The 64,772-nt window shown below is 37.5% G+C and overlaps 2 protein-coding genes across 4 annotated transcripts; both read right to left on the bottom strand.

Annotated features, from left to right (window-relative positions):
- Positions 1-1,675: 1,675 nt before the first annotated feature.
- On the bottom strand, positions 1,676-42,678 carry LOC115415160 (estrogen-related receptor gamma-like). 2 transcript variants are annotated; one of them, XM_030128638.1, is made up of 8 exons: positions 42,575-42,678; positions 24,658-24,903; positions 24,385-24,542; positions 22,479-22,595; positions 15,337-15,447; positions 12,600-12,782; positions 4,585-4,854; positions 1,676-3,542 (listed from the first exon to the last, which is right to left on the bottom strand). In XM_030128638.1, the coding sequence occupies exons 2-8, from the start codon at positions 24,888-24,890 to the stop codon at positions 3,298-3,300; spliced, it is 1,317 nt and encodes a 438-aa protein (XP_029984498.1). In that variant the 5' UTR covers positions 24,891-24,903; positions 42,575-42,678; the 3' UTR covers positions 1,676-3,297. The 2 variants fall into 2 exon arrangements, with proteins under 2 accessions (XP_029984498.1, XP_029984497.1); XM_030128637.1 differs by lacking the exon at positions 42,575-42,678 and adding an exon at positions 30,125-30,538.
- A 4,829-nt stretch (positions 42,679-47,507) lies between these two features.
- gpatch2 (G patch domain containing 2) lies at positions 47,508-58,234 on the bottom strand. 2 transcript variants are annotated; one of them, XM_030128417.1, is made up of 10 exons: positions 58,037-58,234; positions 57,040-57,283; positions 53,636-54,183; positions 52,808-52,872; positions 52,345-52,542; positions 51,694-51,814; positions 51,376-51,415; positions 50,945-51,009; positions 50,724-50,812; positions 47,508-48,990 (listed from the first exon to the last, which is right to left on the bottom strand). In XM_030128417.1, exons 1-10 carry the CDS (start codon positions 58,084-58,086, stop codon positions 48,821-48,823), a joined length of 1,590 nt encoding a protein of 529 aa, XP_029984277.1. In that variant the 5' UTR covers positions 58,087-58,234; the 3' UTR covers positions 47,508-48,820. The 2 variants fall into 2 exon arrangements, with proteins under 2 accessions (XP_029984277.1, XP_029984276.1); XM_030128416.1 differs by having other exon boundaries at positions 53,633-54,183.
- Positions 58,235-64,772: the final 6,538 nt, after the last annotated feature.

Genomic DNA, 64,772 nt, shown 5'->3' on the forward strand with positions numbered 1-64,772 from the left:
CTATGTTTTGGAGCGAAAAATGTAAATTTACATTATGAAAAGGTTTACATCTGCAAACTATCTTTTCAAAAGATATGAATAACATGAACAAACTGAAAAAATAAGTGTAATTTTAACAATATTCTGCCTCAGTTTATCATTTACACATGTACTTACAGATCACAGTGGATCAACAAACACACAAAACATTTAGTAACAGGCAGAATCTTGTTATTAAAATTGTACTTATTTCTCTTAAGACATTTCAGGTTGTTCATATTTGTTCAGGTTATTCACATTTTTTGCAAAATTATACTTTGTTTTAGTGTAAATACATGAAAATATTTACATTTACAAAGAGAAAAATTTGGAGTTATCATTATTTCTATGTTATTATGTTAGTGTTTTACTGGTCCTGCCCACTTGAGATTGAATTGGTCTGAATGTGGAACCTGAACTGAAAGGACTGTTAATATCTTAGTGTAATTTTTGCATTTCACAAATTCATTCCAAGGCCCGGATTGGACCCTTTGGCGGGCCGGATTTGGCCCCCGGGCCACATGTTTGACACCTGTGTTGTAGAAGATGATGGTGTTTCCACATTCACTACAGAGCCTCTGAATGTCCAAATGGGTCATATCTGATGCCCATGAAAAGACGATAATCTGTATTTTACACCAATTATTTACATGTATTGATAGGATTAGTGGATCAGAAGTTATTAAACATTTTAGATCAGTAGATAAACTGGGACATTGGTGGATGTTTGGGTCTTTATGGGTTAAAAAAAGAGTGAAAACAAGATGAAAATGTCTCTTGTCTGTTGTAAAGAGGAGCAGACATCTGATCATCAAAGAAAATAGGAACACTTAAAACAGCATTTCACTAGAAGAGATGATAATAATGCTGTGCATCATGGTAATGTGAGTTAACGCTTATAAAAATGGAGAAAAATACTCATTATATTATATTACAGTCTATATTCAGACATGACTTACCAGAGGTGTCTAACAAACCTTTCAGTGCACTCAGATGTGTTCCTCTCATCACAAACTCACTGATCTCTCATCATTCACTGAACTTGGAGAAGAGTGAAAATCTTACGCCTTCATCTTTTCTAACAACGGCTCATGAAAGACAAATATACATTACATACATACGTTCTACTGTATCATTCTGATCTCATGCTTTGACAGGACCACTTGTGACTGATTGCTACTGAAAGTGGTTCCTCCACCATGTAATCCTGACTAAATATCTGTTTGTTCAATCACCAGTTTAATAAAAAGCAGGGCGTCGCTCCTCACTGTAGTCATTTCTAATTATATTTTTAAAATGAGGATTGTGAAATTTGATGATGTGACTGATAAAACAAAAAAGGGTCAACACAATTACAGCGGTACGAGGAGGGATAGCGGTGTGATGTCTGGATGAGTCGCCTGCCTCTGCCTCCGTCGGCTTCAACTGGCATCTGATGACCAGCGGTCCCTCGAGCCGCTGTTAGACTTCATTACATTATGTCTGTTAATTATAAATCTCCATCCAACTGAGCTCTGATGGCCTGCAAGTGCCGTAACGGGCCTTCCTTAGAAATGACAGTTCATTGTCAGACCGCATCCACTTACCAGCTCATAATGAATTTGTTTCAAAGTGTTATTGTCTCTGCGTTGAGAAAAGATGACACTCAGATATGAGCTCTGCATTAAGGGGATCATCTTTATTGCCCAAGAATCCACCTGAGAATGATAGCACAGCACAGCTCATCCAAAACAAAGCTTATTTGCATCTTTAAACATCCCTTGTTGGCATAAGACATGACGTATATACAGCCAGAGGTACAGTACGTACATTTAAACTCTCATATCGCCGCCACATCTGATCATTTTGCCACAAAAATATGCACATTTTAGTGTCACAGTACCTAAAGAGTCTAATAAAGAACAAGAATTCCATGTTTTATTTAATGTACTGAATTTCCTTCAGAGTTCAATCCCTTCATTTTACATGTGCGTAAGAGACACATTTCAGATTTAACTATTCTTCACACAAAACACACTAACAGAGTAACAGAGGGCCACCACCAGTTTCCCCAAATTTTATGGCTAAAAGGAAAAGTAGTGCACAAATTTCATCCTACACATAGAGTTCTACCATAGAAAGGACATCAAGCACCTCCCTAATCCAGATTATACAGTATGGCAGCCATTTTACATAGGTAAAGTTATTTATATCTATGGTTCTACACGACTCTACGACATTATCTTCAAGTACATACTCCACTTATAATCATTTTGACTTGAATTCCATGATATGGTATAGATATCAGTGCTGTAGCAGAGAAGCTAGTAAAAAATTATCTTACAATGATATTTAAAAATCTTTTTAAAAAATTATCCACTGTAATTGCTTTATTCTACTCTTCATTAATGCCACATAAGTAACAGCAAAACAACAGAGCCACTTTGAAATAAATATCACATTGCTGTCACAGTCATTTTATGACATTAAGTAGTTCTCTGTCCCTGAAAATTTCGGCTAAAATCAAGAGGCCTTTATTGTTTTATGAGATGTTGATCACTTTATATATTCCCTTAAATTGCCTACATAATGTTTCCCAAGTAGATATTTTTGCGATATACGACAGAGCAGGGATGCAGGTTTATGTGAGTGTCTTACAGGCCACATTATATTATTGTGGACATTTGCTGGTATTTTTCAATAATATGAGTCTTTACTCTTTGGCAAGACTTGCCTCTTAGGACACATTTATCTCACCAATAAAAAAAGGACAAATCAAATCAACTCATTAAAGGCTCTCTAAATGCACTAAAATGCAGATTAACAGGCTTCGAGATGGATGAAATAATCCAGGAGGATCTTCAAGTATTAGGTGGTCTTTTGACAAAAGAAGCTCTACTTTTGGCATGTAACTGTTAATATCTCTAAAAGGCGGTTCTTCTGATTTTACGCTGTCTGTCGTCCTTCTTCCACGTCAAACCAGGACGACACATTGAGTTCAGAGTTTCAGACAATCAGATGAAGTTTGGAGAAGTTGCAAATGTCTCTTGCAGATTTGCCAGCTCTGAAAAGTCTCTCATTTACTTCCATTTGAAGTTTCATGGAAGTTGGAGGGATGTTGCACTACAGATGGTCCAGTTGCTTCCTGGCAATTACAGGTTCAGAACTTTGTTTAAATGCGAGCTAAAATGGACAAAAACACGGTGTCGAACTCCAGCTTTTCCCATGGTCCTTCATTTCTTGTCATCTTAACCTGTGTGTTGGAGGTCAGGATGGAGCTGACCCCTCAGTGTGTTCAGATCAGGCTTTGGCCTCCAGCAGTTCAAGGAATAGTTTGTGCATCGGCACGCGGCCGTCCTGTTTGATGCTGCAGAAGTGTTGGACGGCACGTGCAGCCGTTTGACGGAGAAGAGGGAGGGTCATGATCAGTTTGCCGGCTCGCCGAGGGTCCTCTGGGTGGTGCATGGCCTCGTAGTCCTGCAGGGCTCCATGAAGGACATCCTGGAGTCTCTGAACTGCCTCAGAGTCTTCGATTTGCATGGAGTCTGTCGAGACAAAAGGAATATCTGACTTGAATTTGGAATATTTACCTCAAAACCATTTTTAAAAAATGTATTTACTTATTGAGACTTAATATTGTGAAGATTATTTGACTTGTTCCAAAAATGTTCATCTTGAGCTGCCCCATTTAGATATTCCAACTAATTTTAAGCAATATTTATAACAAAACAAGCTACATCGTTGGGCGATGAGTATGACGGACACAGTAACTGTTTGCCCTCGAGAAATTTTTATTTGTTTTATGCAGTTTTGCCAATACACATATATCTACTGAGCCCATATAGAAAATCATATAGTAAAAATCTTACTATGAAGACTTGAAATAAATATATTATGCCTAAAATAAGAATTTAAGCATTCTATAGTCCTTAGATAATATTTTCTTATTTAAGAAAACTTGATAAGTGCAGTTTTCTTCCTGCACTAGCAGATAGGCATTTTAACCCATTAATGAGTTTAATTTTCTTATTTTTGTACAGGCCTTTTTTGCAGCAAAGAAAGCTTTTCCCAGGGCTACTGGAGGTAACAAAAACAGGTACTAAAACTAAAACTAGTACTGGAAAAATGATTTAATTAACTGAAATAACACAAAAGCTTGATTAAAAACTGCATTGAATAACACTACACAAAGTAAAATGAAAAAGAATTTCAGGTAAAATGCAATTTTGCCTGCAAATATTTGTTCTTTCCCTGCTTAATAGTTCATAGTGTGCTAGAGAAATGCACAATATGGAACCTGATGGTTTCGTAAATCATGTTTTATTTTATCCTACTTTTTTTAGCTTCTATATTGAGACTTTCTTCAAAATACCTGAAAACTAACACTAAAAGTAAATTAAAAAGTCGAACTAAACAATCCATCAACAAAACAAGTAGATATACTTCTTCCACTCATGAAATTGACTAAAACCAATTAACAATTAAAATAATAAAAACTAATGAAAATGTCCAAACTACCAAGCTCTGGTTCATACAACACTGTGAATGTAAACAGAAATTAAAAACTCATTGAAAACACTTCTGTACCTGAATTGGCAAGGGAAATAGCTTTGAGGACGACAAACTCCTCCTTCTCCAGTCCCATGGTTTTGTACTTCTTCACCAGCTGCAGGATGGCGTTGTTGAGATCGAGCAGCCCCGCCAGCTTCGACTGTTCCTCGTCCATGATGTAGTCCTCGGCGTACACCAGCTTGTCCTCTAAAGCCAACGAGCGGAACACCACTCTTAAGATCAGAATCTCCATCCAGCCACTCTGCAGCAGACTCATCTGGTCTGCTAGAGACAGGGACGGGAAGCCTGAAAAAAAAAAAAAAAAAAACAGAACAAAAATGGACTGCTTAGGTTTGTACATCCAATATACAGACGCAGTTTAGGACTTCAAGCTTGAGAAATTCATATTTAAGGATTCATAGAGAGAGAGAAGTGAGACTTTACTGATACCTTACAGTAGGGGTGTTAACCCTTTATTGAGCAAGTGACCATTTTTGGTAATTTCTGCATGCAATACAAGACAATGACAGCAACAGTTCCAGTGAGGACAGTGAGTCAACAATCTCAGGTCCAATGTGGTCTACAGGGTCTGTGAGGTCCACCTCTGCATGAACAGTAAGTGTACCTGCTTTGTTAGGTACCAGGAAGTAATGGTACTAATGTAAGGAATGATGTTCAATGTAAGGAATGATAATGTAGATGTGGACAGGTGTCTGGATCAGCACTTATGTTGTTGTAACGTTCTAATGCAGGGGTGTCAAACATGTGGCCCGGGGGCCAAATGTGGCCCACCAAAGGTTCCAGTGTGGCCCCTGGGATGAATTTGTGAAATGCAAAAATTACACTTAAGATATTCGCAAAAATGTCAGTTTAGGTTCCACGTGCAAATCAGTCAAATATTATCACAATAACCTATAAATACTGACAACTTTAAATTTTTTCCTTTTTGTAAATGGAAACATTTTTGTGTAATTTTCCTGTATTTACACTAAAACAAACTATCATTTCACAAAAAATGTAAATATCCTGAACAAATGTGAACAACCTGAAATGTCTTTAGAGAAGTACGTGTAATTGCACCAATATTCTGCCTGTTATTAAATGTTTTGAGTATTTGTAGATCCACTGTGGTCTGTAAGTTATAATGAACATTTGTAAATGATAAACTGAAGCATAACATTGTTAAAATTGCACAGAAATTTTAGGTTGTTCATGTTATTCACGTTGTTTTAAAAAAAATAGTTTACAGATGTAAACATTTTCATCATGTAAGGAAAATTTGGAGTTGACATTATTTATATATAATTATGGTATTATTTTACTGGTCCGACCCATTTCAGGCTAAATTTAACTGAATTTGGCCCCTGAATTAAAATGAGTTTGACAGCCATGTTCTAATGTTTTAAAACACATGTTCCTTTCACCTTAAATGTGTTTTTCTTGTATTTTTTTTTAATATGTTTTATTTTTGAGACTTATAGGTAAGAAACCTAATATGGTAACTTCATTAATCTTGATTGTCGACATAATAAAACATTTTGAAAAAAAAAATATGGGGATAAATTACTTAAGAAAAGTTAAATATAGAGAAAAAATTATAATTTGTAACTGCCACATTAGTAGCACTGGGTATTTATGGGTTAAATTAAATAAAATTACAGTTTTCTGGGAATTTTAACATTATTAGAAACATGTCATAGATCAATCAAAAATATACAGATGTACAACACGGGCCCAGTTGTTTTTAGATATCTTAAATTAACAAACTAAAGCTTCTACAATTAGCTCCATGAAATCATAACGGTGGATTTGTTCTGATATCACTGATGCAGTATTGTGTTACAGCAGTATGACTTACACTTAGGGTCACACAGTAAAGGGCACAACAAAGGACAGAGGGAGGGAATAGGTTGTGAATTTAATTACACTCTGTGGGACACACCCACTTTGATTGACAATTACACCCCACAGGAGTATGATTAAACCCACTCATGTCCCCCCGCATATAAAGCTACATACACACACTCTCACACACGTTTACTGTAATTAAACAGATGATTTTACGGGGAGTTGAAGGAGGAGGGGGAGCTGTTTGTATTTTTTGACACCATCAGTGATTGTTATCAGAATCCACTGCTCTTTACAATCACCGCGGGGACGTCAGTGGCGCCGATTTCCCCACTATCGCTCCCTGATTGATTGGAAACGCTGTCTGTGCACAATTTCATTGGTCGATAGGGATCAGTATTGTGGCACTGGACCATCGATTAGGGACAGAGACCTGGGTGAGAGCGTGTATGTTTGGACCCGTGTGACAACATACTGATAGACTTTAAGGACAATACGAAATAAGGCTCCAATAAAGAGAAGAGACAGGGCTTTAAATTATTTTTAAAGCAAAGGACACTGAGGGCAATACAGAGAGTTGACATTTAGGGCTAATTCTCTTGCCAGTGTTAGTTATATCATATCAGCAGTAACACACAGCCGCTCCCACCACAGTTGCTTTCACACATACATCTGACAGCCAACTTGCAGTAGACTCAAAAAGGCCAAAAGCATAGAGGGCAGTTGGTCTTTAGCCAGCTCATCTGCCAGTCTGGCCCTCAGACTTCAGCCCACATCACTGTCAATCTGGTTGATAAGAGCAGACACAGAGGGAGGGGAGCAGCCAGGACAGTAGCCTCATCACACTCACCTCCCCCTGGGCGAAGGAACTCAGATGGCCTGGGCCTCTTTACCCAGGACCCTCGTCCTCGCAGCGAAGGGGGCTGCGTGTCCTGCCAATCATCCAGAGCCGATGTGACATGGCCATTACGCTTCTAGGAGGGGCAGTTTTTGTTTTTTTTTCTTTTAAATATCTGTTTTTTGGCTGTGTGTGTGTATTTACCTTTTTTTGGCCTTGTTTTTTTTTTTTGTTTTATTTTTTTTACAACTTCCACTACAGCTGTAGCCCCTGACTGTCATCTTGTCTCTTATCCAGTTTGTCATTTCATGTCATATTCCCATTCTTTTCCATCCCTGTGTCGGTCTATCTCAGTGTTTTTCAACCTTGGGGTCAGGGCTCCACGTGGGGTCGCCTGGAATTCAAATGGGGTCACTTGAAATTTCTGGTAATTGATAAAAAAAAAAAAAAAAATCTCACTAAAAAATATATGGTGAGTTGAGAGAGACAATCCCAATACATAAAAGACATGACAAACTGTGAAGCTAAAACTGAAGCACTGTGGTACTGTTTATCTTTCAAATGTTCATTGTGGTCGGTTTCAGATGCTGCAGCTCTTTCATAATTCATAGTTTGAGTTTTTGTTTGTTCAGTATTAATTGTCAGCCTTGTAAATACAAGCTGGACTGACTGTACATATCCTGACCAAGGAAAATAAAATTCTCACTTTGTGCAGTAATCTCCACCTGGCTTTTCTGCCTCCGTTCGTAATAATATACATTATATACACTAAATGACATCTAAAATTAACGTTTTTCATAGCAAAAAGAGTGAATAAGCTCATTCTAGCATTTTTTAAAAATTATAATTTTTTTATTGCTTATTTTATACTTTATATGCATATTTACCTTGTGTACTTTGTTGTTTGTGTTTAATTCCTACATTATTTTATCCATTTGTGGGGTTTTTTTTGTTTTATTTTAGCTGTTTTATCTGTATATTTCCAAGTATGGCAACAATCAGTTGAAGTGACTGAATGGAACTGAACTGTAATTATTATGTTTTACTTGGTGTATTTCTCTCTTTTTCCTATAATATATATGCTGTTCTATGTAACTTGTTTTCTTATGCAACCATTTATATTTGTGTGCTTATATATGATTGGAAAAACAATTTGAAAAAAGATATGTAAAAATTCAAAAATAACCAGTGACTGTTAATTTGATGAATTATTTCCCATTCTGTCACTGATTTATTATTTCAGTATTGGATATTTAAAGCAATTTAACAGGTAAAATCTTTTTTTTTTTTAAAAATGTAAAAAGCCTCACATCTTCATATATCTTGATCTCCAACAGGTGATAAAAAGATCTAGCACTAGTAACTTTCCAACATCTGACACTGTGGAAGTGGAAACCAGTTGCCTCTCTCTTTTGTCTCCATTTTTTCATTGTTGTTGCATGTTGCATCTCAAAGGTTGTGCTAAAATCTGCTTGACAGTCGGAGGAAAACATGGCTTCCCGTCTATTTTCCTCCGTCTGTCTCTTCTTCTGGTCTTAGTGTGTGTGTGTGTGTGTGGGTGTGTGTGTGTGTGTGTGTGTGTGTGCGTGTGTGTGTGTGCGCGTGTGTGTGTGTGTGTGTGTGTGTGTAGCCTCAGGTGGGTATCTGCTGTGTCTACGGCCACCTCTCGCCGCTGCTCCTCCATTGGCAATAGGCCACAAATACACCCATCAGTTGGACTCCTTGTGCCTCCTGCACTGACAGTAAATAGCCAACAACGGGAGAAAAGAGGTAGACAGAACGAGCCCTGAGGAGGTGTGGAGGGGAGCTGCTGTGATGCTTTTGCTTTTTTAACAGAAACGCTGATGAGGAATACCAAACATCCACGCACAGACACATAAAATGCTTCTTTTTTTTTTTTGTGTCTACTATGTAGGAAGGAACGCTGGGACAAATATAGTAGAGAGATACAAGAAGACACACACACACATACACACACATACACACACAGCTGCTTTGTTTGTTTTGTAAGCATTCCAGAGACAAGGCATCAACAAAAAGCCCAGGTGTTTCCCTGGTGATGTTTTGGGTGTGGATAAACACGGCTGATAAAGCAGTCAACGCTTCGGTTAGAGGAAAGACGACAAAACCAGAGACAGGAGAAATCAACACAGATAATTCATTTATCTAGAATGTGGTAAATAATGACGTGCCTGTTTTGACTTTTTGACTTTTGGCAAGGTCAAAAACAACAGTAAACCCTTAGACTTAGACCTCTATGTGATGTATTCAAGTGCTCGTTTTGTCCAAACAATGTTTCAACTGTCGTATATGTTAAAAATGAGGAAAATTATACACTTTATTTTTGCAACTTTTGCCTTCTTCACCAGTAGAAACATGTAATAAGGGTTATAAGATGAAAAGGAGAATAACTGTGGATGAAGACTTATGTCTGAGGATCATAAATGAACTAATATTTTTACATTTTTGCTTGGTAAATGATCTAATCCTGTGTTTCCCAAATGTAGGATCTGAAGCCAAAATGTGTTACATAGCTGATTTTATTGGACAGAATTAAATATATAGTAATAATGTTTTTGTAGTCTCAGTAAAGCCATGTAACATTCAGAGCTGAGGCCTCAATGCCACAATGGAAACGATGGAAAAGATGTAAAATGATTAACAAGAGGTAAAAGACAACAAGAGTAGAGGAAGTAACGAGATAAAAAATATAAAAAACGAAAAAAAGACTGTTTTGACACTTAAGAATATATATAATATCCTTATTGTTATACATATTTCTCATCTGTATAATAAAGTTAGCTTTTTGTATGTATCAGTAGTTTTTGTAGTACATGTATATCTAATATTTTATCATGTAGCTTTCATACATTGCTTACATTTTTAAACATTTTGTGTGATTTTTTTATACAGTCCTTTTTTGCACTAATTGTTTTTGCTGCTAAACAGAACAAAGCTGCTAAATGAATTTTACATTGTTCCTGTGACAGTGAAAATAAACATCTATTCTATTCTATTCTATTCTATTCTATTCTATTCTATTCTATTCTATTCTTTTAAAAAAATGTAGGCAAGTCATGTTCTTATAAGTTTGGGCCCTGAGGAGACACAAAGTTCCCTGATCTAAACACTGAATTAAATCACTAAAAACTGTCTCGGCTCAGAAAAGACAATATTTTCATTTTTAATCATTTACCATCTGTACTTTTTGCCATAAGGGGGAATTAAAACAATAATAACAGACATAATTGGAGTAAACTTTAATAAGACAGAAGAATAAGACTGTTGACTGGGAAGTGATTTCCTGTTTTACTGTCACATACTTTCTCCACTGTCCCGCCACATTTGGCAGATCCAATTATTCTCATTCCAGTCAAAGAAGTGAACATGATTTACAGATTCTGAATAATTCTTTCATTCTAAAGTCGCCCCAGGAAATACTGAACCTGTTTTTCAAAAGTCACACATCCTCTGATATTAAAACAACACTTCTCAGACACAATAAAACACTAAAACCTATTCTACAGGAGGTAAAAACAAACCATATTCTAATTATAATGGAATAATGTTAGTCAATAGAATGCAATATTAGTGTGTTTTCATTTTATTTAGATCTTATTAATCTGCTTTTATGAATCCACATGATTTTCATAAAAATTCTGACCACATCCACTCAGAAGATGGAAAGTAAAAAGTTTCATGTCACATCTTTGTGAATAGATTATATAAGGCAGCATTTGATGTTTTGGGATCATGGCAGTTTTTACCACTTTGGTAAAATTAAGATTGTGTATTAAACTTTTGTTCACATTACATTTAAGTTGACACAGTCATTTCATTCTATACCAGCAATTAATGTGAAATATTACTGTAGATGAAGGGGATACAGCATTGTTGACATGGCAACAAATTAAAATGACTGATATTTTTTCAGCGAATTCAATGAATTTGATCATTATTGGAAAAATGTGATATAATGTAAATATAAAAGTCAATAAAATATACTGTGTAAGATAAACACAGCTGTGCAAAAAATAACTAAGTATTAAAGGAGTGATATTTAGCTTTTTTAAAAAAAAAAATGGAATTATGCATTTTAAAACACTTCCTTGTAGTCTACATATACTGTAAATGCAATGTTTGGGTCTGATTTCTTCATTAATTCAACTCCACAGGTCCATCTTCAACCCTATTTCTGAGTAATGACACCAGAAAGGTTGTTTTGAGCGCTGGCCCTTTAAATGCACATGAACCACTTCATGCCCCACCCCCTCCAGGTTGTTGGCTGTGCTGCTGTCCTGTTCAGCCAACAAGTGAACATTTTAGGTAATTGGTTCCAAGTTTGGACATATTTTCAGTATGGACTACAACTTCTACTGCTGACAAACACTTACGGCGTACTCAAAGAAATGTTCGTGAAGTCTGGACCTTATATGGGGAAATGTCATAACGTAAATAGTTATAGATGTAACAAATTAAGGTTGAAGAATTCCACTAGATTTTGGCCAAAATTATTATAAAGATAGCTTTGCAGCACCTGGAGGGTTCAAATTCAAAGTCTTTTTTTAACTGTTAGGGTCTCCAAATACACAAATATATGTACCAAAGACTAATAAAAGTGGGTTTAGCGAAATATGACACCTTTAAATATTTCTTGGTACCAAAATATTGTTCTTTTCTTTACCTTACAATATAATTCCACATGGTTATACGAGTAAACAACTGACAGATATATAACAAAACATAAATTGCAGCCACAAATTGTTGTAGTTTCCTCCATTAATGGAGTGTGTGAACTATGCTGTGTGATTACAACTGTCAACATAACTGCATACCAGAGTTTTAATCCCACTAAGCTGTCAGAATGCACTTCTCTTTTTTCCACTAACTCATCCAAAGAAAGAAAAAAAACCCTGGATTTTCTTTCTTCTTTTCCTGTGTCAAAGTGTGCTCCAAGTGTCAGGAGGATTTCTGTAAATCAGCCAGCACAAGGAGAGAGCAGCAGCCCAGGAAATGACTTTAAACGTCCAGGTGGCCACTGGTCATCTGGTCAATATATTAAGAACACACATCAGTGTAGTTCACACACACACACACACACACACGCACACAGGATGACTGACAGATAACACACCGCCTCACCAACATGCCCTCGTCCCTGCTCGGGGCATCCAACAAGCATCTTGGCAACCGCGAGTCACAACAATCCCTCCTCTGATCTGATTAGAGACTTAATGTGAGTTGATGTGTATGTGTGTGTGTCTGTGTGCGTATGTGTGTGTGTGTGTGTGTGTGTGGTTCGCTGGTGTACAGACTGACAGACAAACTGACAGGGTCACACAACACGCTTCAGTCTGGAACGTACCTGGGATGTGTTTGGCCCAGCCGATGTTGACCACCAGCTCTCTGTCGGCCAGGTCGCACAGCGTGGTCAGAGCCTTGATGTCACTCTCTGGAACAGTGGGGTCCGGCATGGCGAAGATGCCCTCCGGCTCGGCGACCAGCAGCAGAGACACCACCTTGTTCTCCACCATACCCCCGACTGAAACTGAGGGAAAGAGACAAAGAAAACAACCAGTTATGGACAAACTCACTCATTAGCACCGGTTTCTGATTAGTTTCAGAGTTGGCAGAAACCCTAAAAGACCCAAACAGCCGCTGGCGACCAAAACCATCTACTGATCTAAACTGTTTAATAACTTCTGATTCACTAATCCTATCAAAACATGTAAATAATCGAGGTAAAGTGCAGTTTGTCATCTTTTCATGCATATCAGATATGACCCATCTGGATGTTCAGAGGCTCCGTAGTTACCGTGGAAACATTGTCATCTTCTGTAACATTGATTCACCAGTAAAACCCATGGAGTTTGATATATGACAGTGGATGGAGACACCGAAAAAAAAGTCACTTTTTCTTCAGTTTTCTCTGTTTTCATAAAATAACTTTGAATTTACTGTGAGCTTTAATGAACATTTACATTAGCGTGGATTAAATACAGGAAAATACATCATTTACTCTGAAAAATGGAAAATTCTGAGGATAATATTATAATAAATGGTCATAAATCACTTAAGAGAGGGGCTGCCACAAAAGGGGTTGTAGTTTAGACATATTAATTTAGAAAAATTGTCTCTGAAATAAATAAAAACATGTTTCACTTATTATGATATGATATTCACCTTTCCTCCTGAAGTTCCCATCAACCTTTATCATTTTTATTTTTTTGATTTATTGCGAATATGGAAATGGTACAAGCTTCCTGATTGCTACTAACTGATTTCTTTGCACAACATAACATAGAAATGAAAATTCAAGGAAGCAAAAAATAATAATACACACAATTTCTGTGTGAATATATTCACTTCCTGGTTGAGAGTCCTGGACAAATGAGATTGCATGTGGGCCTAAAAACTTTCACCGTATAAGTGACATGAGGCTGTGTTCTCATTGGAAGATTAACAAATCCTGTAGCCAATCAGAATAGTTTTCATTTCGCTGTACATATGTGATTGGATTGATTTTCACTGGGTTGCCAAGGCGCCTCCAGTGGGATACAGATGCTTTCACGACTCCAGAGTGAACATAAAGTAGAGGATTAACCTGCTCCCATGTCAGAGGGGATGAGTTTTTGTTCCGTTCAGTTTAACCCATAAAGACCCAATGCTATTTTTTGTGTCAGTTCCCAAATAATTTTTTTTCTCTCTATTTAACTTTTCTTAAGTGATTTTTCACCATTTATCATATTATTATCCTCTCCATTTTGCATTTTTTCAGTGAAAATTCAGTGTTTTCCTGTATTTATTTCACTGATCATATATTTTAATCATCATGCTGATATTACATTTGTGGGTTATCATACCAAAAACAGAGAAAACTGAAGAAAAAGTGACTTTTTCAGTAAAATCTATCATTAACTGAACATAAACTAAGTGTCTCCATCCACTGTCACTGATCCAACTCCATGGGTTTTACTGGTGAATCAATGTTGTAGAAGATGACAGTGTTTCCACGGTAACTACGGAGCCTCTGAATGTCCAAATGGATTATATCTGATGACCATGAAAAGATGACCAAATCTATTTTACACCAGTTATTTATATGTATTGATAGGATTAGTGGCTCTAAAGTTATTAAACGTTTTAGATCAGTAGATGCTTTTGGTCTCTGGTGGATATTTGGGTCTTTATGGGTTAATGGAGTATTAGCACCAGTTGGCTATTTGGCTGCGTAGGACACACAGGACTTTAACATAGTACCAGACTGAAGTTCATGTGGGTAGGCTATCCGTTTGCCATGTGAAGCATGTGAGGTTTGCTTCTACAATGCAAAAATCAAAATCTTACCAAGTGTTTTTTTTTCCTCATTTCTACTCAAAATATCTCATCACACTTAAAATAAGACATAATCACCTAAAGGGTAATTTTTCAGTGAGATATAAGAACTTATTTTTAGACAATAGATCTTGAAAATCATATTTCAAGAAATCTTACCAAGTTAATTTTCACTCGTTCCATTGGCAGATTTTTTTTTTTTTTTTGCTTGATTCAAGATTTTTTTTGCTTGATTCAACCAAAAAAAAACAAAAAAAATCTGCCAATGGAACAAGTGAAAATTATTTAGGTAAGATTTCTTGAAATAAGATTTTCAAGATCTATTGTCTAAAAATAAGTTCTTATATCTCACTGAAAAGTTACCCTTTAGGTGATTATGTCTTGTTTAAGTGTGATGAGATATTTTGACTAGAAATGAGAAAAATACACTTGGTAAGATTTTGATTTTTGCAGTGTACCATGAATTAATCTATTTATTATTTCTCATTTTTAGTCAAACATTACAGCAACTTATTGCAAGTTTGTCTCTGCACACAAATTCAGAACTATTCTGTTCATATTCTCATATATATAGTTTAATAATAGCAAAACTAGTAATGATGATTATAATAAAGCACTAAAGTATAAAGTAATAATAATATTTATTTAGATTAGGAACTGTAGGACCTGTATAACACCATTCCATGATCCTAGTTACTTCCTAACATTGCTCTCTTGTACCACCAGACCACTATGAAGTTCAGTGTATGTTTAGTTTATACACTTACATGTTTTCTTCTGGGGCAAGGCATTTTGTGGATGCAGGTAAGGGCTATTCTCAGCGTCTATCCTCCTCTTGTACTTCTGTCTGCCGCCTCGAACCCGGTCCAGACGAACACCTACAGAGACACAAACACAGGACACTGATGATGCATGAGCAGAAAAGGTCAAATATTGTCAGTATTAGGAGTCTGCTGAATATACAGTTAATATATTAGTACATTCAGTAAGGAGATGTATCTAAATTTATAGTTATGGCATGCATGGTTAAGTATCTATATATCTGACAGTGACCGCTTCCTGCATCCAGCATCAGGATGCTGGTCAATCACTGTCCGTCCGTTAACATGTCGTGATGATCCCAGGGAGACTGACCGGACCGTATCTAATGCCTCCTCATCAACACACATCCTGTAATGTGACACCTGACAACTTTAGAGCAGCCGATGACAACTGCCCATCCTAACAAGCATCATAGCAACTGTGTCACCATGGCGATGGGGATTTAGGAGTGCGTCCATGCAGAGGGGCAGTTGGGTAAAGACACTGGATTAGTGCTTGTGGAGGAGAAACACACACACACACACAAACAAAATGAGTGACAGTCACTAATGTATGCATCTGTCTGGTGAGTGTGACTGTGACTCAGGAAGTCTTTAGTAGTGGTGTTGGGTTACATGATCTGCACAGTGTAAATTACCATAGTGGCGCTGAATAGATCTATAATGGCACTTGGATGTGAAAGAGGCACTCTGAGGGTATTATTTGTCCACTTGACACCTCACAGTAATACTCCATACCTATGAGGCGGCAGTATCCTCTCTTAAACAGATATTTATGGAACATCTATAACAATAAGTCATGTAAAGTCTTCCCAATAAGGTCTGTACGATGTGTGGTGGATTTACAACTATTAACATTCTATCTATCAACATTCTTAGTTGTTTTGCATATAGTTTGTTTAGCTAGTATATATCCAAAGTCTTGTATTATTTAGTATAATATTCCAGTTTGACATTAACCCATAAAGACCCAGTGGTAATTTTGTGGCAGCTCTTAAATTATTTTTTTTCTCTAGATTTAACCTTTCTTAAATGATAAATCGTCATTCATTACAATACTATTCTCTGTATTTTACATTTTTTTCAGTGAAAATAATGTATTTTTCTATATTTAATTCATTGATCATGTAGATGTTTGTTGAAGCACCAGAGCAAGGTTAAGGGTTATTGTTTCAAAAACAGAAAAAGTGACTTTTTCAGTATAATCTATCATTAACTGAACAAAAACCAAGTGTCTCCATCCACTGTCATTGATCCAACTCCATGGGTTTTACTGGTGAATCAATGTTGGAGAAGATGATGGTGTTTCTATGTTCACTACGGAGCCTCTGAACGTCCAAATGGGTCATATCTGACGATCATGAAAAGATGACAAACTGTATTTTACACCAATTATTTACATGTATTGACAGAATTAGTGGATCACCAGATATTAAACATTTTATATCAGTGGATGATTTTGGTCACTGGTAGCTGTTTGGGTCTTTATGAGTTAAACTGTGACATGAAAACTGATGGTTTATCATGTAAATGGAAATCTCACTTTTCTGTGTGCATCTCCATTACACTTAAGTCTACAGTTTTATTATTTATTGTAGTTATTTACAAAAGGGAGACATTTAACACATACAGTATGCTAAATTCTTTGACCCAAGATCAGATTAGGTTGGTTTAGTAAAGTTATAATGACCACACATATGTATTTGTCTGTCTCTATGTTAAGATACAACCTGGATATATCTGAAGTATGTACAGTAGTAAAAAGTTACTGGTAAAAAGCTACATCTACAACCAGAGAGGAAGTATTTACAGTAGTGCGAACATCCCTTTGGATGCAACATGTCTTTAACCCTTTTGTTCAGACAATATGAGATTTATAGCATTCATTTTTTATGTTTTTGTCAGATATTTATAATTGTTTGGGGTGAGGGGTCACACTAAATAGTGAGTTTAACCGTTAGAACCAATTTAGATCAGTTTTTTGTACCTTTCGAGACTGTGCCCACATTTCCTGTATTTTTTTCTTGTTATATCTGAAGAAAAGAGACTGAGACATAAATGTGTATGCTCATTTCAACTCTAAAATACAACAAACCTAGAGGTGGCATAGTATTGTACTTCCATTAAAATGTCTTCAAGTTTTAAGTATGACAAAACATTTTGTAGATCAAAAAATCCTCTAAGGGTCATTGTAACTGATACTAATAATGTGTCATTTGTTAATACTCTCACTCATTTTCCATAGTTCCTTAATCCTTTGTATGGTTAAGGCTGATGGGATGTGTAATTGCATGTGTGTAATGCTTTGTAATGATATTTTCTGTGACAGTTTATTTATTAATATGTTAACGTTTACCTGGAATCATAGCTCAGGGGTTAAAGGGTTAACTTCTCTCCAAGTAATTGACAGCACCACTAACCACCATCAATTAAGACCAAAGAAATGCCCCTAGTATTTTCTGACATAATTAAAAGAGAACACACATCGCTATGATGTCGTCCATCAACGGCGTCCATTTTGGGGTGAAGGAGAAGTTTTTAAAAAGTTAAACACGCGAGAAGACGCTGTGCGGGGTATTAAAGGGTAAGCTAAGTGCCCCCTGACCCTGTTGTGATGTCATGGAGGGCAAATAGTAAGTGTGGATTAGCCTCAGCACTCAGCAGGTGGCACTATCAAGAGTTGAACGAAGGATGAGAGGGTTTGCTTGTGTGTTGCTGTCACATTTCACCCAAGCTGTTTGTAAACACTGGATTAAATCGAACAGGTTTGGTAGTTCGATGTGGTCGAAAACTGTATTTGTGTGCATTTGGATCTGACACTTAAACACACACACACACATACAGACACATCAGGCTAAGTGTAACTCTTCACAGTGGAATGTGCTGACAACTAAAAGGCCAAGAATAGCTGTGGTGGATAACAAAACAGACACACACACACATCCTTGTTGTACCTCTACACAGCCCATCAGGGTTCAATACACTCGCACATTGATCTATTTTTTCCCCTCTTTCATCACTCAGGCCTCTTTTCAGGGTGTCTAGATCATCACATGGTGGGACTTTACAAGTTCCCAAAACACACCTGGTAGGATCAGGACCATGAACATCCATCTGCTGATCCACATTGATCCAGGTCGCCATCACTCCCCCGCTCCGCCCCGCCCGCCTCCATTACTGCTGCCTCTACCAGCTTGTGTTCACCATAAACAATCCCACGCTTCTCAGATATTGTGACAAATGTACACTCGGCTGCCGGTGTGTCGCCGCTGTGGAGGTTACAATCCCTACTCGACTGCCTCTACTCAACAAACGAACAGAATTTAGAAAGTTGGCAGTGAAAACAGGTCTCTTTGTTCTGTTCTGTCCTGTGCTTTTCTAAGAATACAGATTAACAAAATAAAGATAGGAACAGATACTTTAAGCCTTCAGGAGGTTACACCACTGACCATGTAAATGAGATAAAACAGATAACTCATAGTCACATTACTGCACCTTTGTCACTTACACACCTGGGTGTATATAGTGTATATCTACTTCCATTTCCTGTAGATTTGTACATATGCAAATATTGTATTTTTTCTGCTTTACTAGTGTATTTTATCTATATTATTTATTGCTTTTAACTCTTCACACTTACTTTCTGCTTTTTGGGTTTTTTTGCTAGTGTTTTTGTCTGCAACTGAGCTATTGTGACAGAGTAATTTCCTTTGCTGATCAATAAAGTTTGTCTAAGTCTACGAACATTAGTTTTAACCCTTAACAGTTTCTAATCACACTAGCGTGATCAGATCACAAGAGCTTTTCAAATGTCCTTTCTCATTTGCACACATGTAATGAAGCTTGATATGTAATATGAAATCAAGATTTAGCCTCATTTATCTCACATTTGGTGAAATCGGATTGACAGACAATATTTATGTTGAAAAAACGTTCATTCATCCATCTTCTGCACCGCTTTAACCTCCAGAGGGTCGCAGGGGAGGAGCCTATCCCAACTACCTATGGGCAAAGGTGTCATACACCTTGGACACGCCACCAGTTCATCGCAGGGTGACATAAAGAGATGAACAACCAATAACATTCACACCTATATGCAATTTAGATTAACCGATTAACCTGTTAATGCATGTCTTTCAATGAAAAAACAATATTACTAAATATCATTTTAGACAAGTTTTCCACACTTACCTATTATTTTATTCATATCAGACATTGGATGCACCACATTAGTAGAGTTAAGACTTTGGTAAACATATTTAAGCACCAAAACACTTCATGCATATGAGTAAAGGTGTGTTTTCACAAGAGATTTGAACATTCTCACAAATCTGACGTCATACTTTCAGCATTTGAGTTGAATTATCTCTTTCTACAGTGCTCTAGGATAAAATAGGCCTCCATTCACATAAAGCTGAGATTGCCCTGAACATTTTGATATTAAACACTTTTGCAAGTACCTTAACCCATAAAGACCCAGTGCTGCTTTTGTGGCAGTTCTCAAATGAAACTTTCTCTATTTTTAACCTGATTTATCACCATTTACCCTAATATTATGCTATATATTTTGCGTTTTTAAGTGAAAATCTGGTATTTTCCTATATTTAATGTACTGATTATGTAGATGTTCATTAAAGCTCAGATTAAAGTTTAAAGTTTATATATTACATCCAAAACAGAGAAAACTGAAGAAAAAGGTAATTTTTTTCTGAAAAATACATCATTAACTCAACACAAACCAAGTGTCTCCATCCACTGTCATTGATCCAACTCCATGCTTTTTACTGCTGAATCAATGTTGTAGAAGATGACGGTGTTTCCATGGCAACTACGAGGCCCCTGAATGTCCAAATGGGTCATATCTGACGACCATGAAAAGATGATCAATTATTTACCTGTGTTGATAGGATTAGTGGATCAACAGGTATTAAACATTTTAGATCAGTGAATGATTTTGATTGTCAGTGGATGTTTGGGTCTTTATGGGTTAAAAAGGTGAAAATCAAGAAAATATCCAAAGACCTCTGAGAGTTAAAGGGTTAAAATCACACATAGGCCTATACAAAGTGTGGGTTTAAAATATTAAGCACATTTTGTAACCGAAAATGATTTACCGCCCATGGTAGCACACAGCAACAGCAGAATTGGGCACTAAAGACGGCTTAATCAAATCCTGCCTGAGGTCTATATGTCTTTTAGCTGTGTATTTAATACGTCTCTGGCTCTCCCCATTAAACCTCACAGCTCCTCTGTCTCAACCTTTACTGTGTCTCTCCAGGGAAGAGGGGCATTACGAGACACGATGAAGCGCGTTACGAGGGCGCTTACGACTGGAATTACGAGGGGCAGTTCGCATTTCACGGAGGTCCAGGAATCCCACAAGGCATCTGGAGGAATTTACGAGGGGGGAGGGAAAGCAAAGAGGGGTGGCGAGAGAGGGGCGGGGGGGTAGTTGAGAGGTGGACTGGGATGCTGTTGATGCCCCTATCCTATTAAAAGCGACTAATTTAGAAAAACGGCACAACAGCACAAAGAGGTGTGTGCGCCAATGTGTGTTTAGATCAAATCTAACACACAAACTGATGTAAAGATGATTTGATTCCACAAATCTGTAGCTGATGCATTTGTGAACAGGCATAGCAGTGATAAAAGGATGCTGCTGTATGTTCAGAAATGAGTAGGAAGCATTAAAAGATGATTCTGGTTTATTACAACTTGGATGTTGGTTTTTTTTTATAGTTTCGGTCATTATTTCTGTCGGTTATGATCACACACTCACACCAAAGTAAAAGCTGAGAACTGGAAACATAAAGAACAAAGTTTAATGGGGCAGGAAACAAGATATTGCACAGTCACTTCTTATAAAAAGTGAAACATTTACAAAATTCTGCCTATAATCCTGCAACGTGTGGGCATTACTCTGCTTTGTCTGTGTTGTTGTTCGGTGTTTTCTTCACAATTATGGACAAAACTATAGAAATACCACCCAAGTTGTAATAAACCGTAGCCTTTATCCTCTTGTTATTCTTTTTCTATGCTAAGCTTTGTCTTAACATTTACCGTCACCTAAATAATCCTTACATTTTACCCACCATGCACCCACACTCACACATATTTATCTGGCCTCCCCTCTTTTATTATCATCTGTTGGCCAGAAGCAGCATGCAACAAGTGGCCGGTACAGTAGGAGGTCGCTAATGTTTTCCTTTTTGAGTCACTTCTAAATCTGGACGACAGTATGTCAGCAGACAGGCACACAAGCAGACCAAAGCAGCACCTGACCACTGTTACAGACACGTTTTGGAATGTAAACGTGTCACCATTAATATGTTTTTTCTGTGTTTAAAAGCTCACACATCCATATTTTTTAATAGCCGAGCATTACAAAAAGTTGGAAAATGCTTGTGAAATGGCAGATGGAATGATAAGAATCCTAGAGGACATAAAGTCACATGAGACAAAGTATCTAAAAATGGATCTTGTGTGTTGGGGTTGGAAATTATTGCTCACTTGTCCACAATAAATGGAACTTTTTGAGTGTTCATTTCTGTAAATTGAATAAAAATTTGCTTCAATATTCAAAATACAGTGCCGCAAACATAATGTGTCTGGACATAAATGGAGTTGTAACGGCTGACACAGTCGAATGGTTAAAAGGCGCTTCTCTTTTTAAGACATAGCTATGCATTGTTTAGGTTTTACTACACACACACACGACACATACATCACAACTGGCATGAGGGCCCATAAGTCTAACTGTCAGTCGTCTTAAGTTTCATTGCACTCTACATAACCACTAGTTTATCAAGTGAGACATTAAAGGCATTTAGTAATAATCACAGGGTGTCAATTATAAAAAGGAGGAAGGAAATCTGAGTATTGTTTTCAGGAATGCAAAACAAAAGAAACCTCATTCAGACCGGTGTTAGGGTTTATAGTCTCTGGGTGCTTTCTCTCGAGTGTCTGAAGAATGAGTTTTGAACGACTGCCAAAGCTACCAACCAATCAATTCCAAAAAAAAGTAACTCGCTATCTTTCAAACAATGTTTGGATCTGGGTCTGGAAGTGATTTTTGGTGTATCGCTGACCTTCTCTTAACATGCCCACAGCCAGACACTTCACAAATCGACAGGCCTGGCAGGACTTCCTTCTTCGCTTTGTGATTTCGCATTCATTGGACGCTGGGCAGCTGTATTCAATGTTACCTAGGGGAGACCAAGAAAGAGTAAAAAAGTTAGGATTTTACATTGCTGTTGTGGAAAAATTAACAATTTATGTATAATCACTTCATTTATGTTCATTTATTTTATTGGTTCATTTAATAGGGACCATGCATATTTATGAACATTGTCGTATAAAAAATACACTCATGTAAATATACCAGAATTGGTAAAGATAACTACTTTTCATCTGCAGTCCCTCAGCAGGTGAAAGAACAAGACATAAAACAGCCTATGTTGATACAGCACTCTCCAATTTGCATCATTGCACCACTGTCTTATTTAGAGGTTTTTCATGGTTTTCACACCAAATCTACCTTGAAATCCCAAAATAGGCATAGTCCACAGTCAGTGCCTTCAAAACTACCAAACTCTGGATCCTGTGCATCCCATAATGCAGTTGAATTTTATTAGAAAGCCAGTCACGATATTTCTTTGCCTTTCAAAATCCCATCTCCAATTTGCACCACAGGCATTCTGGTGTTAATACGCTTTTTCAAAATGAATAATGACATGATGCTAATGGTGGAGAGTTTGTCATTGGGTGCATTAACAGAACTGGGTCCTCAGTGGCCACTTCCCACAGCTGCAGATCACACAGTAGTGAACAAATGCTCTGCATCCCAGAGCATTTTATTTTTTAATCAATGACGAAAAGGGATGTTTAAAAAAACTACCGACAGGACACTTACAACAGTAAAACAGGTCAAATATTATCCTGTTTATTAACTTTTTTGGGTTTTTTTGGACATGTTGAACCTTAGGCATTTTAATGTTCAGTGTTGGGAATGGAAACAGAGTACAGTAGGCTGGAAGTAAACCTGAAAGGCACAAACTTTTATGGGTATGCGCCATTTAGTTACTTAATTACTCATAAAATGTTAAAAGTTCAAAATCTGTCAGATGTCCCTTTTAACCTCTAGTCACTTTATTTTCAGTAAACCTAGAAAGCAAAAATAAAAACATGAGTTGATTTTCCTTTCGCACACCAGATGTTTTGGTTAGTAATAGCAGATATGATATTAGGATGACATCAAAACATTAACTTTAGCTGCTTAGCTCACAATTATTGGAATTAGGCCTGAAAAACATCCATCATCTAAATCGGAGTCACACTGATTGAGACTTAATGTGCATGTTTAGTCTGATGGCGTTCAGCCAGTGGCAGGCGCTCTCAGCTGCCACCCTCCATTTGAAACAGGAAGTATCCGATGAGCCAGACATCACATCTCCCTGTTTGAGCAAACAGCCGCTCATCCAACTTGCCCCTTGAACCCATCTACAGTAGCTAATTTTGAGGGGCCAAAACACAACATAAACTGCCAAGTCCTCGACCTGGGACATGAGTTGACAGAAGAACAGCATTTCGAACATCCACTGCAGCTGGCTTTCTATGCTAAATGCTGCAGAACTGAAGCGAATAAGCACTTTCCGTACCACATGGTATGTTATCTGAAACTTGAAAGCCTAAACTTAAACATGTTGACTATATACACAACATGCCATAAGTTTAAATGCTTATCAACTGTTTGCAAACAGGTCTGCATTTAAAGCCTTTGCACAGTTTAAGAGGCAGGAGGCGGAAGCTGCAAGTTAACTGATCAGGGCTTATTTATCCCAAAACAAATGCTCAGGGTACGACTTTGTCTCACTGTGTTGCTCGTAAAACAGGTTTTTATGATGCAGGAAGGTATTATCAGCCATGCACAATAAACTCTGTTACTAAGTATGAAATGGAGCACGTTTATGTGCATGAATGTGTGTTGTGTCTTACCTTGGATGGTCCTCTTGAAGAAGGCTTTGCAGGCCTCACAGGAAGCGACACCGTAGTGGTAGCCGGAGGCCACATCACCACACACCAGACACAACCGCTTGGCAACTGTACCGAGCATGAATTCACACTTCACTTGGCCGTCTTCCTCTCCAAACCGCCTGGATGGAGGCAAAGAATAGAGGAGGTAATGAAGGGAAAGAAAGAGGGATATTTATAAGATTTTAATGTAGTGAGCTCAGAATGGAGAAGTGACAACATGCTGCATCCACCTACCTATTTGTTTCTCCATTGTTGGCCGCTGTGTGACCATAGAGGCCTGGAGAGTCCAGCCCATTGCTGTGACCGTGGCCCTTTATCAGAGGCCCATAACTGGAGTTTGTGTCTGAGGATGAGCTTCCAGGACTGGGCTGGGCCGGGCTGACGTCCCCCTGGGAACTTGGGCTGGGACTGGAGGGCTCACGCTTTATTGAGGAGGGACAGGTGGGGTCCAAGCCCCTCACTGACATCCTGCCTAAATGTCTGGAGGAGAGTGGATGGAGAGGGAACACTTAATGGTGATTCGATTTAGTTGATTATGTTCTTTCCTTATTAACATACAGAATTTTAATGATTTTTGACTTTCAGGTCAGTGCAATGTTATATTCAGTCACCTTGGTGTTGTCATTAATATTAAACACCTGGTGTTCAGGTCTGTGGGCTGTGATTAGTTTTATTAAGACAAATATCAACCATGAATATGTAAGAAGCGCTCTGGAATATCTTTACTATTAAATTACAGGTGAATTCATTATCATGAATATGTCACAAAAAAGACCAAGGATATTACCCTGTTCTCTTTAGTCACCTGTCTGTCTCCACATCCCTTCATTCATGCATCCATCCATCTCTGTCCTATCTACACCAGCCGTTTGTAATTTCCCACATATGCAAAGCTACTGCCTATTACACTACTTTGTTTTCAAAGAGAGAGATTGCTTAAGCAAACCTAGGGAAATCACCAAACCAGAAATCATCCTCATTATCATTGCCATCTCTCTTATTTTTTATGCACCTCTCCTGTCTATATTTGAAATCTCTAACAGGTTATTTGAATAAATGGCCTTTAATATTGTCTCCTATTGTGTCTCTTATTGAACACACACGCAGAGACACACATCATATTCTTTCTTTTTCACCAGAAATCCTCAAAAAGCACATTAAAGAATCACACAGATGAATATGACTTATGTTGTCAAACTATGAATATTTACAAACTGCTTTATAATTGTGTTTTTTGGAGTACTTTCTATTAATACTTCCATTATAATTACTTAGAATAAACCCCTTCTCATATCTGGAGTGCTGTACTTATAAGCCTTAAACTATGTATCATTACTCTATTATTGGATTAAGATGTGACCACAACAGACACTCTGTCACCACACAGAGGAGAAAAAAGCATCTGAAACCATCTGAGGTGCACAGTCGGCTCGCAGGCATGTGATCTGCACACACACACACACACACATTCTGAAAACACACACTACCATTGTGGTGTCAAGCATGCGTGCATGTGTGAATGTAAAAATAAAAATCAGACACGGGCTCCCACTTCTCTACATGCGCTACAGATTCACGTCACACAAGCTCCACGCACACACACTTACAGACATATTTTAAAGCATGTGTCTTCATAAACACCCCAACACATACTTGCACGCAACTGTGTGTCGCCAGGCCAAACTTTAAAAAAAACACTCTGCTGTCTCTCTCTCTGTCACACACACTTCCAAATACAGAGAAACACACACTCGCAGACACACTCAAACACACTGTCCATACAGCAGACCATCTCTACCACTGGGATCTCAGTCTGGTGAAATGGATGTTCAAGTCTGCCTGTTTCCTGTCATGCAAATAAGTGTTCCCAAAGCCACAAGTCATTTGGTAAGCAAAGACACTGGCTGCTTTTAACCACCCCCTGAATAAACCACGGCCACGGGCGACTGACCCCTCTACAAGCCCACAAAGAAGACGGACAAACAGTAACAGACAGACTGACAATAACTAATGGTACCAGAGCCAAGCAGACAGGTAGTACATGTCTGGATAAGAAAAACAAACCAATGAATGCACCCAGAAATAAAAAAAAAACTGTTATGTCTTGGCACCAAAAAGGCTTTATTCACAGAAGACATTTTGAGATATTGTAGGAAATAAAGCCTGAATTCCTCATACAGTTTCAGTATTGTGAATGTCATACTGTCACATCAGGTCATTTTGTACTGTTTTTAACACTTTAAATACAAAGTTTCTGATTAAAATCTATTGTCTGCTCATTTCAGACAGCTTTTCATTGTTTTAAGTCCAATATTCAATCTACTTTTCTCTCTGCATTGTATATAGCCAATCTATGGGTGTTAGCTTACTCCTAGCAATTAGCTTTAGCTTACTTTAGTTAGCTCTAGTTGCTAACTAAAGAAAGCTAAATTGGATATAAATTTGTCCACAGACACTTAGTAGGTATACAGAGAAGTTGGAATTGCTTTTTTACAGAAGACAATGTAGGTTAACTTGGAAACTTAATGAGTGTTAAAAGAATTTACAAAAAAAAAAAAAGCTAAAACAGTTAGCTAAAAAGGTACTATTTCCTTTCAAGTGAGCTTATACACAAGGTAATATGTGAAGATATTCATTTTGTGGCTTAACAAAAATATGTTTAGGTTACACTAAGCAAGATTCTGCAAATACTGGTAGCAAAATGACTTGTAAAATAATGACAATATGTAATATTTACTGTAATTGAGATGTGAAGTCCCACTCTTGCAGGTGTGTCCCATGGAATCTTGTATTACAGTCAATGGTGGGAAACATGTCATTTTTTTTATTTTGTAATTTTTTATTATGCATCCTTTCTATGTATGATATTTCTCGATTTAAAATATGATTTTAAGTCACAAAAGCTGATGTTTGTCATAAAACTGTTGAACCATTAGAATGTGAACAATGTGTAAGTGACATCATTGTAACTTCCTATTTCCATAGTTTGTTTGGACTTCAATGGCGTTTTCTCAGCAGCTTCAACTTGAGTGATTTTCTCTTCTTTTAAAACATTATGCCCATAAAATATTTTTTTTTACCTCTTCTCATGAAATGATTGTGGCACAGTAATTTATTCTTGATAGAAAAAGTGTAACTGGGCCTCAGTATGTAATCATTGCACCTGAACAAAGTGATTACTGATGTGTATAAATTGGAATAAAAAGAGGAATATGTCTGAAAACACAATTATTCCAACTTTATGGGCAACAGTGCACTTTTTCACCTCCCTTTCAAACAATGAGGTGAAATATAATAGTAATGGCAGTTTTAGTATTGGTGATATGTATCATGTGCAATGAGAGATGCAGTCTACTGAGCTGTTCCAATTCATGTATGTTTTTTTTAACTATAAACTGTGAATTTACTAAATTATATTTTAAATACACAAACATCAAATGTGAAACTGGTGGCACAATTCAAACAGGATGAAAAAAAATTGTCTTTGTAATTCATCACTATATAATAGTGGGGACCTAATCATTAAGTAGAAAAGAAGAGAAAAATAAAAAGGCTGCTTTCAAAGTAATAAAAGGCACAACAATTCTTGTTTTCAGGTCATATTACAGTAACAAAACACAATTCTGAATATTATATTGAATGTCTGCAGTCAAATCACCCTAAATCTGACACACTGAAACTTAAAACCAATACAGATCGCTAAAAGACACTAAAATATTTCTTAAAGGACAAAGGAAATCAAGAGTCTTTGAGTTGATATGAAAGTTTATGTGGAGATTTTCATTAGTGTGGATTTAGATGAAAGTTTTTCTTGTCACAACACAAGGTTGTGCCAGCATTAGTAGCTTATATTTCACATACATTTCAGCCTTAAAATCTAAAACTAAACATTCCTTCATTTACCAATTAAAGGTTCAGTCCATATAGTGGTATTTTAATTTCTCCTCACCCCCCTTCACTTCTCACCTCTAATCCACTTTAACCACTATAAAAACAGGACTCAAAGGTGATTTGAGTTTCCTTTTAAAATGACTCACTGGTACCCTTATTGGCTATCCATCACAGGCATCCATATTGCTGTGTCAAGTCTTTGACAGGTAAGATATACTTTGTGCTCTCCCATTATAATGCATCACAGGAGAAGGAGGGAGGGTGCTGGCATTTTGCTTTCATAATGAAATGGCATTAGAGTGGGGTGATCAGATGTGATGGGATATTCACTTTGACAGATTACTAATCTACAACTCCACATAAAAGCCCATCAAAAGATTGTTGGTGCAGCTCCGAGACAAAAAAGAAAAAAAATCAGTGTGTGTTTCAGTGCGTCAGTGGGAATTCAAAGTTATCGTACCTTACCCCTTTGTGTCCCAGTATCCAAAACAAGTCTAATTGCACCTTGGCAACAAAGGCTAAAATGCAGCATGAAACGACAAGAAGAAAGAGAGGAGAAGAGAAGAGAGGCGAGGCGGGAGGAAATTACAAGAGAAGCAGACAGATAGAGAGAGTGTGAAAAAGCCTGGAAGGGACAAAAAAGGAAAAGGAAAAAAAAAAAGGGGGCAGCCCTGTGGCTCATTAACCTGGGGTGTTGAAAGAAACGAGAGACGGCAACACTCACTTTCAAATGAGCAGAGTCATAATGCAGACAATGACCCACCGGATGAAGAAGGGAGGAGGGAGAGGAGGAAAAAAAACAGAAAAATAAAACAAGAAGGGAAAGAAATACAGAAAATAAGAAGGAACTGATAGAGAGGAGAGGCTTTGAGGAAGTGAAACTCAAGAGATTTATTCAGCTAATTCAATATCACAACATTGTGGTGTGCAACCTTTTAGCTCCAACCCTAAGGAGTTGATATTTAGGTCAGTGGGGTCTCAATTGTGTGTTTTTTTCCTAATGAGCCAATAGGAGATGAGCAGGGATCAGTGGCTCCCCCAGCCAAACCATAAGAGCCTTAGTCAGGCTTTGGATGGAGCTGGTAAACTGGAGATGTGGCCTGAGCTGGACCCTCTGGAAACCAGGCATAGCGCTCCTTACATGGGATCATCCGAGTCCGTCAACACCTCTCCTCCCATTCTTAATCTACTTCCCTGTATCAACAACAACAAGGACATCCACAAATCCATGTTTCTTTTAGTGCATGTGTGCTTCCATCTCCAATTCATCTGCTGTGGAAAGTTAATTTCAGTTCTAAAATGTACTCAAAGCCACTGATTATGCCACAGCTGATAAAAAAGGGAGCGATAATGAACATGATTTTTTTTTTTTTTTTTTTTTTTTTTTTTTATGATTACAGAAAAGAAAGGCAATCAAAAGGCAGAGTTGCTGTAATCAAACAGCTGCTACTCCACATCTTTTCACTGGATTGCATTTGATTTGTTCATGGCGGCAAGGAAGCATTTACACAAGCTTTTAGTTTGGATGACCAACACACCAGAACTATTAAGCTTCACTGAACCCCTCTCACCCACACAGTCAGAAACAAACAGGTTAAACAATAGCAACTGTAATCAATGCAAACTGACTTCTGCACCTGGGACTTCAACATTTCACATAAAAACCCTTTAGAGACACAGAAAAACACACACACTTGAACTCGGAGCCACAATAAATTAATGATAAACAGTATGATTCATGCAGATATGTGACATTTATTTAGTTTGGCTGCACGTTTTGGTCTACTGATCATGTGTTGAAAGTACTTACTCTGTGTCAGAGTGGTAAGTGAAACACTCTGGGAGGTAGAGGTCGACTAAATCCATGTGCACTCTGCCACCATACTCCAGAGAGCAGAAAAATCTCAAATCCAGTCTTTTCCAAACTCTGCCTCCCTCACCTCTCCTCCTTTTTTTATATTTTTTAACCCTTCTATTCCAATACTCTGTATCTCTCACTGCACTGTTTGACACTTTCTTCTAATTCCTATAAACTTTGTCTCCATCTACTGCCCTCTCTTCTGCTGTGTCACACTCTCAGTGCTGCTCATTGTCCGTCCGTCTTCCTGTCACTCACACCTTTCACGCTGACCACCCCCAGGGCCACTCCACTGCCTTTGAAGTCCTGAGTGTTGTGACTAGCTGGCTGTGTGACAAGGGTCTCCAAGCAGAGTCAGCCTGCATGAATACCCAGCCACACTATTTGAATGGCCCTCCCCCTGAATGCTGAGCTGCCACTTGATTGGCTCTCGTCTGAGCCAATGAGACGCAGCTTCTCCCTGGGGCAGGTGGATGTGATAACAGAGGATGTTGGCTGTCCTCCTCTGTCAACTTTTAACAGGAGCGTTAAAGGTGAATTCTTAATAATTAGCCACACGTTCTGCTGTTACTATATTTATTAACATGAAAACAATGAGTGAACTCCCTTTTTGTGAGCTTTTTGTTGACCAAAATAACATATCCATCCAAGGACTGATTCTGTTTCAGCAATTATCTAAAGTAGTTTATGCAGTTAAAATGGTCAAAGTTGCCTCTTGAGCATGAAAATTAATATTGCTGTATATTTAATGTATTTAATCAGGCAGGTTTCATACTTTAACAAGATTTTAAAAAATCTGAATGTTATTATCCACCAGTGTTTTTCAACCTTGGGGTCAGGACCCCACGTGGGGTCGCCTGGAATTCAAATGGGGTCACCTGAAATTTCTAGTAATTGATAAAAATAAAAAAAAAAACAAAAAAACAACAACTTACTAATAAAAAATATATGTTGAGTTGACAGAGACAATCATGATACATAAAAGACATGACAAACTGTGAGTCTGAAACTGAAGCACTGTGGTACTGTTTATCTTTTAAATGTTCATTGTGGTCGGTTTCAGATGCTGCAGATCTTTCATAAATCATAGTTTGAGTTCTTGTTTGTTCAGTATTAATTGTCAGCCTTGTAAATACAAGCTGGACTGACTGTACATATCCTGACCAAGGAAAATAAAATTCTCCCTTTGTGTAGTAATCTACACCTGGCTTTTCTGCCTCCGTCCATAATAATATACATTATATAGACTAAATCTCATCTAAAATTAACGTTTATTTGCAACATAGTTTAGCAAACTATTACATGATCAAAAACAAATTAATTTTAGCCCAAAAAAAGTCTCCATTTTGAATGTCTGTGGTCGCCAGAAAGGTTGGGAACCACTGTTGTACACCATTACCAATAAAGTAGGAATAATTTTGTTAACAGACATATTTATTTTATTTTATTTTACTTTATTTTATTTTATTTTATTTTATTTTTTTTAATTAATTAATTAATTTATTTATTTATTTGACAGGGACAATGCAGTCAAACATAGATGCAGTTGATGTGATGCATATAAAGTTTATACTTAATGCTAATTTTCAACTCCAGTCCCCAGTTCAACTCTTCCACAACATTGCAGTACAATATAAAATATACATCATCTAAAACAATCATACCATACAATTCAATAATCCAGTGTTGCATTTATATGATATGAGGCATTCACTCACTCACTCACTCACTCACTCACTCGCTCTTCCACACAATATACACAATATTTACAGATGAGAACAGTTGTGTTTTGTCTTTAACCATTCAACTTTTTATTCCTATTTATGCACATCAGTAATCACCTTTGACCTGCCACAGTTCCAGTTACACTTTATCTATCAAGAATAAATCATATTGTCACAATCATTTCATGAGAAGATATAAAAAAATTAGCTTATTCCAATTTTATGGGCAATGTTGTATATGCTACTTACATGTATCTTCTATAGTTACTGTCTTGTTGCTTATTTGTGAGAGATAGTTGTAAAAACCTTGTGTTTTTGTCTCATCTCTACATTTTATTATATTCTGATCTTCTAATGTGCAAACAAATAATAACCAAAACTCACAGTTATATAAAGGTGAATTCTTAATTATTAGGCAAATATTTGGATGTTTAAAAAAAAAAAAAAAAGTAATAACTGAACCACTACTTTTATGTCAACAAAAATAAAGTTTTATGGAAACAAACATCAAATACTGATTTAGAAGTGATTAGAAACTCATCCAAGGACTGGTTTCTAACAGCTGAATCATTCTTTGTGCATAAATATGACAAGAAAATATAATTTTTCAACATCAATTAAAATAAATAATCTACGAATAACATACAATTAGTTGACTCTCAGTAAAAATAGCCTGTTTTTGTTATTTACATTATGGTGAATTCAACATATTTGTTTTTTTTTTTTTTTTTTTACTATTATTAATGTTATGTATTTATTATTCATTATCTTTTTATTAAGACATTCTCTTTTCAGTGACAATAAAAAATCTTATTCTTTAATTGACAAAAAAACAAGCAAATAAATGAATCAGTTCTAAAATCAGTTCATGTTCTAAGTAAGATCAACATGAACTCTTCCTACAAATATGGCTCTAAACAGACACACGGAGATAAATAAGCAGAGTTTGTAACTGAGCATTAACTGACTTACAGTACTTTTATCTGATAATCAGCTATGGCTATGTGCCTAATGTGATGCTTTCGCCTTTCACTGACCACACGTGCACACAAAATGAGAAGGTAAGTAGTGATTGGCATGCAAAAAAGGTTAATGGGTGCAACAGATGTTGTCAAAAGAAACAGCATTTCCCAGGAAACATACACTGAATTTTATGAATTACCACATACCATAGCTTAAATTTATTCTAGAAATGTAAACTATGGTTGTTCTGATTATATACAACCACATCCATTTACTATGTCTATTTTATTTTGTATATTTTGAGGTAAATAAGACGTGTTGTGACATAAAATCATTAACAATATGAGTAACAGTAATGAATCTACTAATCAGTCTATGAATGAATTCACTTCTCTTGTCATTTCTCCTACTGTGAGTGTGAAGGTAAGAAGCCTGAGGTCTTGCGCAACCTGCTGCCACTGTGTCCTAATCCACTTATAACACAGATACACATGTAATCTGACAGTGTCCACATAAACCAAACAAAGCAAAACATAAGACATACACTAAAAAGTAAACTACCTGCACTGAAACTGTATTTGGACATGATGCAAACCACTTTTTCAGGGCCACTTTCTGAGATGCCTGTGCAAAATTTAGCTTTGAAATGATTAACTTGCACATGTACTATTAAGTTCCAAACTTGAGGTCTGCTATAAAAATATATCTCTTTTAATCCCTGTTAAGGCATAGCTATTTATGTGAATGAGAAGTTCCTTAAAACATGGTTTATTGCTGCCTACAGTTGGTCCAGTCGGAAAAAGCAGAAAATGGAAGGAGTCAACATTTCTCTCTGCATTGTTCCAATTCTATCTGAATTAATTTATGACACAATATGAAACCCCTTTGGGATTTCAGCAAAAACAGCGATGTTGGATTCTCCATGAGTGTAGAAGCACAGGTGTGGAACATGCAGTTCGCTGAAAAATCTGAAAGTTTCAAAGAAGAAACAAATTCCTTCTCCCAACACAATAAACTACATGAACCTTCTGGGTAAAACAAACTTTCTGAATAAGATGAAAAACAATTGTGCATTTTTTCCTGGTATTGTAAGACTAAGCTTGGAGGTTTATCAGGTATAAAAATGAGAACTTTCTGAATAAGATTATAAAAAATTGTGCATTTTTTCCTAGTATTACAGGACTAAGTTTGGAGATTTAGCAGGTATAAAAATGAGAACTTTCTGAATAAGATTAAAAACAATTGTGCATTTTTTTCCTAGTATTATAAGACTAAGTTTGGAGGTTTATCAGGTATAAAAATAAGAACTTTCTGAGTAAGTTGCACATTTTTTCCTAGTATTATAAGACTAAATTTGGAGGTTTATCAGGTATAAAAATAAGAACTTTCTGAATAAGATTATAAAAAAATTGTGCATTTTTTCTTAGTATTATAAGACTACATTTGGAGGTTTACCAGGTATAAAAATAAGAACTTTCTGAATAAGTTGTGCATTTTTTCCCAATATTAAAATACTAAATTTGGAGGTTTATCAGGTATGAAACTGAGCATATCTCAGTAGAAGTTTGGTGTTTTTCTTGTCAGTCTGTGCTTGCCTCTCCCTCTCTCATTGACATGACGTTGTGCTCGTGCCCAGAGCTGACCCCCGCTGACCCACTCTCCACAGGAATGAAATCACCTGCAGTAATCTGTTGCTCAGATAAAGGCCAGACGGCGGACTGCGTGGAGTGGGCCTTATCTCATTACGCGCCGCATGAAAGGGCTCGGCAGCAAGAAACACGCACCACATTAAAGCAGCCACATAAAAAGACTTACTACATGTGTAAACCAACATGTGAGCACAAGCGCACGCAAACAGAACGGAGAGAGCGCGCACAATTATGCATAAAAGATAAAGAGTGTGATTTCAAATGGTAGATAATTTTATCTCAACCATAAAGAGCCAGACAGAGTGCTACTATCGTATCAAATCTCCTAAAGTTAATGTATCACATAAAAAAAAAAAAAAAAAACAAAAAAAAAACTCTCTGCACTGAGAAATTATCTTCAATAAACCATTAAGGAAACTGAATGTTGACATTAAAGCTAAGAGGTTCTTATCTCAGTGGCTTTTAGTTTGATAGCTCCCATCAATGGAGTCTTTATTTGCTCTTGCTGAGGTGAGGGGCTTTCACATATTCATAAAGCAGCCAAGTACTAGTTAAAAACAAAACACAGATATATTATTTTATCACATGAGAAAGGTTGATATTTTCCTTGGCACCTTCTGATCAGTCTTAAGACACACCATAACAATAGTAAAGCCCAGAGCGGCGTCTGGTGAGCCACTTGAGGGAAAGAACGCAAACTGAGGCGTTTATTTTTACTGATAATTTAACCATTACTGTGTGATACTGTGCAAAATGACTCTCAGTTCATGTTTGGTTCAACAACACTGTTAGATGTGGTTTTAAACGACAGATATTTGAACTTTGGATGCGGAAAATACCACTGTATATTCTTAATAACTATTTAGTCTGAAACTTCCCAGAGTCCAATTTTCAGGATGAAATGTCTTGTAATAAAAATGAGAAATAAGAAATGTAAAAGTGTGGTATTTTTCATGGTGAAATTATTAATTTCCTGCCACTGCAGTCAAAATGTTTGCACTATTGTCACTGCAAAAATCAAAATCTTACCAAGTGTATTTTTTCTCATTTCTAGTCAAAATATCTCAAAAGAGTAACTTGTAAGTGCAATATAAGAATGTATTTATAGACAATAGATCTTGAAAATCTTATTTCAAGAAATCTTACCATGATACTTTTCACTTGTTCCATTGGCAGATTTTGTTTTTTGTTTTTTTTTGCTTGAATTAAGCAAAAAAAATTCTTGAATTAAGCAAAAAAAAATCTTGAATTAAGCAAAAAAATAAAAAATAAAAATCTTGAATTAAACAAAAAAAAAATCTTGAATTCAGCAAGAAATTCTTGAATTAAGCAAAACAATTCTTGAATTCAGAAAAAGATAATCTTGAATTGAGCATAAAAAAATCTGCCAATGGAACAAGTGAAAATTATCTTGTTGTATCTTGGCTTCTTGAATTAAGATTTTCAAGATCTATTGTCTAAAAATAAGTTCTTATATCTCACTGAAAAGTTACTCCTTATGCAATGATTATTATATTAAGTGTGATGAGACATTTTGACTAGAAATGAGAAAACATACACTTGGTAAGATTTTGATTTTTGCAATGTTGAAAGAGCTCTCAAGAATAAATGCAAATCTCCAACTCAATGTCAAAAATGCATTTAGCATCAAAATAAATAGAAAAACTGCAATTCAAGAGGAGGTTAACAACACCATGTAAACTTGACACAAACACAAAATGACAGACCCACAGAAGGCTGAATGACAGAGCGCACAACAGCATGAATCAAAGCACAAACCCAGAAATGACAAGAAATGGAAACAAGCTAAATGCAGCAAATGAAATCGAACACGCACGGCTGCAGCGAAACATCAAAAATATTTTTACACTGCCGAGGCCGAACCCTAGACAGGAGTTCAATAGCTGCTCAGGAGGGACGCTGCCTGTAACTGAGCACCCAGCTGCCAGCTATTGACCCCAGATGCATCTAGTTTTCTCTGAAGAAGCCAGGGAAACGATGGGCTGAAGCAGACACTTGAAAACACACCCATTTGCACCTGCCAACGTGTGTGTGTGTGTTCACCCCATTTTTTTTTTTTTTTTTTTTTAACTTCCTGGTCCTTAAACTCTAAAATCTCAGCCTTTTCTTGGGGACAGCTGTCAGATTGTCTTCCAAAACTAGATGGTCATTCTGCAACTCCAACCCCCACCACACACACATACACACACACACACACACATTAGCATCAGCCCTCAGATCTAGTGAGTGTAATCTGCTTAGTTTATGCCTGACTCACAGTCATCCATCAATTACTGAGACACAGGGAAAGACTATTGACACTGTGTGCAAACACCATTGTCTCGCTGCACCAACACAGTCCCACTCAGACACTTTAATGGTTTGCAAAGGGAGTGATGGAAGGGGGAATGAGTGAAGGAGCAAAGGCAAGCGAGGGATCTGATGAAGAATGAGAGAAAACGATAAAAACATAGATAAAAATGGAAACATCATTTCCTTCTTTTTGTGCACACTTTACAGTTTGATGTGTTTAAATTGATGGATTGGAGGGAAATGATACATACCACGGCAGACTGACTGACAGATGAGCACTTGCAAGAGGATCAGTTTCAATGTATTGATCCATAGCACACTGTAAAGGGATCAGAGGTCACACACACACTCACACACACATACACTCACGTTGGAATTGCACGTCCATAATCTGTGTCATACCAGAAACCTTAGAAAGCCCCTGGGAGAAGCTTAAAGCATTGTAACCATAGAAATGTCACTAAGAGCTACTGGGACCTGCTGCTGCTATTCTCAGTGGGTCAATGGTCTTCAAATGGTTTTCACTTATCTCTGGATCCTGCGGTCCCACTGAGGGAGGAAATGAGTCACTGCTGGGAAACATACGTGCACAGGAAGGCATTTCATTACAACTAAATTAGGATCATTTTTGCATATTTGAAAATAGAACCACAGGGCTGCCATCAGATGCAGCGCTGCTTTATTTTCCATTAATAACTTGTCTGGATTGCCCCCTAGTGGAGGGATTTCTTCAGCATCTTTAACTGGGCTGACCACAAGTTTGATAAGATTGTTTTAAAGCACCGTTAAAGGAATTTTAATGGATCAGCTGAAGTTTAAACAGAATGATAAAGGAGCGTGGCTAACGTGGACCAGGTTTTATTGTTCCTCAGTCCAGGTTTCCTTCTGGCAGGTGTCTGGCCGTTATACGATCAAACCACTCTGACAAAATAATGTGGATTACAACGACACAGCACCGTCATATTCCCAACAAGGAGTACTGGATTAAATGGTCAGCTTCTGGTCTCTGTCATAAAACCATCCAATCTGTGTTGACTGCATCTTAAAAAAAACAACAACAAAAAACATACATAGGAAGCATTTCCTGTGTCTTTTCTCAGGTGTGAACCTTTTGGATGTAAATTGATGTTTTAATGCAGAGGTCCAGGTCCAGTCAGAGCTAATATGTGTATTTAATTCATCCTCAAGTCTGTTTAGATTTGACCTATCAGCCATAATTGTTTTAGTCAGTTTCATTATTATCATAAAAGTTCATGCATGCGTGTGTCTCGGGATCCACACAAATAGTAGGCATGCAAGTATTAAAGTACATAAAGTCAAGGTCTTGGGGAAAAAAATATCAGTTTTGAAAAAGTCTGGAATGTTTATTTGGATAAAGACCAAGCACCCCACATATAACACATAACATCTATATTATAAAAGTCAAATTAGAGTCTGGTTTTGACCAACTCTATATGTAAAATGTCATGAGATAATCTTTGTTATGATTTGGCTCTATATAAATAAAATTTGATTGATTGATTGATTGATTGAAATGGCCTCTCTGTGCGTGTGTGTGGGCATGTGTGTGTGTGTCCGGGGATTCACACAAAATCTGAAAAGAGCTGACTGCTGCAGTTTGGCATATTTATGTATTTTTGGTCAAGGAACAGACTAGTGAAAACAGCAAGTTGATAGGACCAACATTTTGGGAGATAATAGTAATTTTGGAATACAATAGCTTTACATTCACATTGCTCTACACAGAATGCTTTGGCGGTGACTGCTGGACAAATGTGGTACAGCATGAACAAATACACAATAGCATAAAAACTACCACATCTGGAACCCGTGGATACCCATGGGTCAACGCACTATTTTTTTTTTTTTGGTCTTTCAGTTTAGTTTAGTTGAGATTGATTTTCATATTGATAATTCAAGTATTTTCTCGGTATTTTGTCTTTATCCTTGTTTTCTTAACATTTTATAGGCACTCATAGAAATATTCTGAAATTCAAAATTTCAACCTTAGTTATTAGAGGACATAACAAAACTTTACTACTTTTGTGAAATTTTTCAAAAATTTGTATTGTTATGTAGAAAATCAAGGTCAATAAAGTTACCATATTTGGTTCCTAAAAGAAAAGAAAAGAAAAGAAAAGAAAAGAAAAGAAAAGAAAAGAAAAGAAAAGAAAAGAAAAGAAAAGAAAAGAAAAGAAAAGAAAAGAAAAGAAAAGAAAAGAAGGAAATATAAAAATACAGGAAAAGTGCATGTAAGATGAAAGGAACATGTATTTTAGAACATTAGAACATGACTTTTAGAACATTAGACCAACATAAGTGCTGATCCAGACCCCTGTCCACATCCACATTCTCCCTTTGAACATCATTCCTTACATTAGTACCATTACTTCATGGTACCGAACAAAGCAGGTACACTCACTGTTCATGCAGAGGTGGACCTTACAGACCCTGTAGACCACATTGGACCTGAGATTGTTGCCTCACTGTATCTGTTGATGTCACTGTCTTGTAATGGGTGCAGAAATTATCAAAAATAATCACTTGTCCGATAAAGGCTTAATGTACTTCTGTTCACCTAATACCTTGTTCTGTTTCATTGATTTTAGTGATTTTAATGTCTTCTATCTTTAAATGCTCTTTTATTGTCCTAGTTTGTTTTTATCTGTTCTGTCTTAATTTTGTGATTTTAATGTAATTTTCCTTGACTTAATGTATTTTCACACCTTTATAGAACACTTTTAATTACCTTATCTAAGAATGGTCATATACAAGTTAACTTATCTTGCCTTATTTTAGTTTTTATTTCCAGTTTTCAGGTCATATGAGAACAGTCCAATTGTGCAAAGTGATTTAATCCTTGAAAAACATGAACCATAAAAACTGAGGGAAAACAAAACTGAAACTGATTTTAGCTAATTTTTTTTTTTTATGTTAATTATAGTTTTCCTTTAATATTTTTGAAAACTGTCTTAAATTTTTATTTCAGATTAGCATTTTGACAGTTCTTTTAGTTTTAGCCTAAAGTATAACAACCCTGATACATGACATCTATGTATTTCTATATAAAGTATATGGTTTGCTCTTTAATTTTTTAAATTTTTTTTACCCCTCGGCCAACATCTGGCTGAAGGGGTGGCTGAAAGGGTATTGTAATTGTTTTGTCGTCCGTCTGTCTGTCTGTCCGTCTGTCTGTCTGTCCATTCAAAGAAATAATTACATTATCTGAAGAATGTGTTAACATATCTGCACCAAATTCATACTGTGGATGCATCTTGGCATGGAGCAGCAACCTAATGAAAATGGATGACCTTTACCTTCTTTTTCAAGGTCAAATGGCCTTGTACAGTTATAATACCTGCATACTTTCATATATAAATATGTATGTAATAAGTTTTACACAAAGACAATCTAATCTAAATTATAGGACAGTAACTTTCAGCAGAATCTTACACTATATTTGGCCGAGGGGGATTAAAAGTGTGCAGCACGTTATGTTTTTACATTATATATGAAATTTTAAACTATAACAAGTCTGTTATAAAAAGTGATGTTTGAGAGCTGACACCTAAAACTCAAAGTCCTTCTCCCCATTCTCACATTTATCCGTTAAAGGTAAGAGGTATTTTGTAAGTTCAGCAAAAATCTGGATTTAAGTTGTGGACCAACTGGATTTGAAACATCATAAACATCAGCGTTTGAAGATATATTTTCAACTTTAGAGAAGCAGGACATTTTAGTTAGTTAAGGAGCAGGTTTTCTGGTTCAGGACAAACCTTTATCTTTAGTTTTACGATTTCAGTTACTGCGAAAGCTAAGAACGTTATTATTATATTTCGAACCTCTTGAATTTCTCTGGTTGTCCCATTTCGCAAATCTCCTTTATACTTTTATATCATTGTCTTTGTATTTTAATTGTGAATAAACTGACCTGAAGTTAATCATCTAGTGCCCAAAGACTGAACTGAAGGAAGTGACCATATTTGAACATTTTTCAGTGACACCAGTTGTTTTGGTATTAGAACTTTTTCAGCAAAAAAACATATTAAACTTAAATTATTATGCAAAATAGAGTATTTTTTATGATGTCTTATAACATAACTGAAGGAGTCTGTATGTTTAATATGTTTATATTTGTGCAAGATGTAGTTTTACACCATCGCCGTAACATATTCCTTACTTCAAAAGACTTCATCATGAATAATGGGTGGTATTTATAAGAGCAAATCTGATCCATACACACATTTTTAAAGGTTAAATACTCTTTTACACACACACACACACACACACACACACACACGCATGCACGCATGCACACACACACACACACACACACAGGTGTTGCCCCACCTCATTCCCAGATCTGCCTGAGGTGAGGATCCGCCGGTACGGGTTCAACCACACACTGAATCCTGGGAGTCAGCACAGCCACACACACCGACTGCTGATGTCAGGAGCTATTATACACACACACACATTCATTTACCCACCCCCACATGGACACACACACACATTCAGTCTCTCTCATCATATCACTTTTATCTCCACAGGTGGCAAATTTAGCCCTGTGGCTCACTGTCAGCATGTCTACAATAAACAAATCAACACAGACAAGCAAACACAGACTCAAAGAGATCCTGTCATGTTGGTTCAAAAAAAAAAAAAAAAAAGTCGACCACAGTTTTTATGCATTCCTCCTGGCTTTTTCCTCTATCTATCCATCTAGACTTCTCTCATTAACCTGGCTTAACGTGAGCTGTCAGCAGCTCCACAGGTGAACTAGTCTCATCTCACGTCTGGCGCTGCAAGACTTGACACTGTCTCACACCACAGGGACCAGAACCGACACTCTGCTCACTTTCTTTAATTCCTCACCCTCTTCTCTCTAATTCTCCATCACCCCCTCCAGTGTTTTTTTTTTCCTTCTACTTATTGTCTGTCCCAGTTCTCTTTTATCTTTTGCTTTTGTGATCATTCAGATGTGTTCAGGGTCAAAATGTGACACCAGACCCCTTGTATTTCTTAGCTATGAAGTGAAGTCCTCCACCCTTTTTCTTGTGGAAGTGTGTATGGAGGGGGGAGGGGAGGGGGGGGGGTCTTGTAGCTTCTTGCAGAAATCCACAGATCAGTCCACAGCCAGTTAGCCTGTTTAGCACAGTCCAGTGATTTCTGGCCACACTAAGGTACACCAGTCAAAATGTAATTTTCTGCGAGATTACACATGATAATGACCCTTTTTGGAGGGTCGCCATAAATGATGACTTCCAATTATAGATGCATAAGTATCGATCTGTCAACAGAAGCAGAGAAGAAGAAGAGGAGGAGAAGAGAGGAGAAGAGAGGAGACAGCTGGACAGATGTAATGTTATGTTTACTGACATCTTTCTCATATCCGCACACACACACATAAAGACAGAGTGGACACTGCTGCAGACTCACTGAATAGCTGAACAATTGCTGAACTGCTTCTAAAGTCTTGATGGGAGCCAATAAAAGCCTGTGAGATGAGTTCACCTGGGATCAGAGTAGACCTTCAGAGCACATCACCTGGTCTAACACACACACACACACACACACACATAGAAAACACACATACACACCTCTGTTTCCCACATGCATTCAAGCACCACACTGGACTGTTTCTAAGCAGACAGAAGAAAAACACATCAGCCCATTTGCTGCAGTTAAAAAAGAACCCCCGGTGTGTACTTTCTCCCCCATTCTCTGGTCTTAACGCTTTTCTCAGTACTCACTGTCAGTTTCATCCACTGGCTGGCTCGGTCCTCCGCTCTACAGCTGCAGTCAGTCAGTCAGTCAGTCTCAAGGACAAACGCTCCAGCTCTCCTCGCCTCCAGTCTCTGTAGCTCAGCGATGCAGCAGCGCACGCACGCACGCACTCCCAACACACACAAACGCACCAACACACACACTCATTTCCTCTGCCTCTTTTCCTCCTCTCAGCGTCTCACTCTGATCCAGTGCTGAGTTTACCTACCTACCTGCCTCGCTGGCTCGCAGGGGAGTCCTGGGAGAGTGTGTCAGACAGAAAGTGTGTCTTAGAGGAAGGAGCAGACTGTGTGTGTTGGGGTGTGTGTGTGTGTGTGTGTGTGTGTATGGTGATGGGGGGGGGGGGCAACACAGCCAGCGTTCCCTTATATGCAGAGGGAGGTGGGTAGAAGGGGGGGTAGAGGACACACAGCGCTCCTGTATTCCCATAGATACAGAGGAGGGATTTCTATTGCAGCCGTGCAAAGATGGGAGAGAAAAAGAGGGAGGGAGGGAGACGGAAAGAGCATCATATTTCAGCGATGTTGAGTCAGCATGTGGATGCGATGCATGTGTTGATAGAGTTGGTAATATTTAGAGGCCATGTTTTTATGGGCAGTTAGGGATTCAAGTTCTTAAGAACCTGCGTGCTGTTTTGACAACATCAAAACTCCAGAAGTCCTGGGTTGAATTTGATCAAAAACTTTACACCAGGTTCTCTCATATTGGCCTGAATATTCTAACATCATATTTTAACCCATGAAGACCCAGTGGTACTTCTGTGTCAGTTCCCAAATTAAATCTTCTCTATATTTAATCTATGAAGTGATTTATCACCATTTACTATAATAGTATTGTAATTTATTGTTCAGTGAATGGTTGGAACAAATATGTGGGTAGGACTTTAACTCTCTAGATCACAGGTGTCAAACTTGCGGCCCAGGGGCCAAATCCGGCCCGCCAAAGGGTCCAGTCCGGCCCTTGGGATGAATATGTGAAATGCAAAAATTACACAAAGATATGAATCCTTTTAGTTCAGTTTCCACATTCAGACTAATTTAATCTCAAGTGGGTCGGATCAGTAAAATACTATCATAATAACCCATAAGTACTCACAACTCCGAATTTTTCTCTTTGTAAATGTAAAAATTTTCATGTCATTTTACGGTATTTACACTAAAAAAACCTAACATTTCACAAAAACACACATAACCTCAAGAAATATAAACATTTTGAAATGTCTGAAGTGTAATTTTAACAATATTCTGCCTGTTATTAAATGTTTTGTGTATTCGTCGATGCACTGTGATCTGTAAGTCGTAATTTACATGTTTAAATGATAAACTGACACATAATTTTGTTAAAATTGCACTTAGTTTTCTTCAGAAATTTCAGTTTGTTTATGTTATTCACATTGTTTTAAAGGATAGTTGGTAGATGGAAACATTTTCATCACATAATTTTCCTTTTTTTGCTCCAAAACATAGAAGAAAGTTTGGAGTTAACAATATTTATATATTATTATGTTATTATTTCACTGGTCCGGCCCACTTCAGGTCAAATTTGGCTGAATGTGGCCCCTGAACGAAAATGAGTTTGACACCCCTGCTCTAAAGCAGAGTTACCCACCTCTCTTGAATCTCCCTCCAGAGCAGGGGTCCCAAATGCGGCCCACCAAAGGTTCCAATCTGGCCTGTGGGATGTTTTGGCCAAGTGCAAATATTCCACAGTCTTGAAGTGAATTAAGCAAAAAAAAAAAAAAAAAAAAAAAAAAAAAGTAGCTTGAATTAAGGAAAAAATCTTGAATTAAGCCAAAAAAAAAAATCTTCAATTAAGTAAAAAAAAATCTTGAATTAAGCTAGAAAAAAATCTCAAACATAGTGAAAAAATCTTGAATTAAGCAAAAAAAAATGTTGAATTAACAACTTCAATTTTAAGTCTTTGTTTTAATGCAAAAAATGACATTAAGTAATGAAAATATTTACATTTAAAATCTCTCCTGTAACAATAAAATGTGAATAACCTGAACAAATATAAAGAACCTGAAATGTCTAAAGAAAATTAATTCCTGCCTGTTATTAAGTATTTAGTGTCTTCATCGATCCGATCCATAATGCAGATGTAGAAATGATAAGTTGAGGCAGAATATTGTTAAAATTGCACTTATTTTTCTTAAGAAATTTCAGTTTTTTCAGGTTATTTACATAGTTTATAAAAGTTAGTATTTACATAATTTAATGGGGTGTTTTTTTCCACTAAAACAGTGACAAAAAATTTGAAGTTGTCATTATTTATAAGTTATTATGTTGTTATTTTACTGGTCCAGCCCACTTCAGATCAAATCGGGCTGAATGTGGCCCCTGAAAGAAAATGAGTTTGAGACCCCTGCTCCAGAGAATCCTACCCACATATTTGTTCCAACCATCCACTGAACCAGCCTATTTTGAGGAGCACAACTCCTCATCCAGGTAGATGGGATCATTAGTGGAATCACTTGAGTTAAGTGAACTGGTAGAATCAATACATTGCAGTACTTTTACTCTATGAAGCTGGGATTACCCACCTCTGATTGTAATATTATCCTCTTTAGTTTGAGTTTTTTCAGTATAAGTCATGTATTTTCCTTTATTTAGTTCACTGATCATGTAGATGTTCATAAAAGCTCAAAGTAAATTCAAAGGTTATTATATCAGAAACAGAGAAAACTGAAGAAAAAGTGACTTTTTCAGTAAAATATATTATTAAATGAACATAAACCAAGTGTCTCCATGCTCTGTCATTGATCCAACTCCATGGGTTTTACTGGTGAATCAATGTTGTAGAAGATGACGGTGTTCCCATGTTCACTACAGAGCCACTGAACGTCCAAATGGGTCATATCTGATGACCATGAAAAGATGACAAACTGAATTTTACACCAATTATTTACATGTATTGATAGGATTAGTGGATCAATAAGCATTAAACAGTTTAGATCAGTAGATGGTTTTGGTCACCAGTGGCTGTTTGGGTCTTTATGGGTTAAAGATCTATTTCACTGTGGTGTTAGCCTATACTTAGAAAATAATCATAGTACAGACTTGGCAGATGTGGCAAAAATCTGTGCTCTAGTACCTCTGTATTAAATTAACCATTCATGTTGACCTGCAGATTCACCCAAGAAAGTTCTAATGCGAGTTTCTGAAGATTTTTACCAGTGAAATTATGAATACAGTTAAAGATATGTCCTGTTTCATTGGGGTTAGACTTTGGTGGACCTATTAGTGCAGCCTTATGTTTTTTGTTTTTTTCCTGACTTCCCATGTGATGGTAATGCATTAAGTGTTTACTTGCAGGACACAAGTTTCAAATTCAGAGGAAAATATGAGCCAAACACTGCAAACATTTAAAATCAAAGACCTGTCACTTCTGATAGATGGATTTTTGATATTTTTAAGGACCTGTGGAAAATCCCCTTTTTTCACCAACTATTTAAGCAGATTTAACCATATTAGTTGCTTTTATAGGTATATTATTAATAACTGAATTGTATGGTCACACAGACATGGATACCTGTATGTCAGGTCCAGAGGACACTCCCTGCTGATCCTTAAAGGTCCGGTGTAGTCTAACACACTGGACATCCTCTGCTGGAATATGGCAGAATATCCATCATACAGAGAAAGGATTGTCATTCTCCTTCTTTCCAATATCTGTGTATTTTGGCTTTGAAAGTCCATCTCACTATGTGACAGAACACCCTCCAAACTGCAACTACAAACTGAAATTGGCAAGTTTAAACAGACACTTGCTTTTATGTGCCATTTCTTTTCTGACAGGTGTGAATGGTTTAAAATGACATGCTTCTTAATGAATATGTTCCACCGAAACTATTTTGCAGCATCCGACTTTCAGCACCGCCAGGAGCCCAGATAACTTTTATCTCTTTTCCAGACTGACAGTGAAAGGTGCCAGATTCATCTGCAACACTGGCACAAAACTAAAAAAAAGTGTAGATAGGTGTGGCTATGAAAACTATGTCCAGTGCACAAGATTCAGGATCTACAGACGTAAGTGGAACATACTCTTCATAATGACTTTAGAATAGTACATTACATTTGATGCAATTAGTGTACAATAAAAACAAGTAGTGCCAGGCACAACAAACCCCGCGCCTCGCACGTATTGTAGCTTATTTTGGCATCAATCCAGCTGATGTCATCATGTATGTGCGTGTGCTGATGTCAGCATATCAATTGCCTCTATATTTGTGCCAAGTTTGAAGTAAATTGAAACAAAACTGATGTTTTTATAAACATGTGAAATGTCATCCATTATAAGGAAATTGATGAAAAAAAAGATTTGAAAAATTCATACAAAAATTTAAACTTTGACCTGCTGTTCCCAAAATACAACCTCATCTATTCTGGGTCACTGGCAATCTATAAACCCAATTTGGTATGAATTCAACTAATAGTTTTGCTGCTAAAGTGTTAAACAAAGAAACAAACCAAACCAAAAACAATACCCCTTGCCTCCCCTTTGGGGGGCGAGGTAATAAAATACTGTTCATCTACATTAAGATGCCATCACCTACAATATGACCACAGATATTTTGTCCTTGACTAAAAAGTCCAGAACAAAACAAACAGCGTACATAGGGCAGGCTGAGGGGAGTATTTCATAGGTCACAATGAGCCACTTCACCCCTAGATGTCAGTATGAATTACACAATGCACCTTTAACGTAATACTCTGAGAGCAAACTAATACCTTACCAAGACTCGTGTTCAAGTATCAACATTTATATCATCTAGCATATAGGTCGTATAGAAAAGTGGGTCAGTCTGAACCAAACTGAACCAAAACTGTCTGATGAAGCCTGGTTTAAACACCTGATAAACAACATAGGCTGTCAATAACCACCACGTTGACAAACACACTGTCTTAAGAATTTAATACTTTTTTTTCCTTCCAGTCATAGACAGCATCCCTCACTCTGATGAAATAGTGGGAACTTTAAACAAAATCATTGTTACAGTGCATCTTCCTCCACAATTTGTTTTTCATATATCTGTATTTTATCAGAACATTCATTTGCAATTGAACATGTTTAACTATGTAAGGAAGTGGGGACATTATAAAGTCTCAAAACAATAACAAAAAAAAGCAAACAATGGTGCTTCTAAATCAATACATCTGTGTCACTGAATACAGGTGTAAAGTGAAATAACCTATGAACCTTCTATTGCAGAAATACTCCACAATTTTCACCTTAGCAGGAGAACACTAATGTTGTCATGTAGCTTTAACAGTCACATGGCTGTTATGTAACATGTTATAGTAAAATCAATGTGCTTTGTTATAAGAAGCTGTATACCACAGTTTGCAACATAAATGTTTGTTAGAATTTAAGAGAAAAAAACAAACAATAATGGGTATAACAGGCAGTCAAATAAATCTTTGGCCTGAGTTGACCTCACGTGTCCAAACGTGTGTTGTCACAGCTACGCATGCATACATAACGGGGCTAAAACAAAGGAAAACAGGGGTTTGGAATCATCTTGTTTTTAGACGGATACAAAATACACTGCAGTGTTGCAGATGACACTTCTCTCATTAAATAAACACTAAAATGGAACTACATCCAGATATCCCAACACACATCCATACAGTGTACCCTAAATTCTTTACAATAAAAGGAACCTAAAATTCATTTTGAGGTATGGACGACTCACATAGTCTTTGATTCCAAAATTCTTGTGCAATTACAGATGAAATCATTTTTCCTAACTTCACTATCCTATATTGCTGATCAAAAACAAACCGCACTATCATTGTTGGTGCATGCTCTCACTCTCTTGTCAACGTCACCTCGGTTCTCTGGACTGAAATGCAGGCTTTCGAGGTGCTGAGGCAGCATGCCAGCTGAACACACTAATGAAGCATCAATGTCATTAGTTTCCTCCAACAAGGAGTTTCTTGAAAGGAGGTTTGCAGCTCAGTTTCACTCATTCACCTTCAAGTGTCACTCTCTCCATTTCAGTCAGTGTGGATATCGCAGGCTTCTCATAGTTTCCACAATATGGGAAAAATTCTTTCATCGCTGGCCTTCACACACCTGGACTCATCTGGACTTTTATTCTTTTTAAACTATTTGTTGCCCTGAGCAGTCCTTTCATTTCCATCCTCCTTGTAGCTCCTGAGATGGCCCATCGCAGCCTGCTCCAGGTTGGAGATCCAGAGACCGGGTGTTCAGTTGAAGCCCAGACCTGTGCCCTTGGGTCTCTGTGTGGCGCGGATAGGCTCAGTGATGCCCCTCCCCTCTGGACCCAGGCCCATCCCCGGGCTCCAGCCCATGCTCTGTAACATGCGGTTCCCCATGTTTGTGTCGGGGATGGGTGGTGCGCTCTCCCCAACCACTCCTGAAAACAGAAGTCACAGGTTAGCAGAGTCAGGAAGGATCAGAAGTGATGAGCAGAAAGACTGAAAAAAAAAAAAAAAAAAACAACTAGAAGCGTTCAGAGGGTGCAGACCTCCGCCAAGGTAGATCAGTGGCCCCCCCACCCCTAATCACCACCAAAATTTAATCATTTGTTCCTTGTGCCAGTATCAACATTTCCTGAAATTTCCATCCAAATCCATCCATAACTTTTTGAGTTATTTTGCACACACACAGACAGACAGACAGACAGTCAAACAAACAGACAAACCAACGCCGATAAAAAATTAACCTCCTTGGCGGAGGTAACAAAACACTGGCACATATGATCTACTTTTTGACACCACATATAATCCTGTCTCTCCACATTCATTTGAGCTTTATTATTGTTCTACATGTGAATGGAAACAGTTCTACCCTTTTAGAAGTGGTACTCCAAATAATACCTTTTCTTTTGCTTCAATGGCATCTGAGTATACAATTAGTGCCATTAACAGCTTACCTTGAGGTGTTTCAATTTAAATATTTGACTGACTGCATTTCAATGAGCATATATTGACATTAACATCATGGATTTAGTTGCACAGCCAAATACTATTTGGTTTTAAGCCAAATGAGAAAGGAGAGCCCAAAAACTTTGAGGAGGCAATTTGTTGGATTTAAAAAGCCTAAGAGGCAAACAGCAAATATAGCTTCTACTTATTTGTTCCAGTGTTCAATACCAAAAATTGGCTCTCCTTCATAAGGTACAGAATTATTAAACTGCTATTAGGCTTTTACTATAAAAGTGAGATGAAGTAAACTGAAAAGGGCTGGCATTTGGCCCCAAGTGTATTTCCAAAAAAAAAAAAAAAAAAACAAGCAAAGTTTTGGCTTGTAATCAAACTTATTAATTTCAAAGTCCTTCTTCGTGGTACACATATTTGTTGTTCTGTCTAGCCAGCCTCAATATAAACGTCTGTGAGACTTGATGTTCTAACTAATGTAATCAGGTAATTGACTTAGCTACATTTCCAGTCGGGTTGCAAATACAACCTATGAAGGGAGGTGCACCCACGTCTGTCTCAAACACAGCAGTCATTTTGTTCCCTCTCATTCCTGGAAGTTCATGCTCCAATGACAGTGAGTCGACTTATTCCACTGTATAATCCTCTCTTTAATTGTATGCAGTGCAGGATAAATCCACCAGCTCATTTACAGACATGATTACAGAGTCCTGGAAGGATGGGAACTGCTGTTCAAAGCCACTGCAAGTACATCTAGTTGGACTGGCTGCAAATTTTACCTGCTTACCTTTGTTGTGCACAAAAGACAATTTTTTCCCCTAATGATTGATGATTGCTTTATCCACTATTAGGCTTCGCTGCACCGTCCTTCCTCCTGCGTGCCCTACTATCCAGCTGACTCGTGTCCAACATAGCTTAGCAGGAAGAGCTAATAAAGGGTTTAATGATGAAGCACTAGTACATTCTCTCCGCAGTTTACCATTCTAAAAATGTGGAGCAAAAGCCTAACTTCTGTTCCCTCTGCTGTGTTTGCATACATGTAAGCTCAAGACAGAAGGTAAGGAGCAAAGGAGGCTGGTGAACATACTGCGCGTAACCAAAAGTGTAAGGAAAACGAACAAGGAAATGAGAGCCAAAAATACAATAAAAGAGGCGGTTGGAGGTAAGTGCCAGATGGTGTGTTAGGTGGAGCTAGGTGTGCATCCAATACCTGAGGGGGCGGTGGAACCAAGGGGGGCTGCTTTCCTTCTCCGCTTCACATCCCCTGTGCATAGAGAGCCGAGGTGCCCACTGGTCTGTCTGCAAAACCAAGCGACACAAAATACTGCTGAGAGTACGGTTTACACCAGTATTTGTTAAAAATACACCATTTACACATGAAACACTTGTGGTCACGAGTCAGCGGTGTTTTAAGCTCCAGTGTTTTCTCACCTGCTGGCTGTTTTTACAGAGCAGCTCCTCCGATGCCCTCTGTCTGTCCGCGAGTCCCAGTGCAACTAAAGACATGGACGTGTTCAAAATAAATGCACTTAACAACAATCACATCTGAGGATTGTAAGAGAATCACATCTAGCTCTACGTCAAATAGGCTACTGAATTTTACAATCATCAAAATAGAGATAAACTGAAATGTGGAATGAAAATTATTTTATATTATTTATAATTATTTTATTTTATATAGATATTTTATCTGGGGAGTCTACTTACTTATTATATTTTATTGTGTTTTTATCTAGTATTTATCTTCTTATTATGTTTTTATTATGTTTATTTCACTATACAGCACTTCGGAAATCTTTGTGTTTATCTAAATTTACGCTTTATAAATAAAAATGGATTGGAAAGAAGATATAGTTTTTCACCTGTCCATGTTCTCTCCTTGAGCCTGGTGTAAACCATGGCCTGTTGAAAACAAGAACGGAGACTTAGAGCAATGCACTCACATCGAAGCAGCATTTAAAATGAGAGAAATCAAGCACCCACATATCACTAAACTGCTGGTCTTTTCTTTAAAAAATTGTTTCCTACAACTTTACATCAATTCAAATGAGAACATAATTACAAATTAAGTTTCAATGCCATTTATTAATTTAAAGTAGTAATATAAAAATGTCTAAAACCATCATTGTCCACCCTAACTGCCGACACAAAACTTTTTTTTACAAGCTACGATGACTCACTCGTGGGGGTCCTGGTTTTGTCTACCCAGTCTGTCGTTGAAGCCCTGGCTCGAGCTTCCTTGTAGCCCCACCTCAGATGCCTGTGGGTTTCCATGGAGATGGCTCAGCCTGGCCTGGAACCCTGATGGACACAGTATATTCACCATTAATATAACACTGGAGCTGCTTAACTGGATAGGAACATTATATTTGTTGTAACATTTAAGAAGAAAGGGTTTAGTTCCAGAACAATCAAAACATCAACACAAAAGGTCTTGCCATGTTGTGAAAGATACAACTCAACATCATGTGTTGTTAAGACAGAGGAAAGGAGGCTTTATATAGGATTCTTAAACAAAACCCACAAGTGGAAGATTTTATTCTGCATTACTTATTACCACACCTCAAAAATCAAAATACTAAACCTTGGTTTGATCCAAGTTTGTGGAGTTTTTGCCCCCTACTGGTCATAAGTGAGACTGCAGTAACACTAAAACATTTATTGGTTGTACATTGTTTCATTGGGCTTCAGCATGATTTTACAGTAAAAGATTAGTATAGTTGCATAACATAATAATTCACTTGAACATTTTTACAAGCAGCCATCCAACTATATCTCATTCATCGTGTCTGAGTTGAGCTCTGCTTCCCACCACACATTCTCCAGCCTACCTCTCTGTGCTCCAGGGCTCATCAGAGGGAAAGACCCAGTGAGGATGCTGTTGAAAACAGGGTCTGCCAGGTCCAGCTCCTCTGACCCTGTCTCCCTCTCCCACCAGGGCACCACTCCGGCCACCCCGCATGCCCCTCCAGGCACAGAACCAGAACCTGGCTCCCCCTCGTAGAACCAGTCACTCTGCTCATCATCACCTGAAAAGGAGATGACAAAACCTTGAGTTCGTAAGATTTGCATAATTTCCAGTTTATGGAGTCTCGTAAGTCTGTTGATAATATGTTTCACTTTGTAGGTTTTGTGTGGGAAACATAAAGGAAGCACATAAATGGCTACATATGTCTAAATAACTCACAAGATATAAAAAAAGTTTTAATACTTGTTGTTGTTTATCAGATCATCGATCCAATAAAGTACACAAACAATAAACCTCACCACTGTACAGAGTTCAGTTTGACTCACCTTGTCTGCCCTCATCATTGGTATAGAGGCCTCCATCGCTACTGTTACTGACACTGCTGGTCTCACTGAAAGAAAAAAAAGAAACTGAAAATTAATTTCACACACAAGTCAGAAAACACAGTAAGTCCACATGCAATATGGCCAAGATATTTTTATGATGCTGGTGGCCATATATGTAACCTGAGATTCCACATGAGCAAAATTGTACCATTTTGATACCTTAAATATATGTATACACAAGGGTGGAAAATATAGCTGAAATAATTTTTACAGCATATGTAATGCAATGCTACCGGTATATATCATAATAGTATAATAGTTCTGTAAAATCAATTATTAAGTAGTGTAAAATAAGAAAACTGGACTTCATCACATTTGATTATTTTCCTCTTCTATATGTAAAGTACTTGCCTCTGAGAAAAAAAGTGTCCCCACTAAGGTTAAAAACAACACAGACTAAACTCTCTTTCAAAATGAAAGCTTTAAGCTTCCAAATGAGAACAACACTGTCAAAATAAATTCTGAAACCGTCAACTCATCATGTAACCCCAGCGTCGACCCAAATGAGGCCAACTTTTTCAGGTTGTTCTAGTTTTTTATATTTTAAACAGTCTTGTTATCCTATTTACCTTGCAGCTGAATTTGAAAGACTTCTGAAATCACATCAGATCCCACAGTAGAAACAGCACAGACAAATCCCTACATGTAAAAACATTTGTATCATCATGGACTATCTACTGTCATATCGCCCAACCCTAGTTATAAATATTCAAAAGTCATACTTCTGGAAAGGATATGAAAAGAAAAAAAGGTCAAAACACTAACCACCTGTCACTCATGTCCTCATCCGAACCCTTCTGCTCCTCCAACTCCATCTTGTCCTTGGATCCATCTGTTGGAGATGAGATGGGGTCCTCACTCTCAACCACCACCCCCTCATCAGCAGCCTCTACCCCTAACCTGTGTGTAGCCAGTTTCCTCTTCTTCACCCTGCTCTTCCCTCCGACAGGCCCTATGAGGCCACCGCCGCAGAGCTCCATAGCACTCCTGCCGTCATTGGCACCCAGTCTGTGCGGCCTGCCACCAGAACGGGCTTTAGGGACAGGCGGTGGGCCTAGCATGGTTGAGGTGGGGGGTTCTGGATCAGCAGGTGGGTCTACAGCCATACGTTTGACCTTCCGTCGGCGTCGAAGGCTGCGAGTTCCTTCTGCTGAGCCCAGAACGCCGAGGTCGTCAGGCCAAAGCGGTCGTTTACTTCTTCCCATGTCAGCTGTTAATGGAGTCCGCCGCTTCGGGCCAAGCTGCTCATCTGAGTCGCTGTTGTCACGGGCGTGGCTGTTGGCAGCGGAGACACCTCCTGTACTGGCACGGTAGTCCTACAACAGAAGATTTGGTAAATAAGTCATACTCAGAAAACAAATTTAAAACTGCAGCCATATATACCAACAATGGTCACATTAACATCACTAATAAAACTATTCAATAGAAAGTTCCAGAGTTTCACTTGAACACAATGCAGTACATCTATCTACCATGAAAATGGAAATGAATGCACAAAGTTTGCTTGCATGAACCCCCGAAAGATATTAGATTTATCATATTCCTTGGTAAGGAGGCAGACTATAAGCGACACGTTAGCAGCCAATCATTTAACAGGTGGGGTGTTCAGTTGCACCCTGGCTAAGCTGGTGAAAAGTAATATGTGCCAATGAAACATGAGTGGTAAACAGTGCATAAGTCACACTAAGACACAGCATATGTCAACATCACAAGGAAGGACCACAAAATATGGTAAGTTATAAGCTAAGCTAAGCCTGCTGGCTGAGGGAGCATGCATGCCTGCAATGTGACATACCATTGTCTGATATCTGAACATCATATAAACTGGTAAAGCTGCAGCAGCTATGACAAAAACAACTCTAAAAATACCATGAAATGTTTTATTGTGTTGGTCGTTTGTCTAGGACAACAGACAGAAATTAGCTTCTCTGCTAAATCTGGTGCATGCATCTTGTTCTTTGCAACTAATGCCCATACACACTGTTCTGTAACTAAGTAAATAAATACTAAAAAAAAAAAAAAATACCATGTCATCTAAATGCCACTATGAGCAAATGACTAAGATGCACACACCAGAGCAGTGAACACACCATATGCTGCATTCAGTGTCATACAAAAGTGGAATGTCAGAAGAAGTAGATGTGACGTTAAGTGATACGGCACATTATTGACTGGTCTTTTGCTACTTTGATCATCAAGATTTATTTCAATTCAGTTCATTTAATGTAAGTGGTTAAATGCAAAATACAGTAGCTGAATTTCATATAAAGCAGGGGTGTCCAAACTTTTTTTAAAGAGGGCCAGATCTGATAATGTGGACATTGCCAGGGGCCAGTGGTCCCTTCAGACGTTTTTTAAACAGTAAAAATTACATATAAACGCGCTGTTCTACAACAAGTTTATTTTCATTGTCACAATATCATTTTTTTTAAATGGCAGTGTAACTTAATCTAAGCCACTCAGGTGTGAACAAATTAAAAAAAATAGTTCTGCCTTCCTTTCACATCTGGAGTCAGATAACATAGAACAAACTGTGGAGTATCTGAAACATCCAAGTTGATACAAATCTTAACCTCACATTCATTTTAAACATGACTTATGTGAGTAATCATTACTCATATATTACTCAGTAATGCAAAGTCTGTTAACGTTTAAGATGAAAACATATGACTCTTACTCTTGTCTTTCACAAAATCATTCAGAAAGTAATATTTTGTGTCATATCTACAAGTACATAACACCAGCAGTTACAGGCAACTAACCTGGCAACTTGGTAGCCTGCCTTGGTGGTGAATTCACTGAACTCAGGTTCACATGAAGAGTCACTGTTGAGTTTAAAGCAGCTGGAATTTGCTTCACTTTTTCGGAGCGCTAACTCCCTGCTAGCGTGTCGTATGCGTTAGCATGTTTTGTCTGCTCGTGTCTCTTTACATTGAATTCCTTAAACAAGGCAACAGTCTCTTGACAAATTAGGCAAACATAATTGCCTCGATTTTCAGTGAAAAAAATTGTAATTCCCATCTCTCCTGGAAGCCCTCACTGTCAACTTTCGTTTTTTATTTACAGGCGCCATGGTTAGAAATTAGCGAAAAGGGTTCACGGTAAGGTCACAGAGCAAGATAGAGTTAGAGTGGTGCTGCCACCATGAGGTGAAAGGAGAAACTGCATTTTGAACCTTTTATGATTCATGTACTCAGTTCAACAGTCCAGCGGGCCATAAATAATACATTATAAAACTGAAGCTGTGGGCCGTAGAAAATGTGACCGCGGGCCGTGATTGGCCCCCGGGCCGGACTTTGGTAATGCCTGATATAAAGGCTACTGGTAGATTTATTCCTTTGCTGCAGCTAGAGCTAAAGCTTGCCTTTTTCTTTGGTTTCCACACCAACTGCACTTCTCAAACAACAAGAACTTAACCCTGAAAGACCCAGCCACTGGCAACCAAAATCATCCACTGATCTAAAATGTTTAAGACTAGCTGCAGCACTAAACCTATCAATATGTTGAAATGATTGAGGTAAAATGCAGTTTGTCACTGTAATCAGATATGACCCAGTTGAAAACGTACCTATTTAAAATTGCTTATAATTGTGGAGTTTAAAGTTTTTTGGGATCTGTCCTTTTCTACTGTTGCACTCTGAGATTCACTGAATGAAAAGTGTGTTTTAAATAAAAGGTGTTATTATTGTTATTTATTATTCGGACATTCAGTGGCTCCATAGTGAACATGGAAACACCATCATCCTCTGCAACATTGATCCAACAAAACAACCCATGTAATTTGACAAATGACAGTGGTTGGAGACACTTTTCGACATATGTTATCTTCAGTAAATGATATCTTTTACTGGAAAAGTCACTTTTTCTTCATTTTTCTCTGTTAGTGATATAATAACGTTTAACTGTAATCTGAGTTTTTACAAACATCTACATGATCAGTAAATTAAACCAAGACGATACCCAATTATCACTGAAAAAATTAAAAATGCTGAGCATAAGATAAAGAATGGTGATAAGTCACTCAAGAAAGGTTAAATAGAGAGAAAAATCATTTAGGAACTGCCATAAAAGTAGCACTGTGTCTTTGGGGTCACAGATAAAAATCCTTATCTGAAGTCTTGAAGCTTTTGCAATGAGAACTGTTGAATCCTGTCTCTCCATCCCCCCCTCACCTTGTGTTCCTCCACACTGGACTCTGAGCCCTCACTCAGATGTCCAGTCTCCCAGGGGGGGTGTGGGTTATCTGACCGTCGTTTTCTTCCTCTTCGTTTCCGAGCCTGTCTCTTCAGCAGACAGCCCACAGCCAGTGCATGGTCCCCTCCGTCCCCAAATCCACCCCTTGCTGCCTGCTCGGAGCTCTCCTCCAGTGCTGACACCAGATCATGGACAAGCTCGTCCATCGTTCGGCGAAAGTGCCTGAGTTGATGAGAACAAAAGCAGTGTTACATCTTGGGCAACCAGTGTATGCAAAACAATTATAGATGCAGCTCTGTCATTTAAAGCACGCCTTCAAAGTCTGAATGTTTGTTTTGGTTTGATGTGACAACTAGACAACCAAATGACTGGCACCATCACTCTCAAAATAGACTCAAACACAACAATAACACCTCGAAATAATCATCCAACAACGATTACCGACGCTAAGTGTGGTTAGCTATGATATTAACATTACTCAGTTCTGGCTGATTCTATAAAACCCTTACACTTTTCGATCTGTTAACATCGAGTAAAGTTAGAGACGACAGCTGAAGAGTTTGCATCTTTATACTTACGCTGCTAAATATTGCAGAAATGTGATTTAAGTGTTTGCAATCTGGTCTACGCAAAATTAACATCAGCACTTCTTTGCTGTAACTGTGTCCTAGTTGTTGTTAGCATTATAAGCTAATAAACGTTATCTTGCTAGCTTGCTATCGCTAAATACAACAGACATTCATTTACGAAAAGTACAATTCTACCATTAAGTGCAGAGTTTCGCAGAGCTAACTGTGTTTATCCGAATTACTGTCGCCCGAAAATTAAGTTAAACTAAAACACCTTTTTGCTATTCACATTAGCTTTGTGTTGCCCGTTAGCAATGCTAGCTTTAGCTCGGTAGCCGGCTGTTACACGAGAGTTGAGTGGACGTGAACAATATGTTACGTCTCGGTGATTTCAAAGACCACCTACCAGCCCGTTCCCGCTTTGCCGATGGTTTTTAGATTAGCTGCACGGAACATTAAAGCCGCAAAATACCAGATACCTTTAGCCAGAAACAACGGACAAACATTTAGACAAAACAGACACCATCCTGACACAAAAGCTAACGATCAAGTAGCTGGATCAATATGCGACAAGAGGAGGACACCGTGAAAGCAGCAAGAGGTATGCTGCTTTCACGTGTTGTCGGAAATTTCGCCATTTACACATGGGCGTGCAGAGGAGGAGCCAAGTTACTGTGAAAACTACTAAATTAGTACTCTACTGTCATAATTATATTATCATACTATTATCATCGTTATAATGTCTAATATTTTGGTCATTTTTGTCTCATTTTATGCTAAATCATGTTAATCTGCTGATGTTTGACGTTAGTTTTGCCTACTAGTTTACTAAGCATTTTTCAGACTAATAATGTGTAATCTACATCTTATGTGTAACAGAAACGTTATTAATAATAACCCTAAGAAAATTAATATGGAACATTGTATCTGAAACCATGAACAAAACAATAACCTAAAATATCCTTAACCTAATTCACCCTGAAGCCAGCACAATCTGCAGACCTGACTGATTATTATTTATGTATTGATGATGAAACACTGCTATTCTTTTTATATATAAAGAAAAAATCCATTTGCAACTAATTTGTCGGGTATTTAATTTAACAAAAACAGATGTGCAGTAATTGTGTAGAAATAAATCACATGTTATTCAAGTGTTCACACAACACATGAAGGCAGCTGGCTTGCATTTGCTTAGTTTGAACAATAGAGGGCAGTGTAGGCTGGTACTTACAACTGTGGTGAACTCAGTGGTTACAGGCAATCAGCTGGGCCTATCAGATTTAACAGGTCAACAGTTCACAAACACATCAGTGATGGCCATGTCATATTAATTACAGTGGTCACTGGGCACCGGTGGGACCTGGACTTTACCCATGACGACAGGTGTTCTGGACTTCTCTGAATGTCAGTGTCACGTGGTCAGCATAGGTCAGCAGCAACAACAGGTGGCAGAGTGTGTGTGTGTTAACTAATGAGAAATTTACACACTGATAAAACTGTCAGGCATGCATTAGGAGATAGAGCTTTATGCCAAGTCAATTTGTCTTTTGTCTGGTGTGTATCCGAGAACGCCCTCTTAGGCTGGTAATCCTAACGGGTGTCCTTCCTCAAATGCCTAAGAAGTCACAGGCTCCAGATGATGATGACCACTCCAGGACGGTCTCAGATTACTGACCAGGGGCCCAGGTAAAATTAGTAAGAAGCTGTCCACTGGTATATAGTAGTCAGACGTTTGCGGCACTCATAGAGAGAAGACACACGTTTAGACCAGACCAGATTCATGATTCAGATGGACTTTTCCTACATAGAAAACCACAGATAGTAGCTGGGACTCACTACATTATGGAATCATGATGTCTGTAGAGGACGATGAAGTCTTTGCTGAAGCTGTTGAGCACTATGTCTCTGAAACCACCTGGAGCTGGGTAAAGTCATTTGTAAACTATCTGCATGTGCCCGGACTTTGCATTTAGAATCTTCCAGTTTACAGCATGAGTGAATCTATTTAAGATAAGATAAGATAAGATAAGATAAGATAAGATAAGATAAGATAAGATAAGATAAAATAAGACTTTAATGATCCCACCATGGGGAAATTTAACAGTATACAGCAGCAATATGCAATACACCAGTGCGAAAGAAATGCATTTAGATATATGAATGTACATGAGCATTTAGAGCAGGACAGAACATCTGACTCCTCTAAATGTCCATTCTGTTTAATCTAAACATATAGATGGCATTTTAATCTCAGTGGGTCTGTCACTAGCTTGTAGGACGACCAAGACAGTAAGACCGAGGGTGTTCATGTTGATAATCCCCTCTGTAAGATGATCTGTTCCAGTGTAAAGGGTGTGTTGGATGAATAACAAATGACACATTAAAAAAAAAAAGTCCGAGTAATATGTTTATGAATCAGGTGATTTTTTTTTTTAACCACACCTTAAATCAACTAACCCATACCACCAAAACATGACTTTCAGTTATTTACTTTTTACTTAATAAAGTTGCCATAAAGTCACTTCCATCTATTGTCAATGCTATAAAAAAAAGTTTACAGTTGTGGAAAAAAATATTAGACCATCAAAAGTCATCAAAAACAATGGTTACTCAATCAAGTACTAACTCCTGTGTGTATCATGTGACTAAAACAAACAGAAAAGAAAACATGGAATGCCTAAAAGCACTGTTTTTTTTTTTAGTACAATGCCATAGCTATTGATGTAAGAACTTTATTGATTTTAATTATTATCAAGAAAACCATGGAAAACGGATAGATATCAGCTCTTAAATTAAACTCTTAAGAGCTATTTTGTTGTTATTAAATATATTTGCCCAAACAAATGGACCTTTAGTTGTACCAGGCATTAAAATGAACAAGAAACTGAAGAAAACAAGGGTGATCCAATCATTTTTTCCTGCGAATGTATGTTACTGTACTGTATATTGTCAATACAGAATGGTGAAAATCCTCTTGTTATTTGTAAAATTTTCCATTAAACTGTCACACTGATTCTTTTGTCATCTCAGTAGTTTAGAAATTAAAGGTTTTCCCCTTTACTGTGTCATATCTTATGACTCTCAGGTCATACCAGCCATAGCCAATCAGAAACCAGGTACCAGAAAAGGATTGTGTAATGAAACTGGGGAAAACATGTGCCCTTGTTGAGTAAACTAAAAACAAAACAAAACACAATGACGCTGGAATGCAACAATCCAGTGTTTGCATGATTAAGTATATAAAATGTACACAGATAAATATCATTAAGGCGAAGCAATCCAATGCTGGATGTTGTTGTGACTGCTGAGTGATTAAGTAATACTATCGTACTTTATGTTAATCTTGGTTCTTGTAGTTTGATACTGGTATCACCACTGACCATACATGTCAAAAATGAAATTGCCATCATGTGGTGCTTTGGCTGAGTTCAGCTGTTCTCTGCAAAGTAGCCTGTTCTTAGAAACGAGTCAGAAAGGAGAGGAGGTGTGTGGCTCACATATCCTCGGACCATCCAGTGATGCTGACATAAAGACTGATGTGAGGATGGGCCGGTATGGATTACAGTGGCAGGGGGTCATGACAGCAGCTAGGACTGAATATAATGAAGGGGATTACTACTGCACTTATACCAGGCTGTTGTTCCTTCTAGATTTTTCTTGAAAAGGTTCAATTAAATGTGATGTTATTGTGTCGGTGTAACTTTCAGGGTTTAACTGTTTACACTGTAAGAAATATGATTCAAAAAAAGGAAGGAAGGAGAAAATACTTGATTACAAAAGTGTTATTCGGGGTGTGATAGTTGTGCAACGTGCTTGGACATCAGCTTCAACGTGAGCAGCCCAGAGAAGAAAATCCCCTCTGATATTTGATCTTTTTTTCTATTTTGTACTGTGTATATTTTTGATTTGGAACGAGAGATGAAGTAATAGTTTGGGAGAGAGGATGAAAAGCAAAAGCATTGGGTTACATTGAACTCAGGCGTTTCACAGAGAACAACACTGATAAATAAACTCCACATGGCGCTTGTTTGTTATTTGGATATCAATTTTGCAATGTGTTGGTGAATGTGTTGTAATATGGGTGAGTGACAACATGTACATGTTTCAAAATTGCTGATAAATTTGGGACAGTGTTGTTTTCAGGAAGTATGGAAAGGTTTGAAGGGGCAGGATTAGATAAATTTATACTTCTTCCCACTCCTTTTCGCTCATGTAAATTTTGAGGCTTAAGATGTTGCCGTTTTAAGTTACCATTTTGTTTTGTTCTCATTCTCTTGATTATCATTTATTTATATTTCTGTTTTTGAATTGTCATTTACATCATCGAAATAAAGATATCAATCAATCAATCAAACAAACAACAGTGGTTTGCAAAACAACAATGACAAATAATTACATAATATGGTTTTATAACACAATAAATATAATTTTCTTTCATTATATTAGTTCTGTTTACATTCTCAGTTAAAATTTAAAAAATGCTCCAAAGTTTTCTTTTTACCTAATTTTACTCTGTTGAAACATTTTTTTTATCATTATAATTGTTTTATATTATAATATTTCTGAAATATTCTGAAGTGTTTGTCAGCTTCTGGCCATAAATAATCATTTTACATCACAAGTGCCTGTCTGGTATCTTCAACTTTCACTCAGAATGAACAATCAACCTTTAAACTCTTAGTGATTTGACATTTATCGGGATAATTATTAATATCAATTGATATGAAGATTTTTGTCATGATAAATTTTAGGAATGCCTTAACCAGACCTAATAACATGTGCATGAAATGGGAAGTGTAATGGTAATATGTAATGGTCCAGCGTTCTAATCTCTTTATATGGTAGTTTGTGTTAATACATAATTTTCACAATTAAAGGAAAAAAGCAGAAACCATTTTACACACTGTACAAGCAGTACAAGCAAAAACTGTCCATTCATAAAACTGCTTAATGTTCAGGTGTTGTACAGGAACTGAACTAAGCTGAGCTGTTCTGTTATAAACCACAAACCACACAAGCATCAACAACAGTGACTGTGACGCTGTGCAGCAGGAAAAGTCTGCTTCTGCACTGCTTCTAACTAAACAAAGTACAAGTCTGTAAAATGGTTTCTGATTTATAAACGAAACACATTTTTGATATTATCGCTATGATTATTTCCTCACTTATTTTTGGAACAAATTATTTTAACTTGACAATGTGACAGTTTAGACGTATGCACGACTCTAACAAGACAATTATGTGCAGCTTTGACACAGCAGACTGGGATGGAAAAATGTCCAACAAAGATGTACATTCTTCCTTTTCTGGTTAAGCCAAGAGGCGCTGCTGCACAATCTGGAAAAACAATTAGCGCTACACACATACACACACACACACACACACACACGCACGCACACACACACACACACACACACACACTACCGAAGTCATTCTTGTTGCAGGGAATAGCTGCACGTGAGGCCACTGTAGTGTGAAGCCTCTCCAATACTTGGCCCGTTGCTGGGAAGTCATGAAGAGACATATTGTTGTCAAGGTTTTGGCTCTTTTTCCACTTGTAGCAAGAGAATCCAGGTCATCCATCAGGACTATTGTATATCACAGTTCTTCGCTGTTTAAGCTGTACATGTATATAATGTTTATATTCAAGATTCGCCTCCACATTGTAACAAATTTAACCTGGATTCCTCATAGTAAAATACTAAAGGACTTGGCATGACAAGGCAAAAGGAGAGGACAGACTTATACACTCGGGGCATGTATGATCAGTTTATTAGACGATTTATAAAAACTGTAGGAATAAGTTTTATTTGGGGTATAGCTGAGGGGAAATCTCTTCATTATTTTATACAGATGTGGAACTAATGTTTATGGTATTGTTTCCACAAGTGTTGTACTAGTAATAATAATAGTATTTTTTTTTTTTTTTTTTTTTTTTTTTTTGGTTTGTGTGTGTGGTTTGGTTGTGGATGGCAACTAACACTGATCTACAAGTAAAATGCCTCCAGAATTAAAGTAATGAAACATTACCAAGTTTGAGTCGCTAATAAGGAAAAATTAAGTCGATAATGAGGATTGGCTGTAGTTCCCAACATAGTCTTGGGTCAAAATGTGAGACATTTTTAACTGGCCAGTTTGGTACTTACAGAGGAACAGTCCCATCTCCACATTAAATATCTCGGCAAGTTGATAGGACCAATAAATTCGGAGATATTAGTCATTTTGGAACACAATTGCTTTATAATCATGGAAAAGCAGTACCACACTGCATGATGGGAAATGAAGTTAGAAACAGGAACACCGCATTTACTCCCGCACCCCCGACATATCGGTATTAACACTGGCTCCTGCAGCCACACGGCCTGTGCGTACCTCGTGCATACTGAGTGACATTTGAGAGAGAGAGAGAGAGAGACAGTAGTTGCTTTTCCATTGACCCTCAAAATGCGCAAATAAATATAACTTGTGCATAAAAATTTACCCAATGGAAAAATGAGAATTTCACCAAAAGTCTAATTTTTTGATTAAAAGTTTTTGCGCTGGCAAAAGCTGTTTTTTTGGGCATAGTGCAAACGGTATATCACGCAAAACTGCAATGGAAAGACTTTTTTTTGCAACTAGAGTCAGGTGAATTAAAAAAAACTGATGTTGACGGATGTTACAACAAGTGAAGAAGAAGAAGAAACATGTCGCGGTCTGTGTGGACACACCAGGAAACCCAATCATTTTTTAATTTAGTACAAGATAGTGGGGTAATATATAATAATAATGAATATATCTGTAAATCAACACCATATTTACATACGTTGCCATGTTTATGGAATGACTTCTCGTGTCATCTTGCGATAATAAGTAAACAAATCATCGCATTTGGGATTTAATGGAAAAACTGACATTACGCACTTCTGTTTTTTTGACTGTTAGTAAATATCGGTACAGTTTTGCGCAGATGTCCAATGGAAAAGCAACTACTGATATGTAGAGAAATAGGTAAGGTATGACCCAGTGCTTACAGAGAACCCACACACACGCACACACACACACACACACATACACACCCTGGTCTTATGAATCATTCACCCCCAAGTTACAAACTATTCACTTCCCAGCTTCGTGTACCTCACAATTTCACTCTGCAG

This window comes from Sphaeramia orbicularis, chromosome 24 (assembly GCF_902148855.1).
Source record: "Sphaeramia orbicularis chromosome 24, fSphaOr1.1, whole genome shotgun sequence".
Taxonomy (NCBI): Eukaryota; Metazoa; Chordata; class Actinopteri; order Kurtiformes; family Apogonidae; genus Sphaeramia; species Sphaeramia orbicularis.

Bases quoted from the DNA above. Each gene is read 5' to 3' on its own strand.
- LOC115415160 (XM_030128637.1), bottom strand. From the start codon at position 30,180: ATGGATTTAGTCGACCTCTACCTCCCAGAGTGTTTCACTTACCACTCT. The intron at 4,855-12,599 runs GTACGTTCCAGA...TTTTTTTTTCAG, and splicing joins CTGGGCCAAACACATCCCAG to GCTTCCCGTCCCTGTCTCTA. The intron at 3,543-4,584 runs GTACAGAAGTGT...TTGTCTCGACAG, and splicing joins TATTTCCCTTGCCAATTCAG to ACTCCATGCAAATCGAAGAC.
- gpatch2 (XM_030128416.1), bottom strand. From the start codon at position 58,086: ATGTTCCGTGCAGCTAATCTAAAAACCATCGGCAAAGCGGGAACGGGC. The intron at 57,284-58,036 runs GTAGGTGGTCTT...TCATCAACTCAG, and splicing joins GGCAAAGCGGGAACGGGCTG to GCACTTTCGCCGAACGATGG. The intron at 54,184-57,039 runs GTGAGGGGGGGA...CTTCTGTTGTAG, and splicing joins CCAGTGTGGAGGAACACAAG to GACTACCGTGCCAGTACAGG.